Raw genomic sequence first — 56,707 nt, 5'->3', positions numbered from 1 at the left:
TTTAGCAGGCAGTAAGATATAATACACATTACAAATTGTGCAGTTACGTGTTTATCAATATAGTAGAAGTCACACGTCTATAAATATCTGCAATTAGGCCAGTGAAACCCTGCTGGCAACATCCCAGTTGGCTGCGTAGCGTTATCACCTATTAACTGACAGTGTCAGGCTCCACCTGAGCCACAGCACTGACCTGTGAAACGTCAGCAATGACATATATACTGCAAATCTCCCTCACACGCTGTCAACACATCATGTTAAACCCGTTCATTCACAGTTATACATCCATCCATTATTAATACAGCTTAACATACACGGGTCGTGGAGGGGCTGCAGCCAATCCATGCAGCGGACATTGGACCAGAGGTGGGGTACACTCTGGACAGGTTGTGACACAATGTATGCAATTGCCCTCTCATTTTCACATTTGTTTCAAAACATTTATTATACTCAGGTCCCAAAGTTTTTTTAAGTAAAACCACTGATGCAGTTGTATGCACCTCACTGTCAGTGGCATAAGAAATGGGAACAGTTAACAGGCTAAAGTCTTTACAAACAAAAGCACGTCCACAGCCTAAACAAAGCCCTGGTGGAGCAACACCCAGATCTTGAGACTGAAAGAGAGAGGAAAAGAGGAAGGGAGTTGTTCCAAGATAAATATCTGGTAATGGGTTATAATGACACTTAATGACAGACGAGAACTTCCTACCGAGCACAAGGAAAGAGAGGAACAAACAAATGAAAACTCTCCAGACAACTTAGTCCACCATCTAGCAGGGCCTCAAGTTGTGACGCATTTCAATACAGTGGCAGCAGTTGGGCGCCCTGCTCTCACTTCTGCACCCATTGTCTGGAGGGAACGTCAGCAGCTCCTTCAGGTTTTCACTCACAGAGAAGAAAAATCCCATTCGACCATAACTTGTCCCAGTTTCCACTGACACCTCAGCTCCTGGTTCAACACTGAGGTAAGAAATCCTAAGTTTTTAATGTAAAATTAGAATTTTTGTTTATCCTTTATTTATTCTTTGTCTTTAGTTAATTCACTATCAGCCTGACTTTCTAGTGTAAACAGTGTAAGTCCTATTCTTTTGTATTCTATCCTAACTCATTAGAAGTACTGCCCATCTTGATTTCTTTCGCTAAATGAAGCGTCATATATAAGCATGCAGTCTCCGACCCCTGCTGTTTCCAATAGGAGAGGCTAAAGAAAGAACCTTTCCCCTGCCTTTGGATGTAAAATTTCATTTAGTGGTTTTGTATCATCATTTTATACATTATAGAAATTCTTAGAATCTACTTTTCAATTAAATTAAATGTTTTCTATATCATTATGAGTCTGTATTTCCTTAAGCAACTCCTTGTGTCGTGTTGTAGGAGTCACAAAGAGGAAGAAGCTGCAGTGCATCGGACAGAAGAATTAACACCAACCATGACAACAAAGATGGAAACACTTGATCCCTCAACTCTATCAGACGTCAACTCCACTGTGACCTACAACCATAAATCCGAGACCCTGACCCTACCAGGAGGGATCACGTCTGTGGCGGGCATCACCGTGGTGACCGGGGGTGCTGAGCTGTCCTGTGGATCCTGCATGCTGGCCTTTTGTTTTTGGAAAATTCTCGTCGGATTCAGTTGCGTAGGCGTGGGCCTGTGGGACCAGCTGAACAACTCCAGGAAAGGAACGTCTCACTTGCTGGGAATGGGGTTTGTGATTCTGGCCCTCAGCTTCATGGTGGTGGGGAGCATCGTGGCGTACGACCTCCTGACAAAGAAGGAGAGAGCGATGACACAAGCGCACAGAGAGGACGGGAAGGAAGTGCTTGTCGAGAGTGACAGGGTTATTAAAAAAGTCACAGTATAAAGGGACATTCACGAGAGAAGACAAGATAAACTGATGAAAAATATGACTTTTCTGCAGTTAACACACAGTTTTACTGCACAGAAAAAGACATTCCTGTTGTGTTCACTCCAAATCAATACCTCTCTATCTCCTGCTCTCTACTTTATCTTTTAATCTAGATTATATACAAAAGAAGTATAATATATTCCCTCCAGTCTATGTTACTTCCTATTTAATTTTTAAGGGAACATTTGTACTTTTGACTACACTATATCTCAACGACCGTAGTTACTTTGATGATCAATATACACACAAAATATATGAGTATCTTATGAAACATGATTTGTTGTATATGATTTGTTGCACGTTATAGAATAAACGACCTAACAGTATATCCATCATCATCCAGCTTTAACATCTTACAAATTAATGCATCAGTGACAATAATCCCATTTTATTATGTAACACTCTGAGAAGATGATAAGTAACTTTACTTTATATCCTGCTAGTAATACTTGTGTACTTCTACTTTGGGAAAATTGTGAATCCTGTACATTTTCTAACATTTTGGTGTTTTTATTTTGACGTATTCCTGCTTTACGCAGGAATTTGGTGGAATGACTTTCACTTTTGGAACTTGTGTATGCACAGTGGTGTCCAAAAGTCCAAAAGATAATTTTCCCGAAATGACAGATTATTTAAAGATAGATAGAATACAATAAATGGAATAAATATATATATGTGAAATGTGTATGTCTGTGTGAGTGAGAAAGAAACAAGAGGTGGAAATACTAAAGGGAAGAGGATGCAGATTATAATGGTGCACGTTATGACAGAATACAGAAGTGTGCAACACGGTTTGTTCACTCAAATGACACAAAACATACTCTCTCATTTATTGTTAGTGGTATGAAGCTAAATGTTTTTTTCATTCCTTAATATGTTTTGTCAGACCAAGTGAATTAAAGGTAAATAAAAAGGGCTGACATGCTTTTCATGGTGATTTATTTCTCAAAACCTTTCATTATGTCCGTAGGTGCATAAGTATATGAAGTGATATGAACATCTTTCAAGTGAAGCTGGTGTTGGTATTTTTTAATGTAAGTTTTTACTGAAACTGCAAAGAATATGGCTAAGACAACATATTATATTAAAGTGATGATTAATCAGAAGAAGATTAAAGTTAGGCCAATGGTGACCTACTCCAAGTGCAATAACTCGGGATTCACAAAAGGGATTGTGTGAACAGCAGAACTTTTAAACTATTATTAATATTAACTTTGGCTCTGTTCGATTGAAGTGACCTTCTAAGATGTGTGTGTGTGAGAATGAAATGCTAAATGGAATTCAGCCATCATTCTAAAACTGTCCACAAAAGTAAAACATCACCGGTGATAGGACAACAATAAAGTAAAAAGAGAAACACACAATTAGCACAACAGTGAATTAATAGTTTCCTAAAATGTTGTATTAGCAAAACATTAGCCCAAGGTTGCTAATTTAACCTGAAAAAACATCTTAAAAAGAGAGGCAATATGAAAAGATCGTAAATATACATCCATCTGATGGTTATTAATTGTAGACCAGACAAAATTGTGAATGTAACACTGGGCCACAACTGTTGCACATGAAACTGACTCAACACGGCTCGATATAACTATAAATGTACTTAAACTGTGACTGTGTTTGTCTCAAAGATAAAATGTAATATGTAGAACATGTCACATGACATAAGAAAATCAGGAAGAAGAGCAGGGTTGTATGTTAAATGGCTACTGACTAGATCAACATCAACAGAAATCTACAGGGAGAAATAAAACAGGAGGGGGAGATGTGTGAGTATCTCCATCTGCTGGGAGAAAAACTAACTACTTCATCCAGTGACATTTCTCCTTGTGATCTACAGTTGATGTTCTGTGTAACTTCTTCTGTCTAAGCTGTTTCAACAGAGATTATCCCAATCAGTTTTATATAATGACTTCTGAACAGATGCCTCTGAAAAGCAATTGGCTCTGCTGCCTTTAACCTTTCAATCCACTTGAAACCTCAGTAACTTTATCTGACACGGTTCATCAGAGGTGAACGTAAGTACGGCACATTGAGTCCAGTGCATCCTCGTGCTGTAGACCTACAGCAACCAATTTGAAGTACTTGTACCTTGCTCTTCATGCCATTTTACAGTAGGATACCACTAGATTACAAATATTTGCAAATTTAGCAACGTGTTAATTTTTGCATATAGAATATAATAACGTGTTTTTATAAAATAATTTATATTTTAATTTATAAATAAGAAAGTAGTATGAAAAATTCAGTTCACTGACAGGCACATTTTTGTATATTTTGATAATCATCTAAAGCATTATCTTACAAAATGCAAAATATTAAATTTCCCCAGCTTCTCAAATGTAAGTATTTCTATTTTAATTAGTTTTTTATATTTCGGACTATCGAATGGACTAAAAGGCTTTGTGAAGAAGTGGCTTTATAGGCTCTGGGTAATCGTGATCAGTTAATTAATCTAATTTGGACTCGGGATCATATAGCAGATGAATCTAGAATGAAAATAATCATTAGTCACAGACAGTCCTGTAAAAAGCAGTTTAAAATTCAGCCAACTACAAAAGCAAAATGCTGCTTACACATTAATGCGTATAAAAAACTATCTAACTATCTAACGATAATAGTGTCAAAGTCATGTTTTTTGTATTAAATCATTTTACTCTCAATACATTGAGTAAATTTTCCTGAATTAACCTACAGATTTATTTTATGACAAGATTTTCCGTGTGGGAGTTTTACTTGAAGTATTTAGGAAGTGTTTTCTTCTACTTCAGTGAGGATTTAAAGACTTTTTCAAGCACATGGTAATATTACTACTAATAATAGTAATAATAATAATAATAATATTATTATTATTATTATTATTATTATAATACATTTTATTTATACAACACCTTTCATACTTAAAATGCAGCTCAAAGTGCTTTACAATAAAACCAAAGACACGAATAAAACAAAGACATTAAAAAAAGATAAAACTAGCAAAAGGTATAAAAAGAAGTTAAAAAAAAAAACTTTCTCAAACTTTTGGTAGTTCGTTTTTGGGATATTTAGCAAGAAATAGACCTGAGGGAACAGTCAGAACCATAAACATTCAGAGGTGTGTGAGGGTGCTGCACCATCAAGAGACTTGAAAACAAGTTACAATAATTTTAAAATCAATCCTCAGTGATACTGGAAGCCAGTGTAAAGACGCTTAAACCGCAGTAATGTGATCTCTTTTCCTATTTCTCATTAAAACCCTGGCTGCTGAATTGTGTACAAGCTGGAGTCGATGAATGGATTGTGTAATTAATCCTGAATACAGTCCAGGTATAACAACATGTCGTGTTGACTTCCAGACCGTGTAAACCACTGAGGGTCCCACAGCACCAGAGTCCAGCTGATCGACAGGTATGTGAAGCATGTGCACAGGTATCTCTGGACTCAGATCACATGACCTGCTCCGTCACGTGTCAACGTTCAAGTTTCAGGAAACTTTTTTTTTTCTTCTCCTTCCGAAAACAAAAAACTCGCAAGGTCCCGCCTCTGCGCGTCGCCTATTGGCTACAGCGGACGGCAGCAGCCCTCTGATTGGCCAGCTGCCTGGACGGGGTGTCCGCTGGTCGGAATCAAACGACGCCTCCTTCTTAAAAAACTCGTTTGAGAGTAATTGAAAATCGAGCCTGAAGGAAAATAATCGGAGTTTGTGCATGTGGAGGGAAGAGAAGTGACATGTATCCACTGGAGAGTCGTTCAGGTGAGTTCGTGAAGCTGCGGCTGAACGAAGCGACGCCTCGGGTTTGTCTGAACTTTGGGAAGTTTGCTGCCAAACGTCTGTCAAGGTGTCCGCTGTCACTCCTGACTTATTCATACCGTGTGTCCGTATCAGGAGGCGAGCTAAGCTAATTAGCCTGTTATGTTTGTGTGTGTTTGCACCGTTTGGATCTGGGTGTGCTATTTGTGGTGCTGATCCACACACACACACACACACACACACACACACACGCACGCACGCGCGCACGCGCACACACAAGTACACGCACACATCTGCATTGCATAATACCCACCGATCAGAGGTGCAGAAATATCAACCCTAAAGATCAGCTGTGTTAAATACCGAAGAGTTTTCTGTCTATGAAGAATGTATTGATTATTCACCTCCTCTGGTGACCTGGCTCCTGTTGTGCTGTCTTTCATTTCGAGAGGGAAAAACTTTCCTGTGGCTTAAAATGTTGGATTTAAAGGGAAATAAATCCAGGCATGAATGTGTGACTGGGTTTAACCTAAGCTGTTCAGTATGTTAACATTGCTAAGCCAACACTAACAGGTTATTGATATTTCATGAATGTCTGTTTTGTTCATAAAATCCACCAGTGGCATTGAAATGTCATCCTCACTGTGCAGATGCTTTGATTTGTGTTTGCTGCTAAACAAACCATGTTAGTCACAGACAGTAAGAGCAGAAAACCACACAGCCACGTTGAACTAATTATTATCTTTGTGGTAAATTGCTGATAAACCGAAAAATGGATTTATCAGACAAAGCAAATGTCTGTTTCTTGACATTTCTTTGGCAAATGTAGATAATATTTCATCATTATACATCTTTGAATGTTCTTGTTTTCTCTTTCAGGATGATCCGAGTCGCGGTGCAGCGACAGTCAAAGAGGACGCTGTCCTTGTCGAGTCCAAATGGAACATAGAGCTGCAGAGGATGGGTGGTGCCGGTGTTTGCAATAATGTTCGAAAGCTAGATAAACTAGTTGTGTTAGTCGGTGAGAAAGTGTTGTAGGATTGTTTTCCTTTGGCCTTGAAGTCGAGAAACCATTTTGACAGTTAATACAGCAGATACACTAACCTGGCTGATGGAGTACACTGACCGAGTGCTGTGTGGGACAGGGGAGGTGGAGCTAGACCCCAACATTGTCAGTGAAGAGGCTGGAAAACTGTATTCAGAACTACAGGTAAGTGTTTTCTACTTCATTTATCTATCCAAGAAAATGTTTTTCTGAATGAAATCAGTGTTTAAATGTGTTTGTGCACACCTGCTTTCTCACTGGGCTGCTTTGCACAATCGCAGACCGTTATCGAGACCCATGGTGAAGGTGTGGTGGCGACGCTGGTGCCCATTTTTGTGTGGGTGCTGGAGGGGCTGGCCAGCTGTAAAGCCCAGCTGAGAGACCGGGAGGAGGAGGCGGAGAGGGAGAAAGCTGAGCGAGAGGAGCTGCTGGAGAGATACCAAGCAGAGAAAGCACTAAGGAAAGGAAGTCAAGAGGTGGGGCATTGATAAAATGTTAGAAGTGTGGATGTTGTTGGGTTATAGCATGGTTTTCATTCCATGTTTTTGAACTTTAAAATGTTTGTTAAATTATTTGTGTTTTTTTTAGAGGTATCTGGAGCTGGATGACCAAATTGAGCAGGAGAGGAGAGCCATGAAGGGGAGGGAGAAGGGGAGAGAACGACGAGAGAGAGAGCTAGAGAAGAAAGCAAGACAGCAAGCCGATCAGTGTGAGTATTTGAATAGTAACTGTGACAAATGACTTATGATCCATGTGCATTATTTCAAACATGTAATCATTTCTTGAAGAGCTACAGAGTTTTTAATTATCCTAAATCCGACATGTGGACTGTGTGATGTGTTATCGCTGGAGACTGATTCTAACAAGCAAAGCTACATTTGTTTTCTATTTTTCCAGTGGTGGCCTTGGAGGAGCAGAAAGCAAATCTAAGTAGAGAGCTGAGCTCACTGAGACATTCTCACAACAAGGTCAGACACTGTTGTTTAGTCTACAGCTCTGTGTGCTTTTGTATCCTCACACAGTGTTACACAATATTTAACCTTTGGTTTTCCATTATTCTATTCCTCACATATCACTGATGTTATCTCCTTTCAGTTGGCTCTCCAGTGTCGGGAGCTTCTGGAAAAGAGAAAGGATTCTGAGCGGGATTCTCCTTTCAGGTTTTTCATACCAACTTATTTTAATCAAAAACTAATTGTATACCGAACATAATGTCTCTCATAGGAATGCTATGCAAATTGTATCTCAGTAAGTTAGAGGTATGACAGCAGGACTGCAGCTTTATTGTAATACATATACAGTGTGCCGTGTATTCTTAGTAAAATATGTACTATATCAAACTTGAAAATGGCACTTTAAGACCATTTTGTAAATCTAAATGCTAGTTTAGTATGTGTATTGCTTTGATTGACACATTTATGGAAATGATTAACTTATTAGCCAGGAAGGTATTTTACCTTTTAGAGCTTATGTTTGAAAAATGTTTGTTGCAATTTTCCAAATAAATAACCGTTCTTCAGTAGATGTTGATGATGGCTCACAGGGTATAATTCAGTAGTGGTGCAAAATGTAAGAAAAACATAGTTAAACTATTTATTCACTTGACTTTTCTGTGAAACCCTCCATGTTACATGTAGGAATCACTTGCGTTCCAAGAATGCTGAATCTCCATCCCCTCAAGTTTTGTCAGAATCCAGTGTAAATGAAAAGGTGAACAGATTCTCACTTTTCCACACCTTAAAGCCATTTTAATAAATAACAAGATTTTGGCAGATAAGTAGTAATGCTGTTCTGTTTTTCCTGAGCAGATGATTCAAAGACCACATTCACACTCTGGTCCCCCCCGTCTGGAGGACCTCGTCGCCAAGGAGGACAAGGCGATAGACATTGCAGCGAAGTCCACCGCGGATCAGTTTATCAATGACATCATAAGCTCCACTCCTGAGCTGGCCCAGTTTCACGGCCGTGTGGATGCAAGGTAATAAAGTGATTTGTGTCAGTTAAAGCTCTGAGCGGAAAGTATGTCAGTGGAGTAACCATTAACTAAACCTGTGTTCTTTTTAGCTGATAAACAAGTTCACTCAGAAAACTTTCTTGTCATTTCTCACATTTCTTTTTCTTTCACATTTAGACCTAACGATGAGGAGCCACCAAGCAATGAGTCGGAGAGCAGCTTGGAGGAAGAGATGAAGGGGGTGGAGGAGGTGGAGGAGGATAAGGGAGACAAGGAACACATAGAAGAAGAGGGGGACATGCATGGAAAAGATAAGGAGGAGGAGGAAGAGGAGGTGGAGGAAGAAGATAGTATGGAGTGGGAGCTTCGCAACAACGACTCTGTGTTTTCTGAACTGTCGGAGCTGAGTCGGGATTATGTGGAGAGTGTGGACCGCGGGGCCAGTGTCAGAGGTAAGTTCGTAAAAAGACAGAAACGGGTGACCCCATATTCTGACCCCATATGTGGCTGCAGATACAAAAAGATATCTCAGCATCAAGGCCCATGTTCATTCACTGAAGCACAAACTAAATGATCACAGACACAAAGTGAGTGATGACAGACATTGGAGTTGACAGACATTGGTTTCTAAAAATAATTTGGCAACTATGCAAAACTATTTATACTCTGCCAACATCAGATGCAGTAGTACATTCGTGAAAAAGTTTCTTTGTTGAGGTTTCGTAAAAGTTGAGTTCCTTTTTAACTGTTTTACACCATCCCATGTAGTGCCAAGTAAATAAAGACATTTAGATCTGGTGTTGATTGCTCTCAGTGTTGTAAAGGGTGTATAACTGTGTGTCAAGTGTTTTTAACATTTTTTATTTCCGTATAGGCAGTGCGGACCAGTTTGAGGAGATTCTGTCTCAGTATGAGGAACTGAAAGTCACCTAGTGAGTGTTGTATTCAATTTATCTGACCCTGTTAAATCAAGTGTGGTTTCTGGGTGTTCTGGGGATTTTCCAAAATGTTAAAACTGCTTCGTCTCGTAGAAACAAATCAACCAATGGAGAAAATGTTACAGTAACTAGCTGTTACTATGAATACCAAAGTGATTGTCATTTTCTTCATAACATAAAAATATTTATCTTTGGCTGTGATTGTTATATTTTCAGCGAGTTGGTAGATGCTGCCCGCAGAGCTCTGATATCTCGGGTAGTGGAGCTGACTGATGACCGTTCAGCTCTTAAACTGGAACTCACCTCTCTTCAGGAAACAGTCTCTCGATTAGAGGGGCGGGTGAAGGAGAAGGATGACGAAGCCAAGAGGTGCAGAAATTTATTTGTGGTATCTTCTGATTGTTCATTAATTCTTTTGACTTTTTGTAAAAAAATGGTTGCATTTATTTTTCTGGTCATAATACTGTTAAAACTGCTGTTACAATAACTTTTTGCTGCATATCCACTGTTTTTTATAGACTTCGTAAAGAACTGGAATCATGTCAACCGGAGGATCCTGACGTAAGAGAGGAGACATTGTTATTGTCACACTTTTATTTACAGTAACAATGCATTTCGGAAAATTTTCTTTTACCCTTCAACTCCTCAGTGTAAGTTTCAACCGATGCATGTTCCCCATTAAATAACATCAATCTTCCTCCTCAGGCCTCTTCGCGTTACTTCTCTCGTGCTGAAATGGCTCGTGTTGTTATGGAGAAGAACCAGTATAAGCAGCGTCTGTTTGACCTGCAGGAGGCAGTGAGACTTAGTCAGACAGTCAGGTAACTTTTCTCCTCAATCAAAATCGAAACATATGTCTTTGGATCGGTTGTTAATTTATTCATTTTAAGGTCTATAGAGTTTATTGTTCGGTCCAACACAGCTGTGCCTCCAATCTCATTTGGTGTTTTCTTTTTTTTAAATAGAGCAACAAAGGGAGTGAGGTTAACAGAGGACAGGAGTGTTTGGAGAAGGTAAGTGTTTGTTTTATCTCTCATCTCACTTCACTGTAATTAGTCATGTCCTTGTTGTGCACAAAAGCAAGTGCAGCCTAAAACAACATCGGTGGCCTGGTCCTGGGCCGTGCTGCTCTTTGTCAGGGGATAAAACCGGTAGTAAAGCTGCAGTGACATACTGAAATATAGTAAATTTGGATGGTGAACATTAAAGCAACCCTAATTTATGACATCAACCTTCTGTTGATAATGGCAACCTGAAGTCAAGAGACTCGCATCAAAACTGAGGGAATGTTGGTCTGCAGGGTCTCCAAAGTAATAACTGAAAAAAATTGTGAAAGCAGGGACAAGGTAACGTGAGGGTTGGGAGTGTGTTTGGATTCAAACTCTGTCAATGGCAACACAGAAAGACTGAGATAAACAAATGTACAAAGTAATAGCAAGTGTGGTAACATGTTGCAGTCAGACAGCAGTTTTATGATCTATAAAAACTATCAATAATTGTGTCTTTATTATAGGTTCAACATCTTGTTCGGCCTGTCAAAGGAAACCTTAATCCCACCTCCTGCGTCCGTAATCCTCTCACCAGCTTCCCCATCAGTCGCCCGCTCTCCTGTGAGGTCCCTGCAGCTACCGGCTGTCACTCAGGCTGAGTAAGCAACTATATCTTGCCATGTCACTCTTGAATCATATCGACTGGCTCAGGAAAGCTGGTTAACACCCGGAGCTTTCTCTCTAGGTCTGCTTCTCCAGCTGCTCTCTCACCTCGTGCCAGGAGGAAGGAGCTCTACAGAGAAATCCGCACGCACATTTGGGGAACTCTGGGAAAACGGCAGATACATGGCTGGAGCACACCGCTGGCAAACACTCAGGTAATAGAGACACACGTGGCTGTACAGGAAGGTGACTGTCTGGGAGGGACTAGGCTAAAAACTGCCAGGGTTTTTGATTATGACTTGACATCTTTTAACCAAACCAAAGGGTCTCATCCATCGAACAAGCTACACCAGACACTACAGAGAATTGAACTTACCCAGACATATGTTGATGTGCACAGTCCTATCAATATCCTGGAGTTTACATACTGTATCATTATTTTAGGAACCCCATGAACCTGCCCCAGAGCCTAAAGATGTGCCGGTTCTAGTGCAGCTCAGGTTGTTGGATCAAAGAGACTCCACTGCTAAGGTAAATCCTGCCTTTGCAATACAGAGACTTTACGTTACAGTTAAACATGGTTCCTAACTTCTTCTTCTTCTTTCTTGTTTTCAGTTGAACTGTGCGGTTTCAGTCACACCTGAAGTCTCCGGAGAGGCCACTGTAAGTCTGTCATTATCCTGGTGAAACGTCAGCTGTAGTCACACTTTAATCACCATGTACCTGAACAGTACCATCCAAACCATAACTAACGCTGACTAGATACAAATTTCATGCATCTCATCTTTCCAAACCCCATATGCGTCCCTCTCTGCCAGTGTTCTGTATGGGTAGTTTCTGGTCCTGCCTCCAGCAGTGATATTACAGTGATTGATCCAGCACACTCCAACACAGTACTGGATAAGTTCAGCCTCCCTCCCACTGCTCCTGCACTCTGCATCTGTGCTGTGCCTCCCATAGGTCAGTGCTGGTACAATGGGCTGCCTGCAGACATCATATCTCATGTATTCTGTACTTGTATTATCCCCTCATACCATGCTCACATTTTACTGGTCAACACTGCTTGTCTAACTTTTTCTTTGACATAATCTTTCTGGTCTTGTTTTGTCAGGTGGCACGGCAGGAACTGTGTGGATTGGAACTCAGGAAGGAAGGTAGCGCCTGCTGAATAAGCAGCTCACTTCAAAAAAGTTGTGCTCTCTGTGAGTAAAATACTTGTTGGCAAAGCATTTTGACCAACTGTCTCACCTCCTTTCTCCCATTGTCCCTCTCTCTCACAGTATACTGGTTCATTCGGCCTCTGTTGGCAAGAGGGACTGTCTGCAGACTGTTTTCCTGTCAGAGGGTGTTTATTCACTTACGTGAGTTGTTTGCACTCTACTTGAACTATTCATGTATTAGTATTTATTTATCAGCTTTCAATTATTTCCTGTCTTAATGTTTTATTTTTTTGTCTATATGTTATGCTTTTGTTTTATATTATATTATATCATAGTAATAAAGATATACTTGACCTAATCTCACAGGTATTCCCAGGGTCAAGTCGTAGCTGGTTTAGCTGACGGGTCCTTAGCGTTTTTCTCACACGGCTCAGGTAATGGTTTCCTGTTTTCTCTTTAGAGACAAAACATGTTTATTCGTATAGCATCATTCAGACCAAAGTGATTAACTCCAAGACGACATTAAACTTTGAATTTAAATTTAATTTAGAAAACATTCTGCATACTTCACATATCTTATAATGGTGACTCTGAAGTAATGATAACTGTGATTGACAGGTGGCTGGAATCTGCAGTCGCACTCAGTGGTGCCGCTTGGATCAAACCCAATGCAGCCTATTCGCTGCTGTCTTGCAAAAGATGGCCGCTTGTGGGCGGGATACTGGAACAGAGTCCATGTGGTTGACATTGACCAAAAGAAGGTTGAGGTAAGAAACAGACAGAGGAGATACCTTCATTGTATGTGTCTCATGTTCTCTGTGTTGTAGATCTCACCGATATTATCATCATCTCACTTTACAGAAAACGTTCTCAGTGTCTGAGCGCAGTGAGCAGCAGGTTCGTTTCCTGTGTGCCGGTGGAAGTGGTGTTTGGGCCTCATGTCGACTTGATTCAATCCTCAGGCTGTTTGACTGGTTCACTGGACGGCTGCTACAGGAAGTGGATTTTTCCGCTTTGGCCACTAAAACATTAGGTGCTAATACAGTTTTGTTTTTTTTCACTTAGAAAATAAGCAATTTAATTTGTAAATGAAACTAATTTGTTGTGTTTGGAATCTATATTGTCTAAAATTGTACTGTCTCATGGTATGAGAATTTAAATAATGATAATCTATAATCAAACTTACACAAGGTCAAAGCAGTTGTTGCCCAAACTGAACTATCTCTGTCTCCCTCTGTAGGCCAACACTTCCTCACACTCTCACCTCTGCAAATCTCATCTCTCTCTGTCATCTCTGGTCGTCTGTGGGTGGGCACCGGAGGTGGAGCCATTTTCTCCATCCCATTATCCATAAGTAAGTTATATTTAGACTGAATTGGTTGCTTGAATTTAGTATTGTCAGAAAGGTGCTCTTTTAAGTATCACCTACTTCAATGACTGTTCACAGCATCGGCAGCTGTTTCCATTCCATATTGCTCCATTGCATCAGCCCAGCTGTGTTACCATGGACACAGACAAGCTGTCAGATTCATCATTGCTGCGCCTGGTAAGATTTTGATACCTGTTACTCAACACGGTGAACATCTTCGGTGACCTGTTAATTAAGAGAGATCCTTCAGAGATTAATGCAGCATGTGTCTGTGTCCCAAAGGTTGTTTGATGACCTCTCCTGGCAGCAGCACTGTTACTACCTCTCAGTTGGTCCTCAGTGGAGGAGAGGGCTACATCAACTTCAGAATTGGTGAGTTGAAGAACTGGAAATTACTATTGTTGCGTCAACTTATTTAAATCTGTGTAATTCATCCACCATTTTAGTCAGTGCTTAGTTCATAAAAGGCCTAACGGAGCCATCTACTCCCCCAGGAGACGATGCGAGCGACACATCGGATGAGTCGACCCAAACTACGCCTCAACGGTCTGACCGCAGTCAAATGATCATCTGGCAGAATACCACCCCCTCTGTGCCCAGCCCTTCCCTCTGACATTGATTGTAGGAGCAGATGAAGATGACGTAGATATAGAATCACCAGCAGACAACAGGGAAAAGGGTGCTTTCATGAACTAAATGAAAAAAACATCTCAGTGTGGCAGAAAAAAAATAGAAAATACAGGATTTACACTGTTTCCTTTTTGTTTACCTCATTCATTTTGTGTATATGTTGTGACTGGATTATTAATGGATGATGCCTTGGATGGTGCCTTCATCTGATTTCATATCAGTGTTCTACAATAGATTAGTAATTCAGCTGCTTGATTCTTAATAGATCGTTTTTAACTTTGTACTAACAATGCACTCAGTCTCACTGACAAACAGCTCTTATACATTTACTGCTTGTCCAAGAACCTGCAGATTTGTCCTTATTCCACCATGTGACATAAGGTCTCTGGATCATTACGTTAAACTTCATCATGTGGCTGCTTTTCAAGCTGCTGTGTAGGTGTTTGTTCTTAACTGTGAACTGACAATCTGTGTTACTCTACTCTCACCTTAAAGACTGTTTTAAATCTGTTGATGCTGCAATGAGATCTGTGATACTTTTTTGCAATTTCCATGTATAAACTAAAATTGTACCCTTCGACATTGCATGTGGTGTAATTACAAATAAGTGCACATTATAAATGTGTCTACATGTTTGTGTGTCTGATATCTCATCCCCTAAATGAAAGGTGTTACTTTCTGTCCTTAAAATGTATTTATTTTCTCTATTACTTCTTTACTTTGTGTATTTTCTTTGAATGGCATGAAATGCTTTTGATGTCTTAATTTATTTCGTATTCTCATTTGATTTCATTTATCTTTTCTAAAATAAGGGAGGGGGGATTATTTCAAGTGTCCTTTGGGGTATTTATGTGACGTTAAAGGTTTGTGCACACATGTGGTCATGACAGCTCCTTGTACAGAGATTAAGATTTGAGAGATTGAGTTGACTCAGCTGTGCCGCAACATTATTTTCATCATTAAAATGTCTTCAGTGTCAATGTATTAACTTTTATTCTGAGTGGTGTTGTCATAATCTGGTGCAGCAACACAACTAGTAAAATCTAAATGTGGAATGATGAAAAAGGAAATTGACAAAACATACTGCTGGTTTATCTTTTTAATCTTTACACACTGGAATCTATAGTGCTGCATGTTATATTAATATCAGTCTGGTCCACATACAGTATATTAAGCAGAGACATACATTTTCTATACAAAAACACAATGATTCACTGGAGGTCTTTGTCAACTCCATGAGATGAGTAACAGCAGTGACACTCCTTTGCCCCAGGCAGTCTGGCCTGCTGCCTGGTTTGATACAGCATGTCATTTAATGGCGGCTTCTTATGTTGGGCTGCTGCGAGTCCTTGGCAGCCGTATTCTGCGACTCAGGGAGCGGGCAAGGCGGTCCACCGCTCCCCCCATGGTTCCCCCCAACTCCTTTTTGGAGGTCAGACCGTCAATGTTGCCACTGTACCACATGACCCAGCCGGCCAGGGACAGCAGCACCAGCAGTGCTCCCGAGTACACCAGCAGATCCCCAAAGTCCCGCCCTTGGATCTCCAGTGGGGCAAAGACCCCCAGCAGCAGGGATATCACCCCCAACAGGTCCATCAGCACCGCGAACACCAGGGCCAGCTTACAGTGGGACAACCCATCATACTTGTGTGCCATGCCTGGAAAAAAAAAAGATGACGATGTTATATCATGTCATCATATACAAATAATGTAGCTTCAAAAAATATTCTAAACTTATTCATTGCATTTACTAAATAAATATACATATATATTGTAAAGTGGACTTCTACAACACACATAAAGGGATTTCACAATAACCTGCAGAAACACATTACTAGTTACAATGCAGGTTTTTGTTTTCTTACACATGCACCAGTTCAGGCAGGTACCACACCTGTCCTAACGCATGACAGAGCAGTGAGGTCTACACACTGACAAACACATCTTCTGAGTAAACAAAACCACAGAATCCACTTACCTCTACGTTCCTACTTTGCCGAGTATCTCAAAGTCGTCGTGTTTACGATGAAAATCGTGTTTCTTGCGTATTTCCGCATGAGGTCGATGAGAAACGAGCACTCGCCAGTGAAATGTGACACCTCGTCACCTGCTCTACCTGTCCTGCGGTTTCTCTGACGCCCTCACAACACACTGTCACAGCTTTGTTATGAATTATCCGAGGTATATACAGTATGTCCCTGGTACTCTTTTGTACTTGTATATGCATTTTAAAAGCTGCAATTACTGTCACAAACTAATACATAATTTGTATAGAACATCTGAAAATTACTCGTGAATGAATACGTTTTATTTTTTCAATTAATTTATCATAGGTGCATTTTAAAAACTGTATTAATCAAATATCAGAAAATTGCCCATGAATATGGACGTTTACAGCACCTATAATTATTTATTTTACTTATTTATTATATGTTCATTTTAAAAGCTGCAAATACTGCCACAGGCTAATTAATGATATTTATCAAACACATGAAAATCTTTAATTACTATCAAAAGCTAATTAATCATATTTATCAAATATCTAAAAATGACCCGTCAGTTTGTAAGTTTACTGCACCTATGAGAATTTATTTTTCCTATTCATGTTTTCACCAACGATATAAAATAGTAACACAGTTTAATATAATAACATATAAATAACATTTTACTTCACCAGGGACGATCATTAATTACATGACTTCCGGAAATGACGCGGGAGAGGGAGTTAAAAAAAAAATAAAAGAGCGATAATTGTTATTGTTAGCTTGTTAGCTAGCAGCTGAGCTCGACAGATGGGGATATGACAGAGTAATAACGACTTATTACATGTGCACGATTCAGTTATTACAAACGTAAAGTGGTACGTACCGACCTCTGCGGCATCTATTTCTTGTAACGTAGACACCGCGGTAACGTGTGAACGGCGGAATTAAAGACTGGAGAGTAAAGAAAGAAGAGGGTTGTTTTATTTTATTCGCAGCTAAATCTCTGCTAACGTCACACGAGGCTAACACAGTGTGGAGCTAATGTCGCCTCCATGAGAGCACATTACCAGGCCGCCATGAACTCATACGCCAGTAACACATGTTGTTTAAATGTTTCTGTTTATACGAACATAACCTGGGAAGCATATAATGATGCTCGCTCTGTTTTTTCTGCCTGTTTAGTTTCTATAACAGTGGGACGTTATGAAATCTCAGCGACTCGCTTCATCCTCAAATAAATGAAATATGAACACAAGTGCAGTTTTTGTGTGTAGCTCAGTCGCTGCTGTGCACTGGTGTGAAATGTCCCTGTTTATCCCATATCCACAGTCTGATGACATTTCTGCTAAACCCTGACACTAATCCAACATATGTCAGGGCTCTGAGATGGAGAACGGAAACAGGACTGATGCTGCTTCCACATCCAAGAGCCACGCAGGCTCCCTCCACCTGCAGAGTAAGACTTTGAACGCTCAAAGTAAATCTATTATTATTATTATTATCATGCCTTTATGTCAACCTTGATAATCTTTTACTCTGCATGTTTTCCTTTCCCAGCTCCAAAAAACGAGGATGCTTATGAAATTGCCATCCCCTATGAGGAGAGCAACTTTGAGCAGCAAGGGTTTTTCAACCAGAGTGATCAGAATTTTGATGGTGAATGACAGAATCAGTCCTTTACATTTTATTTTTAACTGCACAATAACGTCATTGTTCACGGTAAAGTTTCGTAATAATACACCTAGTTTGTCCAACGCAGATTCGCCCCCATCCGCTGGTCCGTCTCCAGGCAACAACTCATACATGGTGATCACCAACCTGCGCACCCAGCTGCAGATCTCTCTGGAGAAAAACTCTTGGCTTCAGAAAAGAATTGAGGACCTGGAAGAGGAGAGGGATTTCCTCCGGTGCCAGCTGGACCGCTTCATCTTTTCCACAAAGAGCCAGGGACAGGAGCAGAGTCAGAGCCAGTACAGTAACGGTGAGGACAGGGGACAGGTGTGAGATGACAACGTGCCCAACAACCTTTTGAGAAGTGGCTCACTCGTAACAGAACTTACTTACTTATTTGCATTTGTCTCTCTGTAGGTTATGAATCCAGGCGATTCAACTGGAGGGTAAGACGAGAGGAGGATCGTCCTGCTGGTAAAGGCAAATATTTGTGTTATTTCTGTTAAATTAACCTTTCCAGTCATTGTTAGATATGGTTGATAATATCCACACATCTGAGCTTAAATTGCAGATTCTCAATTGTTACTGCCACCTTTTCCTTATAGAGCAACAGAAGTCGGCTGCAGAGCATTTCCCCTCACGTCAGTTTATCCAGCGAAGGCCTGGTCCTCCAACTATGGTGCCTTCCAAAAACCACGTCTCCAGTCCGCTAACCAATCAGCTTGCCTCTATGAACGCTTTGTTCAGCTCTACACAATCACAGGCCCTCTTGCAAAGCCATAGCCACAGCAACGCCAGTACGACAGCCGGGGGCAGCAGTGGCAACAGCAACAGTGGACATGGCAGCATAGGTCCAGGTATGGGATAAAGCTCAGTATTACCCTCGTTAATCTGATGAAATCAATGTTTTGTTCATGTGGGTTTTACCTATGGATTGGTGAAGGAGATTATTTTCATGTTTTTTTCTTTCTAGATTCCCTTTCACTTCTGGGGGAATCTGAAGAGTACTTGGACCAAGACGGGTACCTTGAGGAGGAAGAAATGATATCAGGGGAAGATGTAATGCAAGATACCCTTAACAGCAACAGACACCAGTTGAAGAGAAGGCGAGTCTTCCGAGCTCCTAGAGAGCGGCAGAGAGGTAAGTGACATGAATCAACATTTTGGTATTATAATTTATTATAATTATAATTTCTGTTATGAGGCTGCTGTCGCTAAGTCTCTGCTCTCTCTCATTCTTCAGTGAAAGATGCTGCTGGAGTGCTGTTTCGCTACAAGAAAATCCTGCTTACATACCAGCGTCTGAAAAACATGTCCAAAGCCTTCCAAATCCATGGTGTGGACCGCAACACGGTGGCTTCCACTACACCCATAGCTGAGCTTCTATTAGTGGCCCCAGAGAAGGTGGCAGAGGTGGGCGAGTTTGACCCGTCCAAGGAGAAGCTGCTGGACTACGCCCGGCGCTGCTACACTGCCCTGGATGAGGAGACACTCAGCAGAGTGCAGGCCTTGAAGAAGAATAACCTGCTCTTGCCCATCTCCTACAGGTTCAGACACTGAGATAGACAGAGGAATGGGGAAAAACCACAAAACTTTAAAGCTGGTGGTTGAGAGGAGAGGAGAGGCAGTTGGGTTCTGCTGCAGCAGACCAGCTCACCTCTCAGGCACAGAGATGTCCAGAGGGATGAAATATTTTAAGAACTCAGCATCCTGAATGTGGCCATTTAGGCTTCAGCTGAGATCTTTGCTTGTCAGACAATTAAAGTTCTCATGTCCCTTTTATTATCAACAGTCAGACAATTAAAGTTCTCATGTCCCTTTTATTATCAACAGTCAGACAATTAAAGTTCTCATGACCCTTTTATTATCAACACAGAGCAGTTGGAGCAAATTGATATTGAGGATGTGTCAGTTGCAGCTGGAAAGGGAAACTACATGGCTTTTATTTCTCAAAGAGCAAAATGGCATGTCCGACTTATTCAGAATCTCTGAACGAGAATGTGTCTTTGCTATTAGGTTTATAGAAGTATTGCTTTTAAATGAGTGTAGCCAATGTAGCTCATACATATTTCAGAGTTTAGGTTCAGAGACACTCACGTTTTACCTTCTTTTCATCCAGATCAGTTTGAGGCGAGATGTTCATTAACTGACTTCTTGGATCATTTCAGTTGCTGGCTCCCTAAATGATTTATAATATTGGGAATTTTTATCACTTTACTTGTGTGCAATTTTGAAACTGACCTTAAAATATGGTAATCAAAATCTTGTGTGTGTTAGCATGACACTTCACTCCATAGATGTTGCCATGCTTTTAGGAATTATCAGTGATTGTTTCATATTTATATTGCTCTATGGGTCTATTATTTTTTGCATTGTCATCATATCAACTATTTACACTTGCCTTAAGACATTTTTTGTGATTTCCTCTATTTGTCACATCATTTTGAGTTCGCTTTTCCTTTCTACTTCTACAGACTTAAAGGGAAGGAAGAACTCATCAGACAAAGAGACAGATGAGATTTTGAAGTGACTATAGTAAACACTAGTTTAAACATATTATGTGGTGGAAATGCATTACTGCAACATAAGCCACGTGGTTTTTATTAAAAATAAAAAACACAAACACAAACATTGGTGATATTGTATGTTTGCCTCATAATAATAAGGCAAGTCCCAGTTTTAAAAATAGTACTGCAGCATTTCTCATTGTATCAACCCTTTTTGTAATTATCTGCACTAAAAATACACTAAAGGTAACTTCTTATTCTTCTGATATTGAGGCTCTTGAAATGATTTTGTGACAGTGATACCTTTTGTAAAATATGGTACAGAGCATTTACACTAATTATTACTAAAATTACTATTTGTAACATTGTGTAACTTTTGCTTCTTTGTGAATTCTTTTTAGTCACAAATCATTTTACAGTGTGACTTACAGCATCAGTAAAAGCAGCTAGCATGTGCACACAGGATGTGTTATTGCTTCCCAGTGTGTCTCTGCAGATTCATGTGATACAAGCTATTTGACGAAGCTGTTGTTTATACAGGTCTTGTCAAAATTCATAATTTTCCAAGCAGCATATTGTATGATAATGTGTGGTGTCCATGCCAGTACAGTGACATGATATGAGCTCTTATTTCAAAACAGGGTACTGTGAAATACGCTGACTTACGGCTTCAAGTGTCATTATTTAATGGAGCATTTTCATGAAACTAAATATCGACTGGTTCTCCTATTCATGTGTGTAAGGTGCATAGCAAGATGCAGTGTTTTAGAAAACAACAATCTGTATAATTTTTCGGTCTCATATTTATGTATATGGAGTCAAATGTGTATCTCACATAATGGCAGTTATTCAACAAATGTATATTGAGAATCAAATGTCATGAACACAGTTGATTTCTTACCGAACATGTATATTTATTAAGCTGTAAGATCCAACCTCACTCACTGAAGGCAAATACTTATGATTCATGGACTGTACTGCGAAGACAGAAATGTGATTAAAACATTTGATTCCCTACATATAAAGCTGATTTCTTATTCTGTTCTATACCAACGTTCATTCTCTCATTGTGCCAAGATCTGTGTCCTGCTATGATCAGGTTGAAAGGGCGATGGGTTTTTTTGCACTGCTACCATGGTCCATCGTATGTTGGAAGTAATGATGTCATGATGGCGTCTATGACATTAGACACACTAATGAACATGATAAAGAACGATAATTGTAGGAGAAACAAAAAATACCACAAGTACTCCATGTAGATTAAGCTAATGACAAACTGGCATATATGATCTTTGTCATGGTGTAATGTAATTTAATTCAAGTGCCTCTTGTGGTATGATTAGGCCTTTGTGTGGTGTAGTAGCTGAACAACTACATTATGCAGTAAAAGGTCTTTCAGCTGAAAGAACACTGTTCTGTTCTTGGACAAAGACACTGCATGTACTGTCTATAAAAAATAGATGTCATTTGTTTAAGTAAATGTGATTGTTTTAGTTCAGGTGTTTTTTAATCATTATAATTTTCTAACTGATGATAGAATAGCATATATTTATCAGTATAGAGCAAATATAAACTCTTCTTCTGTGTGACCTGCGCGTCTGCCTCTTTCTCTTCACTCACCGGAAACCTGTCGTTCATCAACTTCCGGTGTCACGGGGAACCTGGGAGACGGGGCAAAAAAGCGGGCATACCGAAATCTTTATTGTTTTCGTCGGGCTCGAACCTTTTAACAGCGAATACATTTTACTCGTAAAGCCAAACGACGGCGCCTCGCGGGCCAGTGATCCGCCGGGATTTGCGTTTGGCTCGGTAACGACTCTCATTCATTCGGGATTCGTGCTCGCTAGCTGGCTAACGAGGCTCCACACTAGCAGGCCCGTTCTTCTGGACTTTGCTACAAGCTAGTAAGCTAACGTTAGCAGGCTAACCCATGCGCACGTTTCCCCTTTTCAATGATTCTGTCTGTTACGTTGTGAACACGCACCACGCCGCTTATGTGTGCACCCTTTAACTCTTTTTGGTAATTCCTTTGTAAGGCGGGCCGCTGGTTGAAGCTAACTTACCTCCGCTGCATAGGCGAGACGCTTGTTTTTAAAAGTGTTGCCCACTTTGCTGCTAGCTTAAGCTAGCCACCGCCAACTGAACAACGCAGTCACCGGGAGCGCAGCAGCCTCCAGATCACAGAGATGTCGGACTTCGACGAATTCGAGAGGCAGCTCTCCGAGAACAAACAAGGTAAATATAGCAGTTTCACATCAGTAATTTAAGACGCTACGTGGTTCTTTCACTTGGAGTCACCGCTACCATTTTGGTCAGACACGGACATGTCTATTTGCTGGAACACTGTAAGTACGCTAGCCCACGGTTTAGCACCCTCGGGTATGCGGCGTAGTTGTATAAGCGGTGGCTAACAAATATTGTTATTAGAATCTATGTTTCTGTTGTGTACAAATATCAATTGACATTGATTCGTGAAGGCAGGTGCGGTCTATATCATGGTTTTGCTTCTGCCACTGCCAGCTGACCCAATACTTGCACAGCTAGCATGCATTATTTGCAGCTGTTGCATCCATTTAACATTCCCAGTGTTATTTACCGGTTAATGTCCCCAGTTTAAAGACACCCAGCTGCTAAAGACACCAACCACAGCTACCACCCTTTCCCCACTTTTACATAGATGTGTGTTATATTCAACACTTCCATGTTCAGCTTGACAAATTGTGACCTTTTCAAACAAAAGCTCTACATGTTTCTGGTCTTGTTACAGAATTCCTACCATTTACCAGCCTTTGTAATATAATGAGAAGTATATTGGGCATATTTGTTCATTTAATATACAATTGTGTAAGGTGAGTCTTTTAGGTGAAAGCTATGCAGATGTTTCCTGGTACATTGATGGGTATTTTTTTTTAAATTTCTATTTGATCAGCTAACCACGTGTTTTAAGACTATGTTTTTATCTTTTGTGATGTCAATAAACACTTGATCTGCAGCTGAAAGGGACAAAGAGAACCGCCACCACCGCCGGTCCTCCTCCCGCAGCCGCAGCAGAGACAGGAAAAGGAGGAGCAGAGACAGGGACAGACGCAGCAGGGACCGCCGTGGGGACAGTAAGGAGCGCAGGCACAGACGCAGGTAAGTTTGTCCATACAATTGCACCTGAACCAGAAATCTCATGTGTAACAGAATCATGCATCCCCCTTCACTGGCCGTGCAGTTCGTATCATTACCACTGGGGGGGGAAGTGTGTAGGCCCTGCACCGTCAAGAATGATTTTGATCACATTAATTTAAAAAAGCTAAAAGTAAATATGTACTCCAATGCAGTTTCACTCCAAGAGCAAACATTGAGAACGGAGCTGCACGCACTTATTGAAGTTTTGTCATCACTCCCTACACTCGTACAGGCTGTTTGCCACGCAAGCACGTCTTTAGCACTCTTCATTTGATCTTGGCATCTCACCATCCTCCTACTGTTCTGTACATGGCTGCGAATTTTAAACTCTGCAAATGCACATTGATCCAAAATTGAAAAACTAAAGCCCTGACCTACATTCTGGACAACAGAAAGCTTGAGAGCTGTGAAAAAATGTGAATGAAAAATCTGACCTTAAGTCTCAACGTGTTTCCATTGATCAATGATATATATTTGAATTGACAGACGCGTTAGCTGGACTCCTAGAGTTAAAACACTGAAAACTGACTGCTTTTTAACTTACATTTATCCCTCTAATATTATGCCAATAACAAATGGACTTTTATACAGTCTATTACAATAATATTTTTATGTTCTGTCTCTAAGTGCTTTGTCACACCAACTTATCACATTGTTCTAATTTTGCCTCAAGTGTGTGGGACACAGTTTTTATTACACAAATCAACAGCCGCTGCATCCCTATTTTAAATCCTCGATAATCGAGTATCCAGACTAAGTTATCAATGGTTTAATTAAGAATTTTCTATCCATTGGCGACTCACAATCACTTGGTGATCACTAGGATGTAACTTCTTCAAGTAACATGGGTTGAATTCTTTGCACATTCACTCCTCTGTTGAATAACATCAGAGGTGATACATGCAGTTTGTCTGTTGTCTTACGATGAGCATGAGCTACATTTTTGATGAATATCTAAAGACCTTTTGCTTTGGGAATTACAGAACAATGCCAGCACCAGTGCCAACTGCCTACCTCCCTGACAAACCTGTCTGTTGTCAGGGAAACATGCTTGCTTTTGGATGCTTAACTCCTGGGCATCGTTTTGGATATGACTTAGACGTGCTGGGTGCAAGTTAATGAAAAATATGCTTACCAATAGTAGTGGGCAATATATTGAATATACTCTATGTTAATCGGCTTGCACCGCGTGCGATGTATAAAATGACTATCGCTACCATCAAGTATAAATTGTAACGTGAATGTTTTGAGCCGTCAGTATGAAATTCTCTTTGAGTTTCGCTTCTCTCTTCTCATGCCCCTCTCACAGCAGACAGCTCACCCCCCCGCCCATCCAGAAAGCTCCTGCGCGCATGCGTGTTTTTGTATCTGGAAAGGAGGGAAGAGACTCAGAGAACATGGAGAGTCTACAGACACGGTTATTGACAGTTTGTTCTTTTTTTTTTAACGCTGAACCAAACACTACAGTTTGCAAATGGTGAACGTAAACGGCGTTCACTCCAGCGAGAGTGGACGCTTGTGTGTGCTAGCACCCTGTTGTATGTCCCCCCCTCCTCACTTCTCCGCTGACCTGTGCTCACATTACATGTTAAACAATAACACCAACACTTAACAGAACAATTTGGACACGTAGGCTACAGGACTTGAAGTTTACTTTGTTTGTTTGATTCACTCTAAAGTTTAGGAAACACGTATTTAAACGCATTGAAAATTATTAATTAGGTAAAAGTTTGAAATACTCCTGATGCTGATTTTAAGCGATATCGCCCAGCCCTAACAAGTACATTTGTAAATTTTGCCTACTCTCTACTTCTTGTTGGCTGTTGCTCCTGGTCTGTCGGCACAAATTTAAGCTCCTCAGGTCCAGCCAATGTGAGCCCCTGGTCAGAGGATGTGAAATCTGACCCCTCTTCTTTGCAGCTGCTGTGTTTTTAAGGATATCATTTGTGGATTTACATGTTGGCAATGACTCACTGAATGAAGCTATGCGCTAAATCAACGTTCTCAGTCCTGATACCGATATCTGTATATTAGGTGTCGCTAGATACTAATAACCAATCCACTGCCAGGGTTTAATTAATAAGTTTTATACTGTACTGTGTAGAAAGGACTCAGATAATTTTTAGCTGTAGAAGTTGTTGGCATAGCAAGCGTGACATACCTCCAAACTGCTGACTGTTTGTTGTTAGCTCCCTCCATGCTGTGTTAGCTTTCTATCTCAGAAAATGTAAAAAGCCTACCAGCGCACTGCTGCTGTATGATGTAGTACGTGCACGTAGATGTAAAGACATGAATAACCTAGAATTTAATTGAGTAGATCGGCTATACTGTCACATTACCAATCCCGATTTTTGAGTCTATATCAGACTGATATCAGTGTCTATGTGCTGGTCGGTCATCTGAACTCTAAAGGAGCTTTCAGAAAATTGAGGATCACCCAGGCCCCTGATAGCTTTTCATAGAAATATGGGTTCTATTTTTTTGTAGTAGGAATGTTAGTAAATGTCATGATTGAAAGAAATGTGAAACCCTTCAAATGTCATTTCAGCTCACCAACCAGCTTCCCCCAGGAAAATGCTGGAAGGTAATACAGAAAACTAACACAAAGCTGGTTTGTGTGTCTTTGCAACAACTGCAAATTAATGATCTGCCTCTCATTCTACATACTGTTGACTCATTAAGTAGATGTCTGCCTGGACTGGGTTTTCTATCCCTTCTTTTCCCTTTAGCATCAGTTTTACAATACTATGACTGATGCAAGTTCACCCAAAAGTAACTATATTTTGTAGTATAAATTTTTAGGACTTGACCTGTCATCAGCTCTGGTAGTTTACTGCTGACCCAATGAGAGATAAATGTTCGTGTTCTAGTCGTTATGCTTTTATTTCACCCGCCTGCTCCTACTCCAACAGCCGTTCTCCACACCGTGAGAAGAAGAAGAAGGTGAAGAAGTACTGGGATGTTCCTCCACCTGGTTTCGAACACATCACTCCCATGCAGTACAAAGCCATGCAAGGTAACATCCCATGTGGCTTATTTGATTCATGCTTGTGTTTTCAGAGTTGAAAACGTGTTCTGCTGTAGTTGGTGCAACTTTATTTTGCTGCAGTACATCAAGCCACTGTCCAATATAAACAAATAAATAGATTGTCTCCTGTTTTTGTGTTTGCTCCTCAGCTGCAGGCCAGATCCCAGCCACAGCCCTCCTGCCAACCATGACTCCAGATGGCCTGGCTGTTACTCCCACCCCAGTACCTGTAGTGGGCAGCCAGATGACCCGGCAGGCCCGCCGACTCTACGTCGGCAACATCCCCTTTGGTATCACAGAGGTGAGGAACCGGATATTGATTTGACTTTTGAAACCAAGGTTTAAAACGCATTTGAGTATCCCATGTCTGTTTTCATATTTGTGTTTTTAATAGTTTCACCGTCAATTGAAATAATTTTGAAGCCCCCTCTCTCTCTTTCATATAGGAATCCATGATGGACTTCTTCAATGCCCAAATGCGTTTGGGTGGTCTAACTCAGGCCCCTGGAAACCCTGTCCTTGCAGTACAGATCAACCAGGATAAGAATTTTGCCTTCCTTGAGGTGAGATGAGACCTTCATAAACATGCAATTTGTTCACCTTGGGTGTTTTGTAGAAAACTTGCCAATGTATTAACTCATTTTATTCCTGTGTAGTTTCGTTCAGTGGATGAAACAACACAGGCCATGGCCTTTGATGGAATCATCTTTCAAGGCCAGAGCCTCAAAATTCGCCGTCCCCATGATTACCAACCTCTGCCGGGCATGAGCGAGAATCCCAGTGTCTATGTGCCTGGTACACAGACAATTAATGGTTTTTAACCCTCAGTTCTTGTGGCATAATTCATAAGTCACCAAATTATCTATACAACAACTCTTTGTGCTTCTCTGTTAATCTTTCTGTGTCATTGTGTCTCATGAAGGTGTGGTGTCAACAGTGGTGCCTGACTCTGCTCACAAGCTCTTCATTGGTGGCTTGCCCAACTACCTGAATGATGACCAGGTCAGTATTTTCTGCATTTAACAACAAACTGGAATACAACTTATATATCACACTTTAACTGCACAAATTCCTTTCGGGAGCAGTCTTAACTACCCTTTTTAACTGTTGACTATACTCTTTGTTCTCTTGTGTCATAGGTGAAGGAGCTGTTGACGTCATTTGGTCCTCTGAAGGCCTTCAACCTGGTGAAAGACAGTGCCACAGGCTTATCTAAAGGATATGCTTTCTGTGAATATGTTGATGTCAACCTGAATGACCAGGTGAGCATTGAAACAGAAAAACCCTATTTACAGGGATTACCCCTTTTTAATGCCTCCACACCAGCTACAGCCTCAGCCGGATGCATTGTGTTTCTGCTCTGTTTGTCTATCATGCTTAATGGGCTCGACAGCAAAGAGCAAAATAACCTTGGTGTCTGATCCTTAAGAATTTAAGTGAGCGTAAAAGGAAGGGCTGTCATCATTAATGTGATGGACGTTTCCTGGAAGCTGGAGAATGCAGAAGAGTTAATTGCAGGCTTGATGCACATCAGCGTTAACAGAGATCCATGAGCAATTACCTCTGCTATAAGTCAGAGAAAAGTTGAAGCCTCCCTGTCTGGGACCTTTGATTTAGATTTGAAAATCCCTGAGCGTAGATATTGCAATTTGCAGTTAGTTTGCCCTTTTATCTAAAACCTGGTATTGGGTATTGCCAGGAGGGAGTATGAGTGCAGCAAAACAGGCTCTGTTCTAACGGTAAACAAAAAGCAGATGTGTGGCGACTCATATCTGACCTTCAACCTAGCTCCCCTGGGGATAGGGCCTCATGCAGTCCTCCATGAGAGGTGCAAAGACAAACCTAACACATTTGAGCTAAAGCCCAAAATTCCCTCACAACTAACAACTATTGTCCATAGTGTCATCGGTTCCTGGGAGCTGCCTTACCTTGATCAGAGCTTTATCTCATCTCAGTGTCCAGTGAAACAAAACAAGAGAAACTGAGTCTTTGTTCCACTTCCTGATACTTAGGCTACAGAGTTAAAGACGGATCAAGCAGTTTAAAAAATACTTAATTCTGTCCACTGCATATGAAACACCTGTTTCCATTACAAAACTTGCACAATAATACCATACAACACAAATAAAGCAGAACAAGAACAACATAGTCAAATCAATAATTACACGTAATATACTTTTTTTATAAAATTCCTCAGTTCATATTATCAATCTGGACTGACATTGATGGAAACGGCAACTTGATAATTCTATAAATAACTGTCAAACTAATTGCATTGTCATGTTAATCTTCCACAGATTTATAATTTGAATTTTCATTATCATTACAGGCTATTGCTGGGCTGAATGGCATGCAGCTGGGAGACAAGAAGCTCCTGGTGCAAAGAGCAAGTGTGGGATCCAAGAATGCCACTCTGGTGAGTGTCCAGGAGCTGGACAGATGACAGCAGCGTGGGGGGGGTTCTCCTTTTAGAGTTTCTGAAATGGATCACATCGAATTCCAGACAAGTGCACATCTGAATTTTTCTCTAACCAAAACTTAATATTAAAGTATATTATGTGCAAGAAGAGATTTGAAATACACATCAGGTATTGACTATTATGCAAACAATCTGTGCCTGGCTGACATTTAAGTGAGTGAGGAAATGTTTTGTGTTACATGTGAGCCAGAACTTAAAAGGTTTTCTTAACAGTGGGAGCAGTAGGGAAAATCCTGTCTGTCCTGTTTTGGCTAAATGAGGTCTACACTGAACGACATTGTGGATGTCCTTCTGCCAAACATAAAACTTCAATCTGTCCTTTCAGACAAGTATGAACCAGACCCCCGTGACGCTGCAGGTGCCAGGTATGAACAGCTCAGTAACTCAGATGGGCGGCCTGCCCACTGAGGTGCTCTGTCTGATGAACATGGTGGCCCCCGAAGAGCTGGTTGATGATGAGGAATATGAGGAGATCGTGGAGGACGTCAGAGACGAGTGCAGCAAGTACGGCCAAGTCAAGAGCATTGAGATTCCTCGACCTGTGGACGGCCTGGAAGTGCCTGGGACTGGCAAGGTATATTAGATTTGTCTAAATGTAAATTATATGATAAGAAATGACCTAATGCGTTTAGTCATTAACTGAATCTGTTGTCTCTCTTTTACTTCTCTGTAGATCTTTGTGGAATTCACATCCGTCTTTGACTCCCAGAAGGCCATGCAGGGGTTGACAGGACGGAAGTTTGCCAACAGGGTGGTGGTGACCAAATACTGCGATCCAGACGCTTATCACCGCCGAGACTTCTGGTAGAGGAAGCATGAAGTAAAGAGGGAGGGTGGGGGGTGGGGGTGGGGGTGTATGTACTGCCTATTCCAAATCAGGCCCCTGAGTGATTTGGTAGAGCTACATTTCAAGTAGATTTGAGAATATTAAGCGTTTGACAAATGGTGACATCCAATTTATCATTTGAGATCTACGTGAAATGTCCAGCAGTTAAACAGTTATTTGGAACAGGAGAAGAGTGGGGGTTTAAATCCAAAAGAAAAGAGGGGTTGTAGGTTTGGGTGGGGGAGGGTGGGTGGGGGGCGTCAAAGAATTTTGAGAAATGTGTGTAATAATGGGTCCAGGGCGGGGTCAACAATTTTTATACTTTGTGAAACAGGGATGTCGTTCGGGGTGGGAGGGGGGGTACCACACCTAAAGGTTTGTATTTAAATGGAGGTAGCCTGTTTTAAGTACATTAGGAGGGAGTCGCAGTAGGAAACTAATTGGACTGTTTTGATTGGATGGAGATGTGTTTGTGAAAGGGAGATGTGGGGGAGATGGAGAGGAAGATGAGGGTGTTTTCGTTTGACCATATAATGTAGATATACAGTAGCTGTAACATCAACCTCAGTTTTGCCATCATTAGAAAGCCAAGGGGATATTTGTTCATTACTGGATTTTATTTTTTATGTTTGGACATTTCCTGATGTTCCTTTATTCTCATCTGACTACTGCCCCCCTCAGGACGATTGTTAGAGAAACTGTTGTCTAATTGGACTCTATCTGAATGTCAGCTGTACGTGTTCCGATACTGTGTTTAGCTTCTCTGATCTGAGCTGTAATATCGCCTCATATTCAGGCAGCAGACTTTCATCATGAACTGCAGAAAAAACATTTTCAATACACAAGTTTGCTTTTCTTTACTACGTTCTGTAACTTTTTCACGGCCATCTTTTGTGCACAGCTTTTAGCAGGGGAGATTGTTTTATGTCTCAGCAGCTCAGTCTGGTTTAATTGAAGAGGAAACAAAGAGACTGGGAGAGGTGAACAGATTGGTACATAATGTGGATTTATCTCTTCCTAACCAAAAAGCCTTAATGTTAAACATCCAATTCTAAAGAAGGAAAATTCGGCACCTGTAACGATGATGTCTCTATGTTCATAAATGTCACTCATGCTTTAGTCTCACGTCACCACTATCCGTTTTTGTGTCCTTGCAGAACGGCATCTAAAGTGTATTGAAACCTTTTTTGGGGGTTTGTGTGACATTTCACCTCTTTTGACAAGACCAAATAAACATGTAACGAACACACGCGACTCATGTTGTGCTAGAGTGAAAACAAAACACCACCACAGCTATTCCATCTTTCTAGCCTTATGTGTTAACAATCCAGATAAAGTGATGGCTCGACCACATTGAAGAATCGAACGTAAACACTGCAATGGCTTTTTTTTTTTTCTGACATTCAACAAAAGGCGGCAGAATTCATATTATACACCTTCTTAAAATCAAGCTTTTTTTTTTCACATTTTACTGTTCAGATATGCTTTTATGTTAGCCATGGGAGTATTTTCACTAGTTGTTGTCGGGATTGTTTGAAACTGTCGGCATGTATTTAAAATCTGCTTTTCTCTCATCTCCCTCATCCTCTGCCCTTTTTTTTTCTTTCTGAGGACCACGTGTACGGGCTTGAGACTTGCTTTCCTTTGATACTTTGGGTTGCTTAAGACAGCGCTGAAGAGAGGTCGTGTCAGTGATAACACTTTTGAGATGTTACTCCTTACTTTCTGAAAATCTGCTTTTTTCAGTGTCACTGTGTCATTTATTTTCTTTTTTTTTTCTCTCTGAAAAAAAATGTGATTTCTTAAATGATTTAAAACCTAAACCCACATCTAGTTTATAAAAGCAGAAAACAGTCTTTCATTTGTCCAATTTGTTTTCAAATGTTGATTAAAACTGAATTTACATGATGTGTTATTTCTCTTTGCTTCCTTTTTTCATGAGCAGCCACCAGAGTGCAACACAGCTTCGTTCCACCAGTGAAATTATGAAGTTCAGTTAATCGTGGAGGAGAGTGGAGTCGTGTCCAGTCAGATTTGTTCAGTTGATGGCATCATTTATAAATCCCTGCAGTTAATGGTAATGTCCGAACGATGGAGCTATTTTACAGTGAAGAAAAGAAAAACCACTGCAGCATAGTAAAAGATTTTCCAGAACTCCTTCAGAATATTTTCCTGGCAACTTATTAGCTCCTTTTATTTCCGGAAAGTCAAGTTCCAGCACCAAAATATGTACTTTTTTTTATGATGATTTAATTTCCCCAGATCATTTCAGGTTACTTTATCTAGATTTCTTCTACTCAACTTCACATTCATCTAATCTACCTTTCAGAGGAACATTTCAGTCACTGTCATTTTTCCTTTCCCTGCATATTGAGCTTCACTGTCTTTTCTCATTTGCTCGATTCTCTTCTGTTCAAATAAACAAAAGCCATGCACACAGACTAATCTATTAAACTATTAATTGCTTAGGAGTTGTATCTCTCTTTCACAGCTGCAACAGCATCTATACTTCCTGTGCCCCCCCCCATAAATCAACTGAAGTTATCTTGTATTTCTCTCCCTTCCTCACATTTCACTCAGTCCCCTTGAGTCCAGAGTATTGCTCAGCAGCAATAACTGCCATAAAGGCTGCATCCACCTGGGACTTATTCAACGGGGACTTTCTGCGAAACCGTGACAAGAAAGCAACAAATCTCTGACATGCAATGATGTCCTGTGTCAGCTTTATACTGCCCATCTCCATCTGCATCACTGCACCCCGCTGCACAAGGCCCAGCAGTGGAGCCACTGATGTGACGCTCTGTCGTTCCCTGAGGGTGCAGATGAAACAGCAGCTCTCCCAGGCAGCTGAAGCCGTATCACGTAGAAGTGACCCTGCCTCTCTCATGCATCCAGGCTGCTTAACATGAGAGCTTTTAAAGGTTATTAGCAGCAGGCCTCCCTGGGCCTGCTGCGGCAGTGAGGACTGTAAATGCGTCATCTCCCTCTAGTGGTGGATGTAAGACTTTGGTGATCGTCATTGTCATTCTGGGCAGCGCCTCCCCATTGATCTTCATTCAGAAAGATACAACACTGCAGCAGTGGGAGAGTGCAATATTGGAGAAGCCTGGATGCGGCACTCTGTGAACATGGACCCGTTTGCGTTGAGCGTATGGGAGCAGGCAGACTGCACCTGCAGAGAGGAGCAGCAGTGAGAGACCTGTGTGGTGTACTTCAGTCTGATTAATGCTGTTAATTCACATAGAATGCAACACACAGGGCAATAAAACATCAATAATTATCGCAGTATAATTTTCATTAACACCATCAAAGGCAAAATGTATGTTGATATATTTCTTATGCATTGTACAAACAGTGAGGAGGTGAAACACAATTGCTTTGCTTTGTAAACGGATTCTCTGTTTATCAAGTGTTTGTCCTTTTCTGCTCACAAAGCTGTGAAAATCAGCCTTTAAACTTAAAAGAATTTGACATTTATCATAATTATCGATATTAACTGATATGATAAATTCTATTCCCATTAAACCAATGATGGTCTATTTGACCTAAATCTATAAATATGGGCTTCATAAAGCTAAATAATTTGCCCGAAACAGCAGACATAACTAGAATGTCACTCAGAAGGGCACATACCTCCGCAGTATGTGACAGTCCCCTCATGAAACACACTCGTAAATATGATACAAATATATACAAATATTATACAAATATATCAGATAATTTTCCTCAAGATCCATGAACTATTCGCTAGGAAAATGTGAAAAGCAAAAGCAAAAAGAACTAGAATAACCCACATGATAGTCTAACCAGGAAATATTCAATAGTCTTTCAAATGTAAACTTCAAATACTACATCTACTGAGTTATTTTAAATACAGCAGGTATATGGAGCCAACATATCCAGGTCAGCTTGGGTCTCACAGATCTTTGTCTTGTGGGTCTGTGTTGTGTTTGTGTGTTTGTGTTGAGGTGTTGCAGGATAAACAGCTGTGTCGGACAGGCAAACCACCGCAGTTTCCTGCTGACCCTCTTGGTGTTCGTGCTGACCTCTCTGTATGGGATCAGTTTGGTGCTTTGCAGCATCTGTCCTCGGCAGTATGTCATGACGGCTCTCTTCTACTGCCCCGGTGTCTACAGCCAGTCCAGGTACAGCACTCTATATATCATAAATACATGTTTATGTATCATATCTTCTGTCTCATCCCAACAACTACATCAGAAGTCCACATTGAAAAGGTTCACCAAATTAATATAAACACAAAAATTTACTTTACTTGTTGCTATTAGATAATAGGTATGATATGATGATATTAGTAGAATTTGTAAGGACATATATTCTACTGCCTCATCTTTGCTACATTGATGTATTAGAGTCATCAGTATTTGATTGTGGGAAACAGTTAAAAGAAGATTCTATTTGGAAATTTTTGACTACTTATTTAAATGTTGTCCATGTTTTGAGGCAATTTAATTTGAAACAAGTCAGAGCCTTTGGAACGGCTGTCAAAAAGTACAATTAACTCAAAACACATTTTCAACTTGTGTCTTTGTTAAAATACTGTCAAGTCAAGTAACAAAAAGTAACGAAAAGTAACAAAGTTACGAAAAGTAACGAAAAGTAACGAAAAGTAACGTACAGTAACGTAACGTGAAGTAACGTAACGTGAAGTAACGTAACGTAACGTAACGCAACGTAAAGTTACGTAAAGTTACGTCACGTCACGTAAAGTGACGAAAAGTAACTAAGTAACAAAAAGTAACGGAAAGTAACGGAAAGTAACGGAAAGTAACTAAAAGTACGAAAGTAACTAAAAGTACGAAAGTAACTAAAAAGTAACTAAAAGTAGAAAAGTAACTAAAAAGTAACTAAAAGTACAAAAGTACAAAAGTAACTAAAAAGTAACTAAAAGTGCAGTAACTAAAAGTACAAGTAACTAAAAGTAACTAAAAGTACAAAAGTAACTAAAAATACAAAAGTAACTAAAAGTACAAAAGTAACTAAAAAGTAACTAAAAGTACAAAAGTAACTAAAAAGTAACTAAAAGTACGAAAGTAACTAAAAGGAAACAAAGTACAAAAGTAACTAAAAAGTAACTATAAGTACAAAAGTAACTAAAAAGTAACTAAAAGTACGAAAGTAACTAAAAAGTAACTAAAAGTACGAAAGTAACTAAAAGTAACGAAAAGTTACGTAAAGTAACGTAAAGTAACGTAACGTAGGTGGCGCTATGACCCTGAACTAATATTAATATATGGATGTGTTCAGGTCAGGATTGTGATCATAGGTCAGTAGTTCGGAGCTGGTTGGATAATGCAGAGTGGATTTACAAAGTACTTCCTGTTTCATGGCGAATCAGTAGGTGGCGCTATGACACTGAGGAAATATTGACACATAGAGCTGTTCAGGCTTGGTCTCTGATCATGAGACATCAGTTTGGCGGTGATAGGACAATGCACACTGGAGTTATGACAACATCGTCTCCTTTGGCGAAGGATGAACCTTCGCCGCACCTCAATGTTTACACGGTTTGAGGAAATGTCACAATTCTGACCATGATCCAATGACTTGACTGAGCTCTTTTGAGCTGTATATTGTAAAGCAGCCAGGAGCAGTTCATCAAAGTAAAAACATGTCACTTCCTGTAGCCAGCAGGTGGCGCTGTGATTTTAAGTCAAGATTTCTGTGTAGATGTCACCAGGCCGGGACTCTTGTCTTACATGTCTAGGTTGGACTCGATTGGAACAAATATGTCAGAGATACAGAACCTCATGTTTTGATGGCGTGTAATCAAACTTTGACGCCACGCCACGGTCACACCGTGTGACGAAAAATCGATCTTTGAGTTAGTTTTTATCTCCATCTTGTTTAAATGACACTCATCTCCATATGAAGTTGATCTGATGAAAGCCCTACGACAAGTTCGTCAAAGTAAAAATGTGGAAAATGGCCAATATGGCCACTAAAGTCAAAATGGTGGGCTTCCTGTTGCTTTTTTCCCATTGCACCTCTGACCTTTTTTGTTTGTCTTGTCATGATACACCTGGGCTACGATTTTTGTGAAGATCGGTGAAAGCTAACTGAGGGGCTTTTCCTTAGATGGCGCTGTTGAGCCATTTTTCCACGCCCATTTCAAATTACTCCAGAATACAATTACTTTTTGGGGTTTTGAATTCCCTGCAAACTTTGGTAACAATTTGAGCATGTCTAGGCCCTGAAAAAGCCCCAAAAGGGAAATACAAATCCTTCGAAATACAATAGGGCCTCCCACCGGAGGTGCTCGGGCCCTAAATAGTAACATCACTCAGTGGGGGAAACAGCCACAGGATTGGTGCTCTAACTGGGATTTACAGCACTAGAGTCTGTCTCTAATAGTTTAATGGAGAACCTTCACACAGGAATAAGCCACTGTGTATTCAGCTTGAGCTCCACAGGCAAAAATATGTATGATATGATTGTGTAATTGTTGGTCTTTTCGTGGCATTTAAAAAAAAGGATAATAAAAATATACGATCCCTATCCTCCATATTACTCTGCAGCATGATAGTCAGGGATGGATGCAGCTGCGATGTGTAAGTATGTTCATGCAGTATGCGCATGGCTGCATACACGTGTGCAGCTCAGGGTGTTCGAGCATAAATCTGCACTGCTGACGGCGGCACTTGAGTGATGTGGGGACAAGATTGTTCACATCAGCATACTGTAGATTATTGATGGCCTTAGACTGTGTGCGGACACTTCCTATCAATCTCACATGATGGAGGAGCCGAGATGGAGGCTGCACAATTAGAGACAAAGTCAAGTTTGAAAGAACAGGGGCACACATACTGTATGTGCATTAAAACAGATAGCTGTCCTCCAGCTCCATCTATTCATCATGGCCGCCGTGTCCTCTGCACGCCTCCATCTGCAAACTGCACCAAAAATCCAGCACTGCAGCCTCACAGCAATCTCTCTCTCTCCTGGGAAAAAAAAAAAAAGAGAGATAAAAAAGAGTTGACTGTTCTGGACATTGTAGGTGTTTATGTTCCTGTCACAGCCTACAGCTTGTTTCGTCCCCTCTCTCTGATTCTCTCCTGTTCTGTCTCTCTCCCTCTCTTCCACTCACTCCCCCTCCCCCGAGCGTATAGCTGGCTGCTGGGGTTGGCCTCTCTCTCTCTCTCTCTCTCTCTCTCTCTCTCTCTCTCTCTCTCTCTCTCTCTCTCTCTCTCTCTCTCTCTCCTTGCTGTGCCACGTATGTAACCTAAACTGTGGAAGAGCCAGGCAGGGCTGGGCCACAGCTTTCCACAGAACCAGGCTGCCACTTGGGTCTCTCTGGGCCTTGAGGAAGGAAATGGGGATGAACTTTTTCATTTTCCAGCCATTCTCGTCCATTTTTGCCTCTGCATCAGACATTATTGTTTACTGTTTATACCTCTTCAATCTCCTATTCCGGTCTCTGTTTTTCTGCGTCTGTGCGTGTATGTTTACACATTCCCGCTTCGCTTTCACTCTGTGTCCCTGTGTCAGATCTTCTGTGTCCTCACAGTATATTGTGTTGCTGTAAAACGCTGTCCTGGCCCCTCTCGTATAAACACAGGCTCCTCCTTCACCCTTACTTAATGTCATTAACAGGTGGCTGTCCAAAATAGACACACACACACACGCACACACACACACACGCACACGCACAGCAAGGCCATCACAGCTACAGACATGTTTTTAATCAGGCTGGACTGGACTGTCGTCATATGAGCGGACCACCCTGCAGCACCTTGGCTCACTGGTTTAAGAGCTCAAACATGTACAGAGTATGAACAGGCTGCTGCTGCCGGGACACACACACAGACACACACACACACACAGACACACACATATTTAACCATCAGCACTGTAAACCAACCAGGCTACAGCCCCCTCCCCTGTTACACTTTCTTTCCATAACCCTTACGTACCTCCTTCCCACCCCCTTTCCCTCTCTCTCTCTCTCTCTCTCTCTCTCTCTCTCTCTCTCTCTCTCTCTCTCTCCCTCTCTCCCTCTCTCTCGTTCACTAACTCACCCCTCACCACTCTCACCCCTCTATTAAGTTTCAAGCGTCTCTTCCTCCTGAACTGAACAACACACACCAAACAGGTCAGACTTATTCTCCTTTTTCGCTCAAGTGCATTGGCTGCTTGTTGCTTTCTCGTGCCCACGTGTCACCAAGGTGTCGACAGGGCTGCTGCTGGTCAGACGATATACAGAGTTTCCACGATTATACAATATAAAATGTGCCTGTGTTGTACAGACGTGTCCTCTTGCTCAGCTGCTCAGTCATTGCACCACAGCTTGATGTTGCATTACAAACCACAGGAACACATGTCAGTGCAACGCTTCATATAATCCTTAATTACAAAGAAAGCATTTCCCCCCCCTCAGAGTGACCTGGCATGCTCTAACCCCCTCTGATCATCCAGTGGTCAATATGGATGTAATGTGATCAAGGTCTGTAGTTCTGTGATTACTAACTTGGCTGTCAGCAGCTTCACTCTGCATGTTCTTCATCACACTTAATGTTGGAGGAGAATTCGAATGCACGGCCGCTTTTCCAAAACTTTGGTTCATCACAGACGTGCAAAGATTCTGCTTTGTGTCGTCTCTTTCAATAAGACGGTTATATATCCTTCATAATGGTTTCTGTCAGTCAGAGATACACAATAAATCAATGTTGTTGTTTATTGGCTTTTAGCGGAATAATATCACAATGATGAAGCTTTATGGTGTTATTGTTCCTCACATTTCGGTGCTGTTGTCCATGAATGATTCAAGGCGAGCTGTAATAAAACTCCAAATTTCTGTCAACACCATTAGTGGTCAAAACATCCCATAATCCATTAGCGGCTGTCATGCAGCTTTTAAATGTATCACATGATCGTCCGTAGCAACTGAAATTTGCTCTATCAGATGATTCAGATTTATTTTTCAGTCTGACACAAACAGTTATTTCAGTTTTTGTGAATATATAGTTACATATGAAAAGTTTACTGTTATGTAGTGGAAAAGTAGATAGATAGATAGATAGATAGATAGATAGATAGATAGATAGATAGATAGATAGATAGATAGATAGATAGATAGATAGATAGATAGATAAGGCTTCAACTAATGATTATGTTCATAATCATTCATCTGCAGATTATTTTACCAGTTAATCTGTGAGTAATTAAGCAAGAAAATGTAGAAAAAAGTAGTAAAAAGAAGTAGTAGAAATGCTAAATGCGCATTTTTGCAGAATTTATTTATTTTCTAAACAATTAACCAACTAATCACCTATTATTTATTTTCCAGCCCTGCCGTCGACTATAGTTCTTTTTTTCTGCTTGTTTATAAATGTTGTACTTTTATTTTGATCATATTGCACAACTTTAATATTTATTTCAGTATTTGCTCTTAGAGGGTTCATGTTGTGCCCTGCCTATATAAAACCTCTGCGGTCAGCGCAAAGCTCTGAATTAAGTGATCTACCAACTGTGTGTGGCCTGCTGGTGCTACCTTCCTAACAGGCCGGGCCTCTTGCCTCCACTATGTGACCTGTTGGTCTGAACGGCACAGTTAATTACTGCAGCCCCCCCACTCTGTCAAAAGGTCCAGGCATGAATTATCACCTCTCCTGCACCCTGCACAGAGCGGCGACGCTGTTCTGCCCTGTCACTCACGTTGTTAAAGCTGCTCCAACGGCCCCCCCCCACTCAAAGTTTGGAATAACAGAAACGACTTTATGAGCCAGGTCCCATCTACAGTGCATTTGTCACACACGTGCACGCTGACACACTCGCTCACAGGCGTTGCTCACGGCTGCACATTCCCGGGGTTTGCCGGCACATGTAATGCGGGACGGGAGGTATTTGTGGCAACCCATTATCCCCTCAGATCAAACGGGATCTACGCCTGAGCCAGGGATAGTCTACCTGCTCGGGGATGAGGTCTGTTGTCAATTCCTCCGGGGGAACAGAAGATGGGTGGTCTCGTCTGGCGCTCTGGTGTTATCTCTCACCTTGACCCTGCCTGTACCAACCAACTCCACTAGCTCGTCCAGCCCCATTGTTTCTTCATCTGAAGCCGAATCTGCCTTTCAGGGAAATGCCATATGGCTTATCTATTGTTGGCTGAGAGCCTGTCGTATGGCTTTTAGGGAGGGAATACTGTAGATGCTGATAAAGCTGTTGGAAATTAAATATTATGCTGGTGATGAAAGGATTTTGCTCTTGTGAAGCATGTGCCGACCGCTCTTTCATCCCTCTGTTTCGTCTCTCTGTTTCAGAGGACTGGACGGAAAACAGACACAGGCTCTCCTGCCCCGGCCTCCCTCTCCTCCCATTTCATCATTACCTTACTTCATATCTGATTAATTGTAGCTCTATTCATTTATCTTTCTGTCTAATGTCAGTGTTCAGCTCATTTATTTTCACTCTTCATTCTAATTTCTCTCAATTTACTCATCCATCAGAGGACAGTTGATAGCTGTATCTCCTCTTTTTCACATGATCAAATCTACAACCTAGGTTCCTGTCTTGCATCCTCCCATCTATTATTTGCTCCCCTTATCTTGTCCTAAGTCCATTTTCCCATCCCCTGGTCCCCCTGGCCACTTAGGATCAGCATGTGGTCCAACTTCTTTGTGCAGCAGGATGAGGACGGTCGGATCGGGGTGGCCGGGGCTGGACAAGGTGGGGGACTGGGTGGAATGAAGGGTGGACGGGCACACAGGCGAGTCCCCAAGATGAGTGACAGCCAGGAGGGGAAAATCAAGCTGGCCTTCTTTGTCGCCATCATTGGCGTGACCCTGACGGTTTTGGGCATGGGGACAGAGTTTTGGGCGGTGCTGGCCCAACCAAAGCATTTCAGCGGCAACCACACCTGCCAGATGGCCCACTACGGCCTGTGGAAGGGCTGCATCCGCACCCTGTGGGTGGCTGACATAGACCCAGAGAGGACAAGCTGCGGCCCTGCTGAACTACCTGGAGGTGAGACCGCTGGCCGGCACGTGTCTGTGTGTGTTGGTCTGCTCTGGGAGGTGTGTGTTGGTTTCTCTGACTGTCTGCTCGTGTCTGCTCTCCTGCAAACTGAACTGCCCGGTCATGCAAACCTAACATCAGACCCAGGATGCAAGTGAATTAATAGAAAAACGGTCAAATAGAGATGCGTGCGAGAGGCTGTTGATGACATAATTAAGAAAAAAAAAAAAATCACCCCAGTTTTTCCTCGCCATCGTCACTGACAAAACAGAGGGAGCAGGCATAGCTAATATGGAATATACCCTGTGGGAGTACGCTTACATCTGTAGGTCTTTTATCTGAGCTCATGAGGGACTAGGTGGAATCATGCTATCACTATAGGTCTAAATACAAATTATTTATTATTGTACCAACATATAAAGAATTGTCAGCAACACATTTGTGATATTGAGTCTTTTCCCTGCATGTTTGCCGTATGCGTACATCCACTGTAGCCTTGCACAGGCAGAGACAGAGGATACTTGTGTATGTGAAGCTGCTTGCATACATATGTATCTAGGTCATCCTACAGATAATGTGCAAATTGAATCATTAAAGAAATGCAACGCTCGGAAACAGATCCTGTGGAAACGAGGACCGCGGTGAAGCTGTTTGCAGTTCTTCTCCTATTGTGACAACATAAAGCAACACGCAGGCACATCCAGCATTACACAATATTATCTTTGTGATTCATAACACTGTCAGTGCAGTGAAGCATTATGAGCGTGAAGGCTTTCTCTCCACTGAGCACCTAATCATCTCTTGTTGTACACACAGTACAGACAGGTGATAAAGGGGCAGACCACAGGTTTATTGTGCTGATGATCGTCCATGTTTGGAGTTGTGACAGCTCCTCTCTGAAAGCACTTCATTCGACTTGACCGCGGTTAGGTCCTCGGGAGTGTGTGTCGATTATCTGCACAATGACCTATTTCTGTCTGAAAAGCGAGGCTCCAGTTGGAGCGAGGGGCAGGTATTGGAAGATGGAGAAAGGCGCGACGCGGCAGGCTCTGGGAGGATCCGCTCCAGGAATCACGGCCTGTCGGAGGAAATCGCCTGAGTAGGAGCGTAGGAGAAAACAAAAAAAGAATCACGTGGATCAGATATATTCGTAAATACTATTCGCACACTTTATATCACCTGTAATGACGTGTCACTAGATTGTTGTTGTATCCAGTTTTGCCTCTCAGTAGCAGATGTGCCCTCCATCTCCGAGCCTCCAAGATGGCCTGTTGGTGTGCGAGAGCAGCCAGTATGCTTCTGACAGTCTTCCTCACACTGTTGGCCCACGCCGCCCATCGCAGATGGCTGTGAGCTGTGTTCCGAGGAAAACAACTGTTTTTTGCCATCTCTGATTCTCTGTTTCACGTCCCAGTTTTACATGCCTCTGGCCCCTGTCCCGGGCAAAGTGCGGCCCTGCCGATGCCGATGCCGTTGCCTGTCAGAGGAACATGACGGTTCAATATCTAGGGCCTCAGCAGGGGGAGCGCGAGTGAGATCAGTTGGCCGTGATGGCATAATGTGTTAAAAAAATCAGTAGGCTGATAAATTGAGGGTCTGCTTCGATAAAAAATGTTTGCAAATGTGCGCGGGCCCAAACATATTTGTGTGTGTGAGGAACATGTGCACAAGCATGTGGTCATCTTGCTTGTGCGCTGGTGAAGCCGAGTGGAATCTGACTACTTCACACTTTTTGTCTAAATATAGAGGGGAGTGGGGGGGTCAAGGAAGAGGGACAGAAGGGGACTGAGGAAGAGTGTAGTAATGCAGTATTAAACAACCCCTCTGTTTCCTCCCCCCTCATCTCCCCTCACCTCCTTCTCCATCTGTGGCTCCCCTCTCTCACCACCCCTCCATCTGCCCCCCAACTCACTCCTCCTTCTCCCTGCCGTCTCACCCTCTCCATGAGCTTCCATCCATATCTCTTGCACCCCCTCTTCCATCCTCGCTCACCCCACATATCCTCTTCCCCTCACTCGCAGCACCTCCATCTGCCCCTTCTCTCTGTCTTCCTCCCCCTCTTCCCCTCTGCCTCCCACCCTCAGTGTTTTGCTGTCTCTCACCCTCTCTGGCGGCACCATATGTGCGGTGCTGGGCAGTGTGGCTGTGTGTGTGTGTGTGTGTGTGTGTGTGTGTGTGTGTGTGTGTGTGTGTGTGTGTGTGTGTAGCGGTGTGTGTCTCTGGGTATTCCAGCTAATGCTTGATACTTGGATAAAAATAGGAATGATGCCTGGAAGGACAGAGTGCATGGATGCATAGGAGGCAAATCATAGAAGACCAGCAGCCATCCATAAGAGTGTGTGTGGGAGTGTGTGTGGGATGTGTGTGTGTGTGTGTGTGTGTGTGTGTGTGTGTGTGTGTGGGTCTGATCTCTTTGTCTGATCTTTTGTTTTTACCCACAGAATCCAACTGCACCTACTTCAAATTCTTCACCTCTGGGGAGAATGCAGTCATATTCAAGAAGACGACTAACAAGAGTGAGACATTACACCTTCCTCTGTCTTTTGGAGACACACACACGCGCACGTGCACACACACACACACACACACACACACACACACACACACACACACACACACACACACACACACACAGAGACAGATACAGACTAACAGTTACGCAGCAGCTGCTATCAATATAAAGATGTTCACCGCTGTGCTCACAGGACCATACTGGTGGTTTTTGCATGTTTTAGCCCATTAACTTCTGCTGCCACCCACTTTCCAGAGCAAAGCCATAAGCTATCAGACTGATTAATGTGTTTACCTTACCATCCAGGGCGACACTGGCTTCACCGCAGTCTGAAGATCAGCTGGCTGAGACGTGATACTTAAGATCACAGTCAACATAAAGTCTGTATCTGTTTCTAAAACTTCCTTGTTGATGCATGCAAGGAGCCTCTGACATATGACACACACTCAGGGCACTTACTCAGGCTAGAAGATACAGTGCAGTCTGATATGTAGCAGTATAATAGAAGGAATGAATCTCACACACATGAAGATTAATATGTTCAGTTTAGCCCTTTTTTAAATTTGATTATAAGGTAATTTCGGAGGCTGCGGTTTTTGGTACCGTTTAACTGCACTGTGTATAGAAAGGTGTCTGAAAGGAGTTTACCGATTCTCCCTGTGTTGGTGTGGGGTTTCATCAAGTACTCCAGTTTCCTGGGGTTAGATTAGGTTAAGGCTAATTGGAGACTCTAAACTGACCGAAGGTGTCAATGGTTGGTTGTCCCTGCGTTACGCTGGTGACCAGTGTACCTCACGCCCAACGCCCCCACAACCCTGGAGGAGAAGCAGTATAGGGATGGATATGTATAGAAATATAATCAAACCATCACATTCAACAATTTGTACTTTTTAATTATAAACTAGATTTGCTATTTAGCGGTTTTTTCTAAGCTGAATTTCTGTGAACCGTTCTGTTCACCTTAAGTTCCAATTGCCCTTGATGGCTGTGTCGACCCGCGCTGCTTATGGTAACACTGTGTGAATAGGTGAATGTATAAGACTAGAAAATGGACTATATAAATACAGTCCATTCACCAGTCCATAACCAATTAAATTCAAATTCAAATACTCTGTGCCAGCTGTATTATGTCATGACAAAAAAAAAACACTCTAACAAAACATATATCAAATAAATCAGAATTTTGATGATTAATTAAAATCACGCAGACACAAATCAAAACCAGTGGCTGCTGTGGAAAACAGGACAGATGGAAAGGTCATGGGGATCAACGAGTTGAATAAAATCTATTCTGATACGGACAGGAATGTCTGTTTTGAATTTCATGACAGTAGAAAAATGTTATATTGATTTCATTGCTGTCTGTACTTTGTGTCTTCTTTCCTGTCAGTCCTATAAAAGCTAAATCTGCTGTGTATAAATTAATAATAAAATAAGCATTAAATCTGTGTTGAACTGGTTTCAAAATCAGCAAACTGGCACTGGCTCATTTGAGGTGTTGATCTGCTCTATATGTGTTGCACCTGTTCAGCTTTATAATGCCAATAAAATCTGTTTTAAACAGAGCCAGTACGGGAAGAGGCACAACTCACTCAGTTTTAATGTAGTTTTATATTTTGTATATTTACTATCAAGTATAATCGACCAGTAGTGCTGTCAACTTTATTCTTAGTAAGAAAATAATAATAATAAAGATACAGTTAATAAAAGTCAAAGACATCATGCGATATGAGCTTTTTTTTATAGAGATGTGTCTCAAAACGAGAGATAAATCAGGTAAGAGATTCTACTCGTGTTAGGGGCCCTCACGGCAAAGGCTCCATCACCTTTGGTTTTCAGCCTAGACTTTGGAATGTCTTACTAGAGGATCTCAGGCTGCATCCTGGCTGGTAGGCAGATAAAAGCTGGGGCGCAGCCCATGCCTGGCTTTAAAAGTCATTCAAAGAATTTTAAAATCAATAAACAGGCAGCCAGTGCAAGGATGCTAAAACAGAGGTGATATGGTCACATTTTTGGGATTGTGTTAAAAGCCGAGCGGCAGCATTCTTGTCTGACTGTAGCCGGTGGATTGATTTCTGTGTAAGACCACTATAAAGGGAGGTACAGTAGTCGAGGCGAGAGGAAACAACGGCGTGAAGGATTTTTTCCAGGTCTGTATGTGAGATAAAAGATTTGACCTTGGCTAGGTTTCATAAATGATAAAAACACTATTGTACAACCTTCTAAATGTTGGGTTCTGAGCTCAGGCTTTGGGCTAAGACCCCTCCCAGATTTCTAGCTGAGGACCTAGTAAATGGTGCTTGCTCTCCAAGGTTTGCCGTGATATCATCCGGTGGAGGTGGGACCCCAGACAATCACACCGGATCAGGAGAGGTTAAGTTGGAGAAAGTTGTTTGTAGATTTCCTACAGTTTTGTAGGTGTCCTCTAACCATAGTTTGTGGTTCGACCCCAGTCTTCCCTGTTCCGCATACCAAAGTGTCCTTGGGCAAGATACTGAGCCCAAAACGCCCCTGCTGCCTGTGCTGTTCTCATAGAGAGAGTGCTGCCCCTATATGCACTGTATGAATGTGTGTAAGTGGGTAAAAAGGTTAATGTAAAGTGCTTTGACTGGTCCTCAAGACTAGAAGAGGGCGATTTAAATACAGAACATTTTTCGCTTTAGCTTCTGCTCTCTCTCCTTTACAGATCTGAATCTTGCAGCAGCCATCTTGGCCCTGTTGAGTCTGACCATGATGGTCACGGGCTCCATCTGTATCGGAATGTCTCTGAGCAAGGGAGTACCGTTCTTTCTCAAACCCGCCGCCTTCTGCTTCATCCTGTCAGGTGGGACTTTCTGTGGAGTGACATCAGGGTTTATAGTGAAGCTGTGTTACTTATAATATACTTATAATCGGCCAGCTGACAATCATTTGGTCTTGCTGTAGACGTTAATGTCTTGTATTTCTGTGCCTGTGTGCAGGTGTGCTGGTTCTCTTCTCTATCGTGATATTCCACCAGTCAGTGCTGGCCTTGTTGTCCAGTGATCACTCCATACCTCTGCACCATGAGCTGTCCTGGTCCGTGGCCTGCGTGGGCTCAGCGGGGGCTGCTCTCATTTTCGGAGGCATCCTCTTCATCATCCTCTCTCTTCCTTTCAGCCTCTGGCAGAAATGCTTGCCACACAAGAATAGCACCACCTAACACTTGAATGCCAAAATGTACATATAGTATCCTTTAAGTGTAAATGTCCATTTCCTGAGGGCTGCAACTTTCAGGTTGCTCTTGGCATTTCATTTGTCAGAGAAGTCATAAGAGGTCTTAATCAAACGTTTGACAAAAGGTCATCAGCAACAATGAGGAATTCCCTTAGAGTTAGGATGAGAAAATATGTTTTGGTGTTTTTGTTTCGTAGAAAACAGTGGGAGGCACTGACTGTTAACTTTTTTGGCTCTATGGTGTGCTTACTTCAACAAGAGTCGAATAGATCTTTCTGGTAAATATATATCTTTTCTAAATGTTCAGGCACTTATAATGAAACTTCTTGTTGTCTTTTACATATGAAAAGCCCATTTCTGCCTAGTAATGAAAAACATAAAAAGTTCAATTGAAATGATTAGGCCTGGGTCATATGGACAAAAACTATATCAAAATACAAATTCTCATATCAGTCGATGTCAATTATTATCACAATAAATGTCAAATTATTGTTTCTTTCAAGTTTAAAGACTGATTCTTGCTCCTGAGTGAAGGTTGTGGTTTTAAACTTTTCTTTAAGAGCAGAGAATGACAAACATTTTAATGAATCTGAGGCAGATCAATTATGTGTTTTAAGCATTATATTGATATATATTGGACTTTTGTTATATTGCTATCGATGACAATAACATTGTTATAATCATTGATATTGTTTTATAGCTCCCCCCAAAAGCAACTTCTGTTGTTTGTCTATGCCCTTTACAATGACACCCACTGCAGCAGCACATTTAGATCAATCCTCAGGATGAAACACTTTGTCACAGTTGAAGAATAAATCTATTTCATCGTTTGATAATTCTATGGTTAAGGTTTGGTTCATTTCCAGCACAGTAATGTTGACCTTGGCACAGTTAAAGAAACACAGCAATTAATGATAAAATCACATTTCATGGTTGGGGAACCTTCATCATACGAGCTCCAATAAGAACTGTGAGGAGTAATCGCAATAGATTAAAAGATGTTGGCTGTTGCTTGGAAACAGGAAACAGGAAACAGGAAACAGGCATGCTGTGGAAAAGTCTGATATTTGCTCGACCAATCCATCCACCACAACCTCTAACCTTTGTTGCTCTGTGACATACACACCCGTCATAATTATTGGCTGCTATAGATTTTATTCAAATATTTTGTTCATTTTTGTCTCTTGGCAGAAATGGTCTTCCATTGTGAAGGACTCCTCTGCACCATCAGGAAGTTTCTGATGATGTTACCAATCTCGTCATATCCTCTACATGTTGACTTATCGATAGAATCAATGAGTGTCGTTGATATTCTACACAGGTTTTTTTTTAAAACACTTAATACTTGATAAACAGGAGGCTTTGGTTTTCATTATTTATTACTCTTGTGTGTTTTATCAGTATTGTGTGAATGCTGCTTTATTATATGAATCTAAGATGAATGATATCAACTGTGAGAAGAGATGAAAATACCTTTTTGTATATCAGAGAATCATATGGACTCACTTAATAAGCTCAACTCTGTACATAATAATAATAATGGATGTTTATTTTGTGAATGGTCACTGTTTGTTAAGTTGTGTCCGTTTATTTGCAATATGCAGAAAATCTATTTTATTTGTGTCATCGGATGCTCACTTTTTCTCTCCACCACCAAATATTATTTTACGGATTATGCACTGCGCTCGTTTCTATTCATGTTTATCTACAGTATGTGGCACTACTTCTGCTTTTCATTAAAGGGATTTGACATACGATAATTGCCTTCCTTCTGTTTGTTGGCGTGACACCCTATCTGCCCTCAGACTTGACTTTCACCCATTTTCACCCCTCCACAGTGTGACTGCCGACCATTCTGCCAAACATCCACCTCCCCCCAAACCCGCTCCTCTATAATTAGGCCAGAGCTCATCGCAATGCGTTTCGCTGCAGAGGTTGGGAAACCTTACCCTTGAATTTCAACTATGCAACCCCCCGGCCTGTCCTCATACCTGTGTGCCGACTCCTCTCCACCCCTGAACCCTCGGTTGGCCACTTCCCCCGCTGTCTCCAGAGAAGCCCATGGTCACTGTCCCCCTGCCTGTCGGCCTCCATACACACACAAAGACAACTGATCAAATCAGAGGTGTCCCAATATCTAATAACTATTCTCACACCCGGCCCACCGGGGAGACGAGTGGCATCAAGACAGTCAAATTCACTCACATGCTAACCTTCGCACACACACACACACACACACACACACACACACACACACACACACACACACACACACACACACACACACACACACACTCACTCAACTACCAGTGGGCAGAAACTGAATCCACATGACACACTATACTGGTCGTATATATAGATGTTAATAGTTCTACTGAGACAGTGTGACAAGTGGTGCACGGGTCCTGGTTTGTAAATGGAAATGAGCTTCCTGGAATTCTCGATGAGACCTGTAGATTGGAAAGTGGATGCTCAGAGAACAGGGAAACCGCAGCTGTTATCACCGCTATGTTGCCAAAAGTATTAATGGCAGTATATTTTAAGATGTATGTAAGACCATGTATTATCCCAAACTGTGATAAGGAATGGTGTTGGTGCAGCGGATGACATGAGCTTGCTCCGGCAGCCTCCTCCTTGAATCTCTCATCACTGCATCTGCGGCTGCATCCAGAGTGCAGGAGTTATGATAATAGCAGGGGGGGGGGGTGCTCCAGACAACTAATCCTTAAGGTCCACGAGCACTGTGAGGAATCTCAGGCCCCTTGTGAAGGATGTGACACTGACTTCACGCTGCCCATATGCATCTGTATCACTTCTCGCCTCTGAGGGGTCCCTTCCAGCTCGATCCACTCTGGAAGTATTCCCACATTCCTCCGTCCTGCCAGTGATGATCCCTCCGAGGTCAAGTAAAACCTGCCCAGTGGGCCGGAGGGACCCCAGCAGACTTTGACAGCGTTGTTAATTCAAAATCATGCACGAGGTACCAGATGGGCCCATCAGAAGAAAAAACAAAAAAAACTGAATGTGCTCAGGAAGTGCAGTGGTCAGAGTAAACCCTGAATTAATTTTTAGTTGCTTTTCTCATTATCCTATTTGACAAACACCGCCCATCTGGCTCTATCCATATATTTGCAAATATTATGAGCCTCAGGTCTGACAGAGAAGGTTGAAGCCTTTTAGGATCAAAGATTAGCAAAGAGACCTTGAGCTTGAGTGACTATAAAGCAATATTTGTTCCCTAATGGTGAGTGTGTGTGTGTGTGTGTATAATGGAAAGTACATTTACTCAGGTACTGCACTTAAACATACTTTTAAGATTCTCAAGGAAATATTACACTGCACGTATATGACTGCTTTATAGGCTAAAGTAGTTACTTTATAGTTTATGTTTTATATACAAAGCATAATCAGTTTATACGATGCAATACATTTTGACCTCTGCCAAGGAGGTCATGTCAAATACCAGATGGCTTTCAGCTAAACTTGCTGCAATATGGTTCAGTAAAGAACCCATTGAATCTTGGTGTGGATCCAGGAATACTTTTTCACTTTCTTTAACATTGTGAGATAAAACGTTTTTCAACATTATCACCAAAGGGAATAATTCATGCATCTTGATGATCAGGCACATTAAGGGAACTAATATCTATGAGCCTGTGGAACTGGTGCAGTTTGATTGAATTGAGGAGACTACAGGGCCTTTGCAGAGGTCTGTGCTCTATAGTGTTATTCTAGTTTCTTTACAGATTAAGACTGAATGTTCAAAGTTTGTTTGAAATCTGTTAACAACATATGATGCAATTTTCTGTATTAAATTACCAAACAGTATATAAAGTGATTGGAGTTGATGAGACTAATCTACAAATATTGCGCTTACATTTAATGATTCAATAAACAAATATAAATACATGACACATAATAAATATAGCACTGATGGGAGCTATGCTTCCTACTGAGTACTTTTACTTTTGATTCTTCGAGTAAAATGCATTCCTGTTAATTGTGTACTTATACTTTAAATCTCCTATCGAATTTTAAAATATATACAAACAGTTCAACAACTTGTTTGACTAATTATTTGTGTCTGATGTTGTTTTTACACAAAGTTCAATGTATGAAAATACATTTCTCATTAGAGCCATTGCTTCCATTTCATTGAAAAAGTCTATTCTCAATATGGAGCCTTCAACTTTACACTTAGTTCACACTCGAGTTAACACTCCTGACCTTTAAAACTAGTTGTCCAAGAACTGTTGTGTAAAAAGTGAGATTTCCCTTCAGTAGAGGAATGTGTCAACTAGCTTTTTGAGCGTGTTCCTGTTACTTTTACTCAAGCATCTACTTTCTCCACAGATGTTGCCTTCAGATAATATTGAGGGATTCTCCAAACACAGGTATATTCTCAATCTGTTCTTCATAAGAGACGCCAGCTTCCTTCTCAGTAAAATAAAGAAACAAAAGACAGCAGTCTGTGAATATGTCTGTTATTGTTTTTTTTATAAACTTCGTGCAATACAGTGTTTTAAGTTTATCACACATTTAGATAAACCATAATCATTTGTCTAGGATATATCTATTCTCAACTACATACTATTCATATTGCCCACATAAATGCTATCTGTGCGCAGTTTTATCACATTTTTTCATTTTTTTCTCAAATGAAATCAAAGAAAATGAAAAGTCGTAGAATCTGGAAGCGTCTGGTTGTTGTTTCGTTTCTTCGTTACATCATGAAGCAGGTGTGTCCATGGTTTCAACCCGGATCTGCACTCACTCGGGACAGTTCAGAGGAGAGAGAGTAAGGGATGGGGGGGGGGGTTACATGTGTTTACATTCTCATCAACATAAACAGAACAGGTCAGACTCCAGAGTCACAGGGGGGAAGCACAGTGAGAAGGTTAGGGGTGATGAGACAAAGTAGGGGGAAACACTGAGGATGTGGACAGACGTGAGCAGAGGGAGGGGTCGACAGCGAGTGAAACCACCCAACCAGAGTCCAGGGAGGGCACCGGGAACGAAGCACTTCATCCAAACCCGCCCTGCCCAGAATGCATAACCAGTTTAAACAGTGGTCCCGAAAAACGTATCTGTAGACTTTACAAATATATGTATGCATAAATTACAATGTACATGTTTCTTCGCAAAAGTTTTTCTCTAGTGTTTTTTTTTTTTGTTAAACCCTCTCAACCCCACATATACATATTTCTATTTTTTTGCCACTGAAAATGATGAGTTGCATGTGTCACTTTGGGACTCGTCATGAAAAAAACAAAACATGATTTGATTGATTTTTTTTTTCTCATTGTTCTGCTCAGGCAGCGACCTTTTACCTGATTCTGTACAAATGTTATTATTCTGTGTCTCTTTTTATTTTCTGCTTCCTCCGGAGGTCGGAGGTTTCTGTTAATGCCCAAGAACAAACATCTTCAACACGACTAGAGCTACAAGTACTACTGTTTAACACTGATTAGAATGGAAATAAGACGAACAGAGGCCTGCAGAAAACCCAGACTCGTAATAACAATGAAGTTGGTCAGTCGTCTCAGCCACTCACGTTATTGTTGCATTTCTTTCGGTATCAATATTGGAAGACAATTTACAGTATTCACATCTGACTTCATGTTATAAATGAAAATCATATAATATGGGGGGGAGGGGGGTTTAAAAAGAATAATACAGGCTCACATTCTCCCACATGTTGTGCACACTCATGCTTGACACTTTTGACACAGCTACACGCAGCTCAATGCGGCTGCGCATGGAAGAAATTCACAGTAAAGGTTGTCAAGATCCAAAAGTAAAGTGAAAAAGAAACAAACCAAACGAACGTCAAAATTAAAATTTCATTCCAATCAATAGTGTTTGCAAATACAGCTAGTTTGTAATAACGCTAAGAATAATCACAACAACAATTGTACATTAGTGCTGATCTGGTTAAATTAGCAGGAATATTGCACAACAAAATATGTGAAACATTTTTTTTTTCCATAAGAGCCCAAGGTTAATTGCGTTTGATCATTAACAAAATAAATCATTTCTAGCACATTAAAATATCAAAATAGTTTTATTGTGAAAGTCCATTGTTGTTGTTATTATTATCACTCTGTTATTACTCCTCTTCGTTTTGTTCTCAGTGAGATTGAGTAGACTAAATAACAGTGAACATGGAGGGAGGGATAGACCCTTTCATTTCTCTGGCTGCCTCTCGTTCCTATTTATTTCCTGTTGAGCCGCAGTGCTCCCCTCTGTCCGTCCTCTTACTCTACCACCCTTCCTCCCTCTCTCCCTTCCTCCTCGCCTCCCCCTCTCATAGCCTCGCTCTACACAGGCGTTGTCTTCCTATTGAGGGTGTTAGAGTTGCTCTCCCTGTCCCCCTTGAGCCTGTCCAGAGTCCCCATCCCTCGCTCCCTGTCGACTGTGGATGAGGTGAAGGGCGGAGGGCCGGAGCCCACAGAGTTGGGCATCTGCGCATTTGAGTTGGAAGAATTTGAAGGGTTGTGGGACTTAAGCGAGGGGAGTGTGCCGCTCATCATCACTCCCCCTCCACCCCCATCCTTTGGGAAGCAGTTGTGGAGCTGGTAGAGCGTGGCCCTGTCCACCGTTCCGTACATGGGTGGCAAGCCCCCCAGTTTGGGGTCGCGGGACAACGTGTAGAGGGAGATGTCACCTCCAGCCAGGGCCGTGTGGGAGCGGGAGTGGGGGTTGGGTAAAGTGGAAACTGAGATGGGCCCCTGGGAAAGCAACGCGGACGGGGGCAGGCCAAAGTTCTTGCCCCCACCTCCCCCTACAGGTGAGGGGTCTCGGGACCGGGAGGGGTCAGTGGAGCGGGACGAGGAGCGGGATCGGCGGCGAAAGCGGTAGCTGGGCAGGCGGAGCATGGCGTGCGTCGTGCTCTTGAAAATGTCGGTGCGTGAGCGGCAGCGCAGCTCCTTGTTCTTCTCGATGTAGATGTTGACGGCCAGCACCCCGACCATCTCGGCCATGATGAAGGACAGGCCTCCGAAGTAAAAGGACCAACCGTATGAGTACTGCCACTTCTTATCCTCATCCTTCTTCGGAGAGATGTCGCCCAACGCAGCCGAGATGTACACGATCACGCCGATGATGTTACTCAGTCCTGAGAGAGCACAGAAACAAAAGAGCTGAATACACTCGGAGGTAAACACAAAAACCTCTAATGCACTGACAGAAATAGTCTCAACATTAAGGGTGACCCTCACTGTCTGCAGGTCAAGTTTCAGAAGGTTTTATTGTTGAAATTTTGAGAAAATTTAAGGGAAAGTTGGCAACTTTTTCATTATGGCTCTAATAACTTGCTCCTATGAAATATTACTCAACATTTTTTTCAAATTTCCAAGGGAAAATCAGCTAAATTTTCCTTCTATATGCATAACAAGCTAAAAATATATTTTTTAAATCGTTAAGAGGAGACAAAGAATTTCCCCCTTGACTGTGATAAACAAAGCATAAATCTACTAAACCTGTTAAAAGACAGATATGTTCAAGAGCACCCCTCATACATACAGTACACACAGACAGACCACACATACAGGCACATGGAAACACACGTACCTGCAGCCACAAAAAGGATCCCTGCCCCCAGGATGATGTTTCTTTTGCTCTTATACAAGCGACTAGCAGCGATGCACATGCCTCCCATCAGCAGCAGGATGGCACTGAGGATCGGGAAGATGTTGGAAGCCCTGACTACCCCTGAGCACAGGAAGGAAATATTACGAGGCACATTGAGGTTGGAATTACTTTTTACTGAACTAAATGATTTACTGAAATAATAGTTTGTCTGAGTGCACTGTGAAGATTCGCCAGTTGCTTGTCTGTTGTTCCTTTGACAGTGTAGAAGTACAGTAACTGTAACTATTAAAACTGAGGTTGATAATTCTGGGAAAGCGAACAAGAGCAGACTACCCTTTAGAAATATGCGACCAATACATCCCATCCCCTCCCATCCCCTCCCATCAGCCCTCTCGCCAAAGCTACGCCCCAAAAACACATGAATGTTTGGAAGCCGACTTTTCCAGCCAATCATTGAATTTGGTCCGAATGATATAATTGGTCATTAAAGTCCAGAGGGACACAGACACTGGTTATTTTTTTTTTTTCAGATGACTATGTTATGATGGCTTTAAGATAAAGAAAATGTCCAACCCTATCTTTAACTGATGACTCCTGGTTAATGCAAGGAGGTTGCATAATATCCACAACACAGAAAATTAAAATGGTTGAAGCTGCTTCATTAAGAATATACACACAATACTTAGTGAGGAAATTAATTACTCATTTCCAGGCACATGACTGAATCAAACCCTTCCCATGTGACCTTCTGCCTACCATGCACACACACACACACACACACACACACACACACACACACACACACATACGCGTCAACACTCCTCTCTCATCTAGGACAACTAGGCCACGGGAGAGAAAATGCCACCTAAATGCCAGCAAAATGTCTCTGCAACATTGTAAACAGAACACAAGCTTTTTGCACGTGCACACATGTAGCATATCATAGAGCGCAAAAATACCACTGCAGGGCCATGGGCACGAACTAGGGCGCCCCATCGCCCATGTCTTTATGCTTATTTTCTTGCTGACGTTATCGTCAGAGGAAAGAACGATACAAACAACAGATTACAGGATGTGGAGAGCAGGTCTGGGTATGTTTTCTCTTTATTTGTCTTCTCCTTCCCTCTCCCTCGTCATCCATGTCTTGTAAAGTGGGAATTGACTTACGTAGGACGTACTCTGCCCCGTCATGGTCAAAGTCTGCATCCTCCGGGAAATGGTTGATCTGAGAACAAACTCCTCTCTTCACTCCTGAGATTTAAGAGGAGAAACAGCAGTGACCAGACACAACAAAAAACAAGACCTCATATCTGAGAGCATTGAGAAAAGAAAGCAACAAATATACTCCTGAGACAAAGTGATTGACACCTGAACACAATCATGTCTGTGCTAGAAAATCCTTTTTTTATGAGCCTGGCGATAAACTACAACATACAAGGTTAATAATGGTTCTTATAGGAAATGTAAGTTAGTAACATCACATGCACACAGTACGTACACACGTGTAAATACATACAAATATGCAGACACAATGGCAGACAGGTAACTACCCGCCTGGGTCTTGCATGTAGACAGACAGACGAACGGAGGGATGCACGCACGATGATGACAGCACACCACTGTTGCTGATGGATGGATTGTAAGAGAGATGAAGTGATGGAATGAAGAGACACAGATGGAGGGAAGAAATGGAAAGACGTGGGACGAGCTGGTGTCTTTCTCACAGCTCTAACATTTCCACGGGTTGGTCTGCAAAGAAACAGATGGAGGTAAAGAGGGATGCGACATCAGTGTTACAGTCCTAAGACCAACATGCAGATCAACAGACTTCAGACTGTGAAACAGGTGAAACATTTGTTCTCAAGCTCAAGGGACATTTTGAACCCTTAAAAACATTGGAGCAAATTTGCACTTTCAGCAGATTTCCTCCAGTTTCTAAAAGTACACGATGATTGAAGGATCTCAGTGGTGGACGAGGGAAATTCAGAGCTTTGTTTTATAAAAAGTACCTATACCAAGTATAAGTCATGCTCTCAAAATCCAATAAAATAAAATGTATCATTTGCTAAATATACTGTTGTCAGATTTTAAATAAGATGTAATGTCAGGTAGTTCAGTCCAGTCTCGTCTGATTGTCAAAAGATAAATCTCAAGTTCTTGAGAGAGAGAATTGTGAAAGTAGTACAGAAGAATTTTATCTATCAATTTGATATTATTTTTCAAAATACTTCCTACTATTCCTTTCTTTTATATTATTGGCCAGATTGACCTCTGTAAATCTCACAGAATTACACAGCAATTATATAAAATGATTCCGTTTTTGATCGAAGCCCCAACCGAATGCTAAGAGAGAAAAGAAGCCATCATAGTCTAACA

The 56,707-nt window shown here is 41.5% G+C and overlaps 6 protein-coding genes across 15 annotated transcripts in view; 4 read left to right on the top strand and 2 right to left on the bottom strand.

The window, feature by feature from the left end:
• Nucleotides 1–5,500: 5,500 nt before the first annotated feature.
• si:dkey-17m8.1 (C-Jun-amino-terminal kinase-interacting protein 4) lies at nucleotides 5,501–15,374 on the top strand. The gene is made up of 28 exons (XM_035162605.2): nucleotides 5,501–5,645; nucleotides 6,522–6,852; nucleotides 6,969–7,163; nucleotides 7,276–7,396; nucleotides 7,585–7,655; nucleotides 7,783–7,847; nucleotides 8,325–8,397; nucleotides 8,496–8,665; nucleotides 8,819–9,093; nucleotides 9,516–9,573; nucleotides 9,796–9,948; nucleotides 10,098–10,140; nucleotides 10,285–10,400; nucleotides 10,545–10,592; nucleotides 11,093–11,227; nucleotides 11,314–11,446; nucleotides 11,676–11,762; nucleotides 11,847–11,894; nucleotides 12,050–12,191; nucleotides 12,343–12,385; nucleotides 12,512–12,592; nucleotides 12,758–12,825; nucleotides 13,010–13,158; nucleotides 13,253–13,424; nucleotides 13,632–13,745; nucleotides 13,839–13,937; nucleotides 14,043–14,132; nucleotides 14,255–15,374. The coding sequence occupies exons 2-28, from the start codon at nucleotides 6,754–6,756 to the stop codon at nucleotides 14,371–14,373; spliced, it is 2,967 nt and encodes a 988-aa protein (XP_035018496.2). The 5' UTR covers nucleotides 5,501–5,645; nucleotides 6,522–6,753; the 3' UTR covers nucleotides 14,374–15,374.
• A 100-nt stretch (nucleotides 15,375–15,474) lies between these two features.
• On the bottom strand, nucleotides 15,475–16,537 carry LOC118113257 (transmembrane protein 238). The gene is made up of 2 exons (XM_035162781.1): nucleotides 16,369–16,537; nucleotides 15,475–16,048 (listed from the first exon to the last, which is right to left on the bottom strand). Exon 2 carries the CDS (start codon nucleotides 16,044–16,046, stop codon nucleotides 15,717–15,719), a length of 330 nt encoding a protein of 109 aa, XP_035018672.1. The 5' UTR covers nucleotides 16,047–16,048; nucleotides 16,369–16,537; the 3' UTR covers nucleotides 15,475–15,716.
• Nucleotides 16,538–17,093: 556 nt separating this feature from the next.
• ccdc106a (coiled-coil domain containing 106a) lies at nucleotides 17,094–21,578 on the top strand. 4 transcript variants are annotated; one of them, XM_035162711.2, is made up of 8 exons: nucleotides 17,094–17,250; nucleotides 17,705–17,831; nucleotides 17,933–18,031; nucleotides 18,135–18,356; nucleotides 18,464–18,520; nucleotides 18,652–18,903; nucleotides 19,020–19,187; nucleotides 19,290–21,578. In XM_035162711.2, the coding sequence occupies exons 2-8, from the start codon at nucleotides 17,762–17,764 to the stop codon at nucleotides 19,604–19,606; spliced, it is 1,185 nt and encodes a 394-aa protein (XP_035018602.1). In that variant the 5' UTR covers nucleotides 17,094–17,250; nucleotides 17,705–17,761; the 3' UTR covers nucleotides 19,607–21,578. The 4 variants fall into 4 exon arrangements, with proteins under 4 accessions (XP_035018602.1, XP_035018599.1, XP_035018600.1 ...); XM_035162708.2 differs by having other exon boundaries at nucleotides 18,464–18,526; XM_035162709.2 differs by having other exon boundaries at nucleotides 17,106–17,198; nucleotides 18,464–18,526.
• A 596-nt stretch (nucleotides 21,579–22,174) lies between these two features.
• On the top strand, nucleotides 22,175–31,307 carry u2af2a (U2 small nuclear RNA auxiliary factor 2a). Of its 6 annotated transcripts, none has more exons than XM_035162675.2 (13): nucleotides 22,175–22,788; nucleotides 23,547–23,688; nucleotides 25,040–25,144; nucleotides 26,276–26,311; nucleotides 26,640–26,743; nucleotides 26,905–27,056; nucleotides 27,202–27,318; nucleotides 27,412–27,568; nucleotides 27,678–27,757; nucleotides 27,895–28,017; nucleotides 29,085–29,171; nucleotides 29,560–29,808; nucleotides 29,908–31,307. In XM_035162675.2, the coding sequence occupies exons 1-13, from the start codon at nucleotides 22,740–22,742 to the stop codon at nucleotides 30,040–30,042; spliced, it is 1,536 nt and encodes a 511-aa protein (XP_035018566.1). In that variant the 5' UTR covers nucleotides 22,175–22,739; the 3' UTR covers nucleotides 30,043–31,307. The 6 variants fall into 6 exon arrangements, with proteins under 6 accessions (XP_035018566.1, XP_035018567.1, XP_035018565.1 ...); XM_035162676.2 differs by having other exon boundaries at nucleotides 25,037–25,144; nucleotides 27,412–27,550; XM_035162674.2 differs by having other exon boundaries at nucleotides 25,037–25,144.
• Nucleotides 31,308–38,034: 6,727 nt separating this feature from the next.
• On the top strand, nucleotides 38,035–48,492 carry cacng6b (calcium channel, voltage-dependent, gamma subunit 6b). The gene is made up of 5 exons (XM_035162741.2): nucleotides 38,035–38,170; nucleotides 40,338–41,040; nucleotides 43,473–43,547; nucleotides 46,230–46,367; nucleotides 46,504–48,492. Exons 2-5 carry the CDS (start codon nucleotides 40,677–40,679, stop codon nucleotides 46,722–46,724), a joined length of 798 nt encoding a protein of 265 aa, XP_035018632.1. The 5' UTR covers nucleotides 38,035–38,170; nucleotides 40,338–40,676; the 3' UTR covers nucleotides 46,725–48,492.
• Nucleotides 48,493–51,206: 2,714 nt separating this feature from the next.
• cacng8b (calcium channel, voltage-dependent, gamma subunit 8b) overlaps nucleotides 51,207–56,707 on the bottom strand; it is a 19,948-nt gene continuing 14,447 nt past the window's right edge. For both annotated transcript variants that reach the window (XM_035162706.2, XM_035162705.2), the window contains 3 exons: nucleotides 55,499–55,582; nucleotides 54,311–54,451; nucleotides 51,207–53,855 (listed from right to left, as the gene is read on the bottom strand). In XM_035162706.2, coding sequence (XP_035018597.1) covers nucleotides 53,059–53,855; nucleotides 54,311–54,451; nucleotides 55,499–55,582 — 1,022 coding nt within the window. In that variant the 3' untranslated portion in view covers nucleotides 51,207–53,058. The remainder of the gene's footprint in view (nucleotides 53,856–54,310; nucleotides 54,452–55,498; nucleotides 55,583–56,707) is intronic.

This window comes from Hippoglossus stenolepis, chromosome 8 (assembly GCF_022539355.2).
Source record: "Hippoglossus stenolepis isolate QCI-W04-F060 chromosome 8, HSTE1.2, whole genome shotgun sequence".
NCBI classification, from domain to species: Eukaryota; Metazoa; Chordata; class Actinopteri; order Pleuronectiformes; family Pleuronectidae; genus Hippoglossus; species Hippoglossus stenolepis.
This window is presented reverse-complemented; position numbering and strand designations above follow the sequence as displayed.

What these genes read in the sequence shown, in the direction of transcription:
- cacng6b (XM_035162741.2), top strand. Translation starts at nt 40,677, where the DNA reads ATGTGGTCCAACTTCTTTGTGCAGCAGGATGAGGACGGTCGGATCGGG. An exon ending in CAAGAAGACGACTAACAAGA is followed by an intron (nt 43,548 to 46,229) that starts GTGAGACATTAC and finishes TCTCCTTTACAG; the next exon opens with ATCTGAATCTTGCAGCAGCC. An exon ending in CTTCTGCTTCATCCTGTCAG is followed by an intron (nt 46,368 to 46,503) that starts GTGGGACTTTCT and finishes GCCTGTGTGCAG; the next exon opens with GTGTGCTGGTTCTCTTCTCT.
- ccdc106a (XM_035162708.2), top strand. Translation starts at nt 17,762, where the DNA reads ATGGAGAACGGAAACAGGACTGATGCTGCTTCCACATCCAAGAGCCAC. An exon ending in ACATGGCAGCATAGGTCCAG is followed by an intron (nt 18,904 to 19,019) that starts GTATGGGATAAA and finishes TTTTCTTTCTAG; the next exon opens with ATTCCCTTTCACTTCTGGGG. An exon ending in TCCTAGAGAGCGGCAGAGAG is followed by an intron (nt 19,188 to 19,289) that starts GTAAGTGACATG and finishes CTCATTCTTCAG; the next exon opens with TGAAAGATGCTGCTGGAGTG.
- si:dkey-17m8.1 (XM_035162605.2), top strand. Translation starts at nt 6,754, where the DNA reads ATGGAGTACACTGACCGAGTGCTGTGTGGGACAGGGGAGGTGGAGCTA. An exon ending in CCGGCTGTCACTCAGGCTGA is followed by an intron (nt 11,228 to 11,313) that starts GTAAGCAACTAT and finishes CTTTCTCTCTAG; the next exon opens with GTCTGCTTCTCCAGCTGCTC. An exon ending in AAGTCTCCGGAGAGGCCACT is followed by an intron (nt 11,895 to 12,049) that starts GTAAGTCTGTCA and finishes CCTCTCTGCCAG; the next exon opens with TGTTCTGTATGGGTAGTTTC.
- LOC118113257 (XM_035162781.1), bottom strand. Translation starts at nt 16,046, where the DNA reads ATGGCACACAAGTATGATGGGTTGTCCCACTGTAAGCTGGCCCTGGTG.
- u2af2a (XM_035162674.2), top strand. Translation starts at nt 22,740, where the DNA reads ATGTCGGACTTCGACGAATTCGAGAGGCAGCTCTCCGAGAACAAACAA. An exon ending in GCAGTACAAAGCCATGCAAG is followed by an intron (nt 26,744 to 26,904) that starts GTAACATCCCAT and finishes TTTGCTCCTCAG; the next exon opens with CTGCAGGCCAGATCCCAGCC. An exon ending in AAGTGCCTGGGACTGGCAAG is followed by an intron (nt 29,809 to 29,907) that starts GTATATTAGATT and finishes ACTTCTCTGTAG; the next exon opens with ATCTTTGTGGAATTCACATC.